The 72,089-nt window shown below is 42.6% G+C and overlaps 1 protein-coding gene across 2 annotated transcripts; it reads left to right on the top strand.

Annotated features, from left to right (window-relative positions):
* Positions 1–17,509: 17,509 nt before the first annotated feature.
* On the top strand, positions 17,510–32,361 carry LOC147424755 (uncharacterized). Of its 2 annotated transcripts, none has more exons than XM_086499838.1 (3): positions 17,510–17,769; positions 17,907–17,992; positions 18,738–19,205. In XM_086499838.1, exons 1-3 carry the CDS (start codon positions 17,659–17,661, stop codon positions 18,775–18,777), a joined length of 237 nt encoding a protein of 78 aa, XP_086355964.1. In that variant the 5' UTR covers positions 17,510–17,658; the 3' UTR covers positions 18,778–19,205. The 2 variants fall into 2 exon arrangements, with proteins under 2 accessions (XP_086355964.1, XP_086355963.1); XM_086499837.1 differs by lacking the exon at positions 18,738–19,205 and adding an exon at positions 31,867–32,361 and having other exon boundaries at positions 17,519–17,769.
* Positions 32,362–72,089: the final 39,728 nt, after the last annotated feature.

Genomic DNA, 72,089 nt, shown 5'->3' with positions numbered 1-72,089 from the left:
ATCCATACTATGCACTAAAATATGTTGTATGAGCCATATGTCCCATTTTAGCACATAGTATGGACCTTGACTTCCCACACCATATTAGATAGCTGTGAAAATTTTTAGGGGTGGAACAATGGTGCTCACCCTCACCCGTGCAAATTGTTATGGCCATCCAATATGGTCTGGGTAGTCCCGACCCATACTATACGCTAAAATAGGTTGTATGGCTCGTACGGCCCATTTTAGCACATACTATGGGACTTGATCGCCTATACCATATTGGATGGCTGTGAAAATTTACAAGGGTGGTTGAATGGTTCTCACCCCCGCCCTTGCAAAGTCTTGTGGCCATCAAATATGTTTTGGGCGGTCTTGAACCTACTATGTGCTAAAATGGGTCGTATGGCTCATATGGCCCATTTTAGCGCGCAGTATGGGCCTTGACCACCCAAACCATATTAGATGGTTGTGAGATGTTTCACGAGTGGAGGTGTGTACCATTACCTCTCCTGTGAAAATTTTCACATCCATCTAAAGTGGTATCGATGGTCAAGGCTCATACTATGCGCTAAAATGGGTCGTATGAGCTATATGGCCCATTTTTGCGCATGATGGATCCGGATTGCCCAAACATATAGGATGTCCATGAGACTTTTCATGGGTGAGAGTGAGCATCATTCTTCCACCCATGCAAAGTTTCACACCCATCCAAACTGCTATGGGCGGTCAAGGCCCATACTATGCGCTAAAATGGGACTTATGAGCCATACAACCCATTTTAGAGCATAGTATGGGTCAGGACTGCCCAAACCATATCAGATGGCTGTGAAACATTGCATGGGTGGGGGGGGGGAGCACCATTTTCCCACCCGTGAAAATTTTCATAGCCGTCGGATATGATATGGGTGGTCAAGGCCCATACTAAGTGCTAAAATGGACCGAATGAGCCATATAGTCCATTTGAGCGCATAGTATGGGTCGAAACCGCCCAAACAATATCGGATGGCTATGAAAATTTGCACAAGTGGGAATGAGCACCATTTATTCACCCGTGCAAAGTTGCACAGCAATCCAAGTTTACGATTTAGAGTTCATGGTTTAGGGTTTAGGGTAGCCATACGGCCCATTTAGCGTATAGTGTGGGTCGAGACCGCCCAAACCATATTGGATAGTTGTGAAGCACCATTCCTCCACCCGTCCAAAGTTGCACAAATATCCAAGTTTATGATTTATGGGTTAGGGCCTGGGGTTTGGGGGTTTAGGGTATAGGGTACACGGTTTAGAATTTAGGGTTTATAGTTCAAGGTTTAAGGTTTATGGTTTAGAGTTTAGGGTTTATGGGTTAGGATTTAGGGTTTAGAGCTTAGATTATAGGGATTAGGGTTTGGGATTTAGGGTTTGTGGTTCAAGGTTTTGGGTTTATGGTTTAGGGTTATAGTTCAGGATTCAAGGTTTATCATTTATAACCCATAGTATAAATTAGGACCACCCAAACATATCAGATGGCAATGAGGCTTTGAAGAGGTGGGGGTGAGAACCATTTTTCCACCCATGAAAAGTTGCATAGTCATTTGATATGGTTTGGGCGGTCAAGGTGCATAGTACTATGCGCTAAAACGGACCGTATGGCTCATACGTCCCATTTTAGCGCATAGTATGGGCCTTGACCACCCAAACTGTTTTGGATAGCCACAAGAGTTTGCATGGGTGGGGGTGAGCACCATTCCCCCACCCTTGCAAAGTTTCACAACCAACCAAATTGGTATGGGAGTTCAAGGCCCATACTATGTACTAAAATGGATCGAATGAGCCATATGATGCATTTTAGCGCATAGTATGGTTCGGGAACGCCCAAACCATATCGGATGGCCACAAGACTTTGCACAGACGGAGGTAAGTACCAATCTCAAAACCCTACAAGGTTGCACAACCATCCAATATGGTATGAGCGGTCAAGGCTCATACTATGTGCTAAAATGGGCCGTATCAGCCATATGACCCATTCTAGCGTATAGTATGGTTCGGGACCGCCCAAATCATATCAAAATGAACACAAGAATTTTTACGGGTGGGGGTGAGAACCATTCCTCCACCCATGCAAAGTTGCACAGCCATCCAATATGGTATGGTTGGTCAAGGCCCATACTATGCGCTAAAATGGGGCGTATGAGACATAGGGCTCATTTTAACGCATAGTATGGGTCGGGATTGCCCAAACCATATTGGATGGCCTTGAAACTTTGTATGGGTGGGATTAGACAGCAATTACCCATGTATGCAATGTTGCACATCCATCCAATATGGTATGGATGGTGAAGGCCCAAACTATGCGCTAAAATGGACCGTATGGCTCATACGACCCATTTTAGGGCGTAGTATGAGTCAAGACCACCCAAAAACATATCAAATGGCCGTGAGACTTTGCACATGTGGGGTGAGAACCATTCCTCCATCCCTCCAAAGTTTCACAACAATCAAATATGGTTTGGCCGATCAAGGCACATACTATGTGCTAAAATGGTTTGTATGCCTCATATTGCCAATTTTATCGTATATTATGTATAAGGATCTCCCAAATGATATTGGATGGCCACAAAAATTTTCACAGGTGGGGTGAGCACTATGTTCCCATATGTGCAAATTTGTATAGCTATCCAAACTACTATGGGTGGGGTCAAGGCTCATATTATGCGGTAAAATGGGTCGTATGACTCGTACGACCCATTTTAGCATATAGTATGGTTCATGACCACCCAAACCATATCCGATGGCCACAGCACTTTGGACGGGTGGGTTTGAGCACCATTTCTCCACTCTTGCAAAGTCTTGTGGCCATTCCTCTAGTTAAAACACAGGTGGCCCCATCGACGCTATCTGAAGGGGATCGGGGAGCACCACAGACGGAGAGTGAGAGAGAGAGAAGGAGACACACACTCGATGTGGGTGGGGAGACTGTGAAGTGGCAGCTCCCCCTATACAGTATACTCACTATAAGTATAGGGTAATAGTGGACGGGCTCCCATGATCTGGGCGACCGGTCAAGGCACATAGGCCTTAACCCCAACAACCTCCCACTTAAAGGCCAATGTGCCTTTAAGAAATATCTACTAGTGTACAACTAATAGAAGGTGAGAAATTCTCTCAACCTATGCCTACTGACTCTCGATGAGCTAGTGCATCCGGCTCTATTGATAGACAAACATCCAGCTGCGGAAGCCACACAGAGCTAGCTCCAAGCTCTGCAAAGAGTCTACAAGAGCTCATGCACTCCTGCAAGTATCGGTCCAATACGTGCAAACCTCTCCTATGCTCTATGCCGAGATCAGTCATCGAACAACTAATCAACCCTGCTGCAAATGCTCCCACTGCATCCGCTATGTCGGGCCTCGAGATCAACATCTTGTATATGAGGACACCGAACGTTGATGCAACCCAGGCAATCTCTGCCACCTCCAACTCAGAACTCAACTCATGGCAATCCTGTCCCCTATCATAGAGACCATGGCACTCTGACTCCGAGCTCTGGAGTGACTCCTCGTGCCCACCACATATCACATGTGTACCAAGAGTATCCATCTGTCCTGAATCTGCATCAAGCTCTGACATAAGCATATCAAGAAATGACTCCACAATAGCCGACATCTCAGCATCCATGTGAGTCATCTCTGTCATCACCTCTGATGACTCATCCTGCTGTGACTCACTAGAGCTGTCCCGCTCTACCTGTGCATCCATAGACGCAACCTGCACAACAAGGTCACTGCTCTGCACTCCATGCAAAGCATCGTGCAACCCACAAGCAAAAGAGACTCGCCTGCTCTCTCGCTCTCTACCTGGCTGCATGATCACAGAGACAACACCGTCTCTCGCGTGATCCACATGCAATGGGTAACCTGTACCACTCCTGGCACCTCTCGCAATCACTAGCAAACCCAAATGCATCACAAAATCTCGCTCTCGTAGCGAAATCTGACATCCACAATCTCTAAGCTGATCAATCGAGATCAAACTCACTGTCAAATCTGGTACATAGCGCACATGTCGTAACAAGTAAGATGCACCACTCGGTAATGATAGTCTCACATCTCTTGCACTTGCTATCGCATGCACCGATCCATCAGTCAAACGTACACTGCCAAGCATCCCGCTAGAATAGCTACAAAACCATGCACGATGCGGCGTGACATGAAACATAGCATCTGCGTCTAGCAACCACTGCGAAGGGATTGCACTATCCACATGTATAGCATCTAGTGCATAGCTCGAGATAAAAGTGACATCCCCGTCACTAGTATACTCCGACACTACATCTGCCATGCCCAAATCTGCATCACGCATCTGTCGCCTCCGTTGTCTCAAACGCCTGAAACATCGACGCCTAATGTGCCCTCTATGTCCACAATGCCAACATGTCAAGTCTCTATGTCGTCGAGACTTGCGTGTGGGATCAATCTCTCCCATGGACATAGAAGTGGGACTAGACTCCCCAGTAGACATGGATGTCACGTACATAGCATGTAAACTCTGTCATAAAGCATGAGTTGTAGTCTCCCTCGAGACCTGCCAGTCAACAGACTCAACCAGATGCAAACGAATCGTAGACATTGCTAACTCATCAAGATCCTGCCAATCATTATCACGCATAGACTTGGGCTTCACCGATAAACCACACAAGGGTTTATCCTGCCCCAAATCCGCCAATGCAACAAGCATATGCTCCTTCCAAGCAACAAAATATGCACCATCAAACTGTGTCAGACCATAACGTTGGAAGTCAAATGAAAAATCAGCCATAATGCTTGCAAAAGAGCAACCAACAATGAGTAGCAAATGTCAACCAAATCAGCCCTAAACTGGCTCAAATCGCATCCCAAAAATTCTGCAAATATGGCTACAAATCAGCCCCAAAATTCAGCTCTTAAACAGCTGCATAAACAAGTCACGTACAAACGTGTCCCAAATCAGCCTACAACTGAGTCATACATGGACACCTGCAAAGAGGAAACAATGGCTGAAAATTCAGCGCCCAAATAAGCCCTCAAACCTGCCTGTAAACTTGTAAACCTGTAGCTGAAACCTGCTGGAAAACCTCAAGCCATTAGTGTTCGAATCCAGCTACCTAGCTCGTAGCCACACAAGCATACATCACAATACTCACTCCTGTGAGTGTGCCAAGATAACTGTACGCCTGTCAAACCCGTGAGCTAATCACCAAGCCCACACTGTGCGGTATCGATGCATACACACGCACAAATCTCCCACCTGCAGAGAACACAGCACGCAAATGCTGAGTGCAACCCGCAATCTCTACCTAGATCGCATAAATGATGCGCATAAAACTCCTGGGAAAATTTCGCCAGAGTTTCGTCAGTAAAACAGCCACAAAACCAGTAACCAAACTGACTGCACGCTCAAAACCATGAGCAACCAAAGCGCATCAAACCGCACTCCAAATGCATGCACCAATCTCCACACTTTGCATACGTCATTGCAAACACCTGCAAATCTAGACGTACACAAATATCTGCTCTACCTGTGACTGCCAAAAAACATGCTCGAGGCATACATTGCCGAGCTCAAAATGCAATCACATTAGTCTCCCTGAGCATCAAACTACATAAGGCATACATCGTATCCTCCCACCTGTGAGGAAACTTGCAGCAAATATCACTCTCACATCTGAGAGCAAACCATGTGTGGAATCCTCGACACACAATAAACAACTGCTGCTACAGAAAATTCAGTGTTCAGAATTTTAAAATTCTGATATGACGAGCGCGTCCGGAGCGTGCCAAAACCCCAAGGTAGACTCCTGGATCACATGTATCTGAGTCCGGGTGTGAAAGCTATGCCAAAAAACCTCCGTTTCGACCCAAAAACGAAGCATAAACCGCCAAAAGAGGGCTGAAAATGCAGCTCCTCAACCGTAGCTCGAATGAAGTTTTTGATGGCTCGAATGGCTTCGAAAGGGGGGTAAAACGCCAAGACGCTTGGTGGAAGCGCTCTCGAAAAGCTGAATTTGCCGATGCCGAAGTCGAAACCCTGTTTGCACTCTTGAAAGTGCGCTCGCGCGCGGACACGATTTCGAAAATGAAATTGGCTCTCCGCTGTCGTCGTGACTGTGCACACACGCGCTCCCTCCGCACCTACGCTCTGATACCAATTGAAGGGGATCGGGGAGCACCACAGACGGAGAGTGAGAGAGAGAGAAGGAGACACACACTCGATGTGGGTGGGGAGACTGTGAAGTGGCAGCTCCCCCTATACAGTATACTCACTATAAGTATAGGGTAACAGTGGGCGGGCGCCCATGATCTGGGCGACTGGTCAAGGCACATAGGCCTTAACCCCAACACTATCCGCCCAGTCATATAGTCATCAGCGGCTCTAGCATTGTCTACTTTGTTCTTCACAAACTTGTTGACCCTCCTCGATACACACATCGTGTTAGGTCACCCGTCCACTCACGCCAAGCCATCATCCCACCTATGCACGGCTCGTTGGCCTTGACAACACTATCGGCCCTATCACGGTGGAGTCGATGGTGGCATCGTCCGCTCCATGCTTCACACACTCGTCGACCCTCGTTGACACACCCGTCACGTTTGCTCATCCATCAATCCACACCGCCCCGTCATCATAGCTGTGCACGGTCCATTGGCTCCATCGGCGCTATCGACCTCGATTGGCCCCATCATAGTGGAGTCAACAATGGCGTCGCCCCCTCCGTGCTTCAAGCACCTGTCGACCCTCGTCGACACACCCATCATGTCGGATCATCCATGAACACACGCCACCCCGTCATCGTAGGCGTGTATGACCTGTCGGCTCCATCGATGCTATCGACCTCGATCACCCCATCACAGTGGAGTCGACGATGGCGTCGCCCGCTCCATGCTTCAAGCACCCATCCACCTGTCCACCCCTATCATCCGGCTCCATCCCATCATCAAAGACTCGCACGGAGGGCCCATCAGTTGTCCTCCCTCGACATAGTCGGCCTCGTCGGTGCACTTGGCCGTCACAGTTTCATTGACAATGACATCATCCTCTTTGTACTTCATGTACCTATTGGTCCTCATCGACATACTTGAAGTGTCGGTCCAACCATCGCCCGCGTCGTTCTATCAACGCGTCCATGCCCTCAATTGTCCTTCGTCGACATAGTTGGTCACGTCGCAGTGGAGTCTTCGGTGGCTTCATCAAGCACTGTCAGTCCTCGTTCGCGTACCCAGCTCCTCGCCCCACCATGGGCCGTCCCGTCATCGCATTGGGTGTTGTCTTCGAACGCATCGTTCGCGTCGTGGACATCGAATCCTCTCATGGAAAACCTTGTCTTGGCCTTCCCCTAGCAAGGGGGTTTCCTCCGTTTGCCGGCCCCCCGTGGGGTTCAAATGCACTGTGGGGTTTCCAGGGACCGTGGGGTTCATGGGTGTCGTGGGGGTTTTTTGCGAGTGTGGGGCTTTTGCGCCTTCGATGGTGGGGTTCACGCTATGATTACTATCTGGGTTTCCATGGTGCTTGGGAGTTTGCCGATGCACGCCAAATTGTGTGCAACTATAAGGGTAGCGTTGCTCGGTTGAGACGGGAATGGGGTGGACTGCAGAGTGAGGGATGGGTGAGGTGAGGCGACGGGTTCCCCGCACCCCTCTTGTGACATTGGGATACAATTCCCCCATCGGGCGAGTGCCAAGGCTACCTTCCGTAGATAGGCTTAGCTACTTTCAGGCCGTTTTTGGGTCTCGCGGGGCTCGACGCACTCGCGGTGGCCGACAGGGCTCGATAGGTGTTGAGTAACGACATACCATGTCCGGGGTCGGGGCGTCAACGACGATGAGCTCTTGCCCGGGCTGTGGTGTGATCAAGGAATGCAATGGGCGTTTTTTCCACCGCAAACTACGTGCAGCTTGTATCGATACGGAAGGTCGTGAACCCATGTGCATAAGTAAACCAAAATCTATTTAATAAAAATCAAATTTATGATGTGATCCAATGGTATTTCAAATAAATAGAATTTTATTATTAATTTATACTTTTAAGAAACAAAACATTATATAAAAATATAATTTTTTTTGTTTAAATTGGCATGTAAATAATTAGGTTGAGGAATCTTGATTTTTAATTTATTTACATTTTTTTTAAAGTTAAAAAATGACATGGCTATTGAGGTGGCCATGCATGAATGACATGGTCATCCATGTGGCAAGCTGATGTGGGTGATTCATGACATAGACTGCATTGGTGGAAAGATGAGGTGACGGATGGGATCCCCTCATGTTAGGACAAGGGTCCTACGGGGCAAGGCCCAACCTAGGGGGTCAGGGACCTAGGCCAAGGGCCTAGACTCGACCAGTGCGGACTGGGGATCCGCTTAGGGCAAGTGCTAGGAGCTAGCCTATATAAGGGGCGGTAGGGAGGAGGATCTTATGTTCAGTTACCCTAGGTCTTACATTGGCATCAGAGCTCAGGGGGAGGGAGGAGCTAAGGGGGAGGAAGAAGAAGGAGGCAGGACGAGCACTTCTTGCCATGGATCTTCGATCTCTCTCTCTCTCTCTCTCTCTCTCTCTCTCTCTCTCTCTCTCTCTCTCTCTCTCTCTCTCTCTCTCTCTCTCTCTCTCTCTCTGTGTGTGTGTGTGTGTGTGTGTGTCGTTCATGGAGAACCATGGAGAGCACCCCTTGGAAGTCGGGAAGGAAGGAGAGCTGCAGCGTGGGCATGAAGGCTTAGTCCGAGGATGAGGATGAACATCGAGAAGCAGTGCGGGCATGGTCGCTTAGCAAGCACCGTCGACCCCTCATGCACCCGCGGGATCCACCCCTATCGAGGGGAGTGAGCAGAGGCGAGGAAGGCGAAGACAAGCTTGCTTTGGCTTGGCAGATGCGCGCGGGGGTGCTGAGAAAAACGCATCACAGGAGGTCGGCTCCAACATGACCCCAGCTCGCGTTCAAAGTTGCTGTATCCTTGTGCAGAAGGCAGCGCTGCCATAGTCAGGGAGTTCAAGCTATTTATTTTTTTATTTTTTTTCTTTTCATACACTATTGGGCGCCCTAGGGTGACCATGGGCTACCCAAGGGTTCCGTCACACTACCATGTGGCTATGCACTGCCATGCAAAGCCACATGGCCATGTCAAAATACTAATAAACGCTGCAAAGGGAAGCTACAGCAATACCAAACAACACAGGAGACAGATAATTTTCGGTGGTGGATCATCGACTTCTTTAGGTAAACCCAAGGCAAAGAATCTTGGCCACGACGATGGTCATAGACTTGAATTCCTGACAGGCATGGACGGGGTCCCCGAGAACATGGACCGGTAAAGGTTATTGATACGAAAAACATGGCATGCATGCTCATGCAAGGCACTGGCCATGGTAGCATGACATAGTCCAACGTCAATTTCTCAGCAGGTACACAGAGTCCCTTTCGCATTTCTGTTTTTTATTTGTGTAAATTGTCACAAGTTGCAAAAATTTCAAGTAAGAAGCCGAGAAGGCGCGTCGGCGTGAGTATTTACTCATGCAAGTTCAAGAAGCCGGCAAGTCAAGTCGGTATAAGTTTGTAATACGGTATGCAGATTCTTTTGCATTTGTTTTGGTAAAGTTTTGGAACATATTGCATCGCTATGTCATGCACCAGACGTGCGTAACCTTTACAACGGCAAAGCACAAGCACGGCTTGTGAAAATTACCGTAAGCGCCAAAATTTGATTTGTTTAAATATTGGAATCAAGCAAGGCTTGAGTACCAACCACCTTGCTCCGCAACGCGGCTTCAAGGTGGTTCACTTTTGATGAAAAAGTATAGACAATTTGCCATGTTTTGTAATCTCACGGAGATTAGCACATCTTACTGCTTGACTTGATTCAGGAGGCAAGTTCTTCGGCATGGCCGACTCCTTCTCCATGTTTCTAGAAGCTACCAGAGGATGCTAGCCCAACATTACTGTCTGGTTTTAGTTGAAATTTCTCGACAAGGTCAATTCTTTCTGTCCTTCTGTATGTCAACAATCGCCTCAGTTGGCTATCACAAGGCTTCAATTTATGCATCTTACAGTGAAATTGCCCACGGTTTGGCATAAGCTATGCGCATACTAACTTGGGAGGGATTTGGCAATATGCTTACATGTTATTTCAGTATGTGCCAGACGGGTGTATAGGATATACGATGGCGTCTGTGCAGATATGGCTATAAGACATTTTGGAATGAGTTTTTCCTTCCAACTTTCATGACAATTGGTTGCAGCATCAACTACCAGGTTAGCCAAGTTTCAGTTTTCCCTGTTTACACTTTACTTGGCAATTACTGTCATTGTGCAAAGAAAAATGCTTTGGCAGTTTTCTTTGAAGCAAGGGGTCTCCCTTGTGTGAAGGTACTGCCAATGACTGGGAATCATGAGCAGTGGCGCAAAAGTTTGAAAAAATTGGCAAAATAGGGAATATCACCTCACAAACTTCCTACCATTTTAGATTGTGCACAACACTAATGGCTTTGGCTCTCACGTTGGAGGCCATCACTCTCGCCAAGGGCTTAACAATCTGTATGCACGGCATCCTAGCTAGGTGGCATGAATTCCACCGCTTCAGAGATTATGCTTCCGATGTCACACCAGACACTCTGTCACAGACAACATAAGTTTTGCATGGTTTAAATTTATGGTTGCTATCAAGGCAAACTACCACTAAATGGAACTTAAAGCTGTGACCTATTTCACAGGCAAAGTGCCATATTAAGTGAGTTTTTGAAAGTCACGACCCCATACATGGTACTAAGAGGGTCAAGTTGTGGCCTGTTCTTTCTCTTTCCTCTCTCGATGATAGCATTATACAGGCCGATTGTTGCATGCTTATAGGATAAGCTGCCAGTCAGGCATAAGATGTCTAAGAGCACACATTCTGGACACACACACACACTAGAAATTTACGAAAAGTTCCTCAGCCCAGCATAAGCTTTTGATACATATTCTACTCTTGAGTCAGTTGGAGCCACGGTACTCTATCTCACAGCTAGCACGTGGCTAAGATGCTACTCAAATTAGTCTACATCGGTTCGTCGATTGAACTCTATTTTGCATAAGGGCTATGAGACAAACAGGCTAAGAGCCGTTGTCAGGCCAGGGGCAAGGCCCAACTATTGGCATTCTTTAGGTGATTGCTTTCAAGATACACTCACAGCAGCTGATCTCTACAAGAAAGTATAGATGCAGCAATCAGTTGTGACAGCATGGCTGTCCATAAGAGCTCGGCAGTTCAATTGTGTGGGTCTCCTGCTCTCTCTATAGCACTACAGAGTGTCTATGGACATATTGTTTTGGCGTAAGACCCGGCAGGTGATTGTTACATCACCCCATAGGCATTAAGGATCACAGTTTGATCTGCATTGAGGATCACACTTGATCTCTCCCAATTATACTTTCAAGGAAAGAATTCCGCAATCTACCAAACGCGGTAGCGGACGGACACACTTTTCAAGTTGATTCCAATTACTCTGTACACGGTTGACTATGTTGGTTACCGTTACCTACTAGTTGCGCAGTTCTACAAAGGATCTTACCAGGGCGTTTGACTACGTAGCTTCTACCCAACGGGTTCGGATTGCGAAGGCAACACCCAAGGTTTCTAGTGCAATGTTGCTAGTTTTTTCACATGTGGACGACGTACGTGTTCCTCTCCATTTGAATACCGGTAAGTGTACATTACGTTCAAATCTCCAGTTACGCATCTATTGATTTGGTGTTATTCCATTTTTACTATGCTTTGCTTGGTTTTTCAAGACATCTAAGTACGCTTGAATGTTACAGAACCATGCCAAGGGCATGTCGGCACAAAGTATTTTGGGCCAAGTGTCCAATCTATCTTTCTATCTTATGCTGTTAGGAACCTACTTGTAGGGTTCAATTTGGCACATGTTGTCACATGGGATACAACATGGTCTAGGAACTCAAGGCGTTCATTTTAACTAGTGTGGAGCAAGGCTAATGAGGGTCCCTCTCACTCCCGTCGTAGAGTGTTTGCAATTACCTCCACACACAAGTACATCTTGTACTTAAAGGATGTTCTTTTTAACACATCCTTCTTTGAGACATATTCCACATGTGGAGAATATGAGTCTCTAGACTGACACTGGCGCCATTATTTCAATTATGTGTCATGACAAAGTCCCAAGGTGCTGGTCACATCTATTTTCTGGACCATTTTTAGTACGACGTATCAGGAGCAATTTCGTGGCCAGAAATTTTCGGATACTTAGAATGACTTGTTAAGGTACAAGTACTACTTGTCATTGTCTGTACCTAGAAGTGATCAATGTTTGACCTTCTATTGTGTTTCAGACGTTTCAGCAAGGCTTGCAAAAGATTGCAACTAAAAGTATTTAGTTTCTTTTCAGAACTATTTACATTCCTTTTAATGCGTGCTAGGCGCATCACATTTGCCATAAGTATTGGCAAAGATCATTATGGATATACAGGTTCGGGTTAGTTTTTGCTAAATGCATGCACACTAGGTGTTATGGGCCCTAGTGTTTAGCAAAGGATGATTTGGAACGGCATGCATATTCCTCAGGTTGCTGCTTATGAAGCATTTTGCACTCTATGTGCACTATCTCTATGAGATTACTTTCGAGTCTACTAATCACCAAGTTTGGGCATTTGTGGATTTTTCCAAGTTAACCATGATGGTTATTTCAGACGTTGTTGATTCCTCACCAATGTTATACACTACTGTGATTCCCCGTTTACCAGTCATCTGGGACGAGTGTCTGTAAACGGTGAGGAAAACACACCTCAGTACTGTCAGTTATCCAAGGGGATAAGCACATTACAATAAGCAATCTTGTGCTAAAGGATCTGCTAAGAGCATACGTTAGCACAACGCATTTCTGAATAGATGATTTTCTCCCTATTCTAGAATTTGCTTAAGTACGCTTTTTGACTTTGAACACCTATTGTGGTGGGGTTGGAGATTGTGTCAATACTTTCATACGTCAAGGACTTACCAGGTGTGCTAACAAAGTATGTTGGCAAGTAACCTTCATTAAGGATGAGCACTTTGTGTTCCAAACTATTCAGAATTCTACCACGAGGACATTCCCTATCTACGAACTTTTCAAGATACTCAGGCGAGTAAAAAATCTGCCTCACAAATGCATGGAAAGTTACGCCAAGGTTTCCTTGCATTATTCCAGTACCTTCAGAAGATCTGAAAACTGGTTATGCCTTTGGAAAACTCTTAGTTGTGGTTACTCCTTTACAGTACTCAAGTGAGTTATAAATGGAGTTACCATTTAGACCCAAGTGGTTGCAAACAGACAACAATGTTGAAAATCACGATGTTGCTCTTGGTTTCATTGAACCTCCTCACTGCACCAATTATCGGTCATACAGACAACTACCTCACTTTTGGGACGTCAGTAAAGAAAACATCAGTATTCTAAAGAAGATATTACTACTTGTGTTTTCGAGGACGAAAACTCTTTCTTAAATGGGGAGTAATGTCAGGACAAGGGTCCTACGGGGCAAGGCCCAACCTAGGGGGTCAGGGACCTAGGCCAAGGGCCTGGACTGGACCAGTGAAAACTGGTTATGCCTTTGGAAAACTCTTAGTTGTGGTTACTCCTTTACAGTACTCAAGTGAGTTATAAATGGAGTTACCATTTAGACCCAAGTGGTTGCAAACAGACAACAATGTTGAAAATCACGATGTTGCTCTTGGTTTCTTTGAACCTCCTCACTGTACCAATTATCGGTCATACAGACAACTACCTCACTTTTGGGACGTCAGTAAAGAAAACATCAGTATTCTAAAGAAGATATTACTACTTGTGTTTTCGAGGACGAAAACTCTTTCTTAAATGGGGAGTAATGTCAGGACAAGGGTCCTACGGGGCAAGGCCCAACCTAGGGGGTCAGGGACCTAGGCCAAGGGCCTGGACTGGACCAGTGCGGACTGGGGATCCTCTTAGGGTGAGTGCTAGGAGCTAGCCTATATAAGGGACGGTAGGGAGGAGGATCCTATGTTCAGTTACCCTAAGTCTTACACCTCATCTGCCATGCCATATGATGATATGTCAAAATGGTGACATGCAATGATTAGGTGGAAAAAAAGGAGGCCGATGATTTGACGAGGTGGCATGCTTGGTGGCTCATGAGGTGGCAAGTGATGTGGCAAGCCATGCAAGCAATACTTACACGTGGCATGTGAGGTGGTGGATGACATGGCACTTAAGGTGAAGTGGCATGCAAGGTGGCAGTGGAGGGTGGTGGATGAGGCAAGCCAAGTGTTAAGGTCAAAATGTTGATTGTGCTGATGTGGAAGGTGAGATGGGGTGATAACATGGACCTTTGGTGACTTGACGGCCTCCTTGTATGAAGTGGACTAGTCAACTAGGATTGAAAGAGTAGGACCAAGCCGTGGTTGGTTGACAAGAGTCAAAATTTCTAGGTTTGGTATTTTACCAAATTTAAGGAGGCACGCCTCAGGTGAATGGTGCAAGTGAAATGGAAAAGTGTATTTTCCTTACTCAAATTGACTCAATTTCTTTTTCTATGAGGATCTTACACTAAGAGTTATGACATACATGAAAATCAAAATGAGTGGTGATGTACATTATTTTTTAGATTTAAAAATAAATTATATTAAGGTCCTCTAAGAAATCTTTGTTGTTCTCTAAGGTAGACCTTTAAAAAATGAACCGTTGAAGTTTAAATCTTTTGCATGGTGACATTCCTTGGGTCATAATCTATCAAATGACCATTGGTGGATCCTGCAAAGTAAGCTTTACATCATTAGAAATCTGGTGTAAAAAAATTAGGTTTTTGTAAATAGAGATTCCAACAAAGAAAAATGAAAATTAATTATGTAGAGATCCAATGAATTGTCAATATATCAAGTTAAATTTCTTGCCAAGTAAACATTTAATGTGCAAAAGGGTAAGTAAAGAATAAAAGCCCATAAAAAGTTATAAGTATTTCTTCATCAAGGTCACAATGTTGTGACAAGGTGTGATAGGCTACCGTGATAGGTTGAACTAGATTAGTCCTTGCACAATAAAATTGCCATTTAGATGTGAAAAAATGAAGATCAAAGCTTTCCATTGTGTTTGCAACTATGTGCTTTGTGTGGCTACCAAATCTTGCCTCTTCAAAGTAAGTGCAAGCAAGTCAAATGTACGTAGGAGTGGCAAGAAAGAGGCTGTTTTTGGATTTCTTGGTGGGGGTAGTTTCTGAAAGTGAGTACACATTATCATGCATACACCCTTGCAAAAGGTTCTGTTGTCTTTTTGTGTACTCAAATGCACCCTAAGCTCGATCGTGATAATAGATCATATGCTTGGATACTCGCGCATTCGTGGGCTAGCTTTCAAAGTGCATGGATCTCTTTATCGCTTTGTTACAAGAGGAGATCTATGCATCTAAGGAGAGAGTGCCTGCTTCAGGGGTCGAACCAAAAAGCTCTTCGATTCTGTTGACCAATGTTTGCTTAACATGACATGTCAGATAGTTTGAACGATGCCTAATGTGTGTGCATGTGACTTGGAAAAACTATATTCGTTGTGCATCTGGTGATCCCTCACCCATAAGTAGGCAATTTGTAGTCTTGCTTATTCTATTTCTCTATACAGTCCATGTAATTTCTAGTCCTATGCATGTCTCTGATAGGGGCCTCAATTATTAGCATCACCCCTCCCACCTTCGAGGATTGAACCCATAGCTTGGGAAACGAGAGACATATGCCCTAACCTTGTTTCCCATGCATGTCTTTGTGGAATGTAGGTGTCCTACTTATCTGTTGCCCTGACTTTTGCCATGTAAGCGTGTGGCAGGGCGGAAGTAATAATGCGATACACGTTTTGAGAAGTGTTCTTTTGATGTGAATCTGAGGTGATACTCTCTCGACAACAAACAAAAATGGGAAGGTTGCGTGCAAAGACGATGGGTTATGTTGTACACATTTTGAGAAGTGTTCTTTTGAAGTGAACTTGAGGTGATACTCTCTCAACAACAAAAAAAAATGGGAAGGTTGCATGCAAAGACGATGGGCTAGTAGAGGAAGGCTTCGACGGATATGTGGGTAGCAGCTCGCATGCATTGGTAGTAGGGCGGAGGGTGCCGAGGGGCGGGGGGCCCTCAGAACTAATTAACACGGACCTCTTAAGTGGGGATCAATGGTCACCATCAAAAGGCACCGTCTGCGCTCATCTACAATTTCTTTTGCGGATGTAACAGCGTGATCATCATATGATGTGATCAGAGTGTGATTTTGCTATGATCACAATGTGATTTCCATGTGAGCTACACATGTTGTGTGATTCAAATGTGATCCCTTTCTGATCCACAAAACATCAAAATCTGAGGTTTTCTTAATATATTTTATTTATGCACCTCATTTCAAGTCGCAACGAATAGCTTATTGGTAAGGCATTGGGTCAACAAGCTTGAGGTGGTGAGTACGAACACTAGCGCTCCACCCACGTGACCTTTTTGTCTTTCTAAGGCTTAGAAGATTCCGTAGATTCTTAAATTACTCTCCTTGTCCATCGGACGACCTTGGATACATATTACGTGCACACCATTGATCCCCATTGAGAAAAGGGTGTCAATTAGTCTCGTGGGCCGGGGGGGGGGGGGGTTGAAAAAAGTGGGAGACGTGTAGTCTTTCAGTGTGAGCACTTGCCCGAATGGCTTAGTCCTGCACTCATAGAGTTCTGAGCTCAAGGTGGTGAGGGTTCGAATCCAGGAATCTTAGTCTTGGATATAGATTGCGTCAGTGCTCGAGAAAAATGTGTCTCAACTTAATATCGTGCCGTTTCCAATTTCAAAAATGCCGATTGAAGGCAAGAGGAAAAGGAGAAATTCCGCCCCAAAATAGAGAAAACTATTGTAAAACCCCCAAAAATAAACATAATTTTCAAAGATTTCCTCTTGGAAAATTCAAGAAAGGGAATTTTGTATGTTTGGAAAAATGATTTTTCCCGAACACTGGATTGCGTGCACACAGTTGACCCCCATTGGAAAAAGGGTGTCAATTTGTCTCATGGGTGGGGGATGACGTTTGTAAGAACTGAGAGGTGGGTAGGCCTCAGGACTAAGTGACACGGGCATGGGAGGGTGGGATCTACGGTCGAGGGATTGTGGGCCGTAGATCCCAGTGGCGGCGCCGAAAGTAATCTAGGGTACCCTAGATTACTTTTGGCTGCGGCCCTTGTACATACAGGTTTTAAGTAAACTAGGGATCCCTCGTTTCACAACGCGTGCATGGCGTAGTGGTTAGGGTATCCGTCTCCCGTGGGTGAGGTCACGGGTTCAAAACCACACCCGCAAACGTGGGTACCCTAGATTACTTCCAATACTCGGGTATCCTAGATTACTTTTGTAAAAAGTAATTTAAGATACCGCATTCCAGATCTACGACCCACAATCCCCCGGGTACCCTAAATTACTTTTTACAAAAAAAATCTAGGGTACCCACATTCCAGATCTACGGCCCACAATCCCCTGGCCGTAGATCCCACCCTCCCATGCCCGTGGCACTTTAGTCTTGAGGGTGAGTAGGCGCCTTATCTTTGCCGGCTAGCGTCTACCATATCTGAGAACGCTACTCTGAAACTCAAAATTTCTGATACCATCGACAAGGACGGTTATCCCTTCTGACCAGCATCACCTCATCCTCTCCGGAAGATGGCCGCATTCTTGCTGGTTGCATATTCAAAAGGGGTCCACCCTTCAACTTGTGCTGTGCTGTGCTTGCGTGTTGGCATGGAGACCTTTGTGAAAACTCTGATACAAATGGTAAGCGTTAAGATCCATGAGAAGGATGGTATACCATCACCCTGGAGGCTGAGACCTCTTACGAAATTGATAATGGGAAGACGAAGATTCAGGATGAGGAAGGTATCCCCCTGACCAGCAATGTTTGATCTTTGCAGGAAAGCAACTGGCGGATGGGCGTACCACTTGTGGATTACAATATTTGGAAGGAATCCGCTCTTTACCTTGTCCTTTCACTGAGAGGGTAGCCTCTGTCTCTTGACATGTTTCTGTTATTGCTGCCTATTAATTGTGTATGCATCAGTCGCTTGGTCTGGTAATAAGAATCCCCTGCTTCGCCTAATTTGGACCATGGATCCCTGCCAAGAATGTCTATTACTCAGTCAAGAATGCCAAGAATGTACCAGAGATTACGGCATGACAGTAGTAGTGTTTTCTCGTTTTCTCGAGCAAACAGATCTGGAAAGATTACCCATTCAATAGAAAACCCCTTTTTACGTGTTTTGCAGGTGTCAAAACACGTATCTAAAGTGCCACAATCATCATAGTCCTTAATGAGGTAGGTGTGTGATAAGTATACAACAGACCGAAGCCACAAGATGGGATCTACGATGCCCACCAAGTAAAATTAGGATCTATGATAGAGGAGACGTACTTTTTCTGGTTCATCTTCAGTTTTTAGGGTGTTCTGAAAGTAACTACCTCATTTGTGTTAATTTTTCCTATTTAATGCCGCTTGCAGTGCTAGGCTTCATTATGGCTGTGTCTGCCTTACTATTGCCTATTGGGCACTGACGACGCTCGCGTAGATGTCGAAGTGTTTAGTCAATACGATGCATGATGGAGCGGATGACTTATACAGTATTCAGGATGAGGAGGACACACACACACACACATCCTTGCTTTTAAATTCATGCCTGTCGTCACTAAGACTAACTTTTGATGAAAATGTACAAGATGTGTGTCCTGAAGGGCGGGCATTCTTGCAGGGAAAAAGATTTGGGACGCTCTTTAATCGAAATATACTAGCCGGAAGAGGGCAGAATAGAGCAACAATTGATCCCTTGGCCTTATTATTATTGTTCTCCACACATTGTGATTGGGCTAGGACCGTGTGAATGAATGATGCTATGGATGAGATGCACAAGCAGAGGAAGGCTTGCTTGGGCACCCCTTGATAGATACCACCGGACTTGGGGTTTATAAGTGGTCGTGCAGAGCTTTTGTTGGGCGATTCAGCAACACATAGGGGTACCTGATGGATGTATATGAACGTCGTGGACGAGCAGTCTATTGACGTACAAAGGCATGTGTTTGTTAAGTGATGAGGGCGATTTAAACTCATGCAAAAGCATGAACAATGCCGAGCTCCATTCCAGATGTTATGTAATTTAACATGATGATGCCAAAAAAAACTCTACTCATAGTCTAGTCTCATAAAACAAATGATAAACGGACATACTGGCTACAAACTCTGAATTCCGTCAATACAATGGGTTACAAAACTCTGAATTCCGTCAATACAGATTGGAATTTATTAGGTGGGAATCATTGCTGATCACTTCCAATGTTGTAGATCGGAATTTATTAGGTGGGAATCATTTAACATGTGGACACTCCCAACTTGCTGTGATGATTGCGGCATTTAGTACCTTATAGATTCGATCCAAAGGGCTACGACTTTCAGTAGATACTCATGGTCTCTTTAATGTTAAGTGTGTTTGTTGGACAAGTAACTATTGATGAAAATGTACAGGATATGTGCCATGAAGAAAGGCATATTCCTCGCTCGGACTCCCTTTCATGATCGAAGACATGGTAAGTACACTAGGTGGAAGATATTGGAAGGAAGAACAAAGAGAGGAGAATGGCCATAACAGATACTTGAATTGGGATGAGGGTGCAAAATAGAGAAACAATTGATCCCTTGGCCTTCTTATTATTGTTATCAACCACACATTGTTTCCTTGCAGTAGTTGGGACCATGTGAATGAATGATGCTATGGATGAGATGCACAAGCAGATGAAGGTTTGCTTAGGCACCCCTTGATAGATACCACCGAGTGAGGTGACAAAGCATGCAAGGGCAATCTGGAACAAGTGCTTGGGGTTTATAAGTGGTCGTTTAGAGCTTTTGTAATTGGGCGATTCAGCGACACATTGGGGTACCTGATGGATGTATATGAACGTCGTGGACGAGCTGTTGTCACCAGCGTGTGACTACTATCTATCCTTTTTGTTGATTTCTTTCTTATTATCTATTTACTTTCACTTTTTGGAAACACCCCTCGGGAAATCTAACTGCCCTGCATTGCATAGCTAGTGTGGAACTGTCCAGAGGGAGTCCGGGCCTGAGGGCAAGAGAGCACTAAGGTTGGACAAGGACTATGGTTAGCCAAGTGGGGTCATTGACTAGCCAAAGTGGAATCCTTTGCTACAGAGGCTACATTTCAGTTCTGGATGTGGCCGCAGTGTACAAAGAGGGTCGGATGACCTAGAAAGATACAATGGCAGCATCTCCTAAAATTTAGGGAACTGCTATTTTGGGACCTGAAAATGTCTTCGCGTCATTACGTGCAGTTTGACATGGGGATCATTTTGTTACTCTGTGGCCAAGTCAACAGAGGCTGCAGGTGAGATATTTTTAGACCCGAGGGTCTAAAGCGGGAAAATGCACAAATGAGTGACACTTGGCACTTTGAGGCCAGTTTACTACTTATAGAGAAGGCAAAAACGTGATTTATAGCTGGGAGGCTCATTTTGCAAGTCTCTGTCACAGGTTAAGAGCTATGGAGTGCTTGCTTTCCCTCTTATGCACAGTGCGGTGCCAGGAGTGATGCCCTGCACGCTACGCACTGCCCTCTCTCTCCCCTTTGGCAGTATGTTATGCCCCTCTAGTGGGCTCTTCATTTGACCAATGTACAGTTGTGTGGGTTCATGCGCGATTGCCGAGGCAAGAGCCTCTTGCACAGGTACTGGATTAGCTAGCGGCTAATCCCCCCGCAGGTACAGGTGAATTCGGAGAGGTTTCACGCCAGAAATCTCGTCCGATTCAAAGGGCAAGTAGCCCTACAGGTGCAGGAGCTCGAGGACTTGCTAGGGATGCGACCGGCACGCGGAACGGAGCCCGAAACAGTGAATTACAGCCTGCTGTGTATTTTTGCAGGTTTAGGGTTTTGGCCCTAAACGGACCCTAATACCCCCAGGAGGTTCGGGGACGCAAGGGGACCGCTGTACAGGCGATCTGGCGCATTTTCAGGGCTGAAAACAGAGAATTCAGCGTGCTGCAGATTCTCGCCAGGTTTTGCAAAGTGCCCGTATGCGTCGGGAAAGTCATTCAATGCGTGGGAATACTGACTGTGAAGGGTTCTAGTACAGTTATGCTGCCGAAATCGGGCTGGAACAGTGGAAATTCAGCCGAGTTTGTGCGGGGCAGCTTGTAGGGAACCACAGCGTTTATTTCCTCTTTTGAACAATAAAGAAATACCGAAAGGGGCGCCTAAGTTAGGGGCCAATCTGGTGTCCGTCTACTCATACAGGTGCAATCTAGCAGCCTGTATCCCTCTCCCCTTTGTTGTGTCTTGAAAGTACAGGTACAATAGACGATTAATAATGGGTGAAAGCTAAATCAAGGTTTAAAGTAAAGTCTACCGCCCTTTTTGGATTGAACAGGCCGGTTTCATGGTTCCATCGACGGGATTAAATCACTTTTTCCCATAGAAGTGAGCCTTGGTCAGTTTTGGGCTTGAAGACACAGGGGATCATACACCAGACACAAGGAATTGTAATTATGGCTGACAGACCAGATGATGTGACTGAAGAGGTTTCCTCTTCACAGGGTCAACAGACACATGAAGTGGGTGAGTCCTCAAGACCACCACAGACTGATGATGATATATTCAGGACCCAGTTGGCTACTGCTGTGGCTATGTTCACACAAGTAATGCAGAATCCGAGGTTTTTAGCCTTTCTGCAACCTCCTGTTCCGTCTCAGCAAGTTGGGTCACTGGATCATATTCAAAAGCCTGTTAAGGCTCGAGCACAGGTGATTCATACCGCACAGTCAATGGAAACACCTGTACACTTGACGGAGAATATGCAGTCTCCACAACTTATGCCTAAGGTGCAAGAACAGGTGGCTGAGATGCCAGTCTTTCAAACTGTACCAGTTCAGCCCGCCATCTTTCAGCAGCCTATACCTGGTTCTAATGGGCAGGGAAGCAACCTACAGGCTATGCAACAAGTCTTCCCACCACCTTCAGTACACCCTGGCTATTTTGGAGGTGGATCGGTATTTCAGAGCATGGCTGGTCATGCACCTGGAAATCAGTTTTATACGCCAGGAACAGTGTTTGCGGGTGCTCAAACGATGATGCCTAACCCCATGTACAGTGTCATGGGTATGCAACCAGGGTTTCAAAGCACTCAGGGACAATTTGGGATGCCACAAGCAAATTTTGGTATGGCTGGAATTACAAATCAGCAGCCAAATATGGCATTTCCAGGTCAAGTTAATAGCGGCCAAGGAACACAGATGAACCTTAATAGTGTTCCCATGTTTCAGTCACTTCCATATGACAATTTAACGCCGCTGGAGAGGCCAACTCCGTACAAAGAAGGTGGCAAAGGAGTGTCATTCACGACCTTTACAGGGTTTGATGACAGGAAGAAGGCTCTTTCATTCCTCCAGCAGTTTGACAAGGCCTATGCAGGGGGAAACTTTACAGAGGCTTCAAAGGTCCGCAAGGCAGCCACTTTCTTGACAGGGAATGCGGGACAATGGTGGACAACTTTATTGCTTCAAGGGCAAGCTCCGTCCACATGGATTTACTTCAAGCAGATTTTTGCAGCAGCATGGTTATCTGATGATTTCGAAGCAGATGTCATGACAGAATGGCACCAGCTTAATGCTGCCACTTGCAGAAATCTGGATGATTACAATCGGAAGTTTTGGAAAGCTCTACTTCCAGTAACTTCCTATAGGTTTGTGCCATTGACAGAACAGATTGAAAAATACTGTTGTGGCCTACTCAAAGAATGAAGAGGAGCATAGGCATCACTTGGCCATTGTGTTCAAAGAGCTACGCAGTCATAGGTTGCTCATCAATGCAAAGAAAAGTGAGTTTTTTTTGAAAGAGATTCACTTTCTGGGACACATTGTCTCAAAGGATGGTGTCAGAATGGATCCTGCAAAAGTCGAAGCGATCAAGTCATGGCCAAATTTGAAGACGGTGCATGATGTCCGAAGCTTCTTGGGACTATGCTCCTATTACAGAAGGTTTATCCGAAATTTCGCTGAGATTGCTTCACCTTTACATGCTCTTCAAAAGAAGGCAGTCACCTTTAGATGGACACAAAAAGAGATTTCAGCTTTTAATCTCTTAAAGGAAAAGATGACTTCGGATCCAGTCATTGTGTTGCCAGATCTTAGGAAGTCATTTGTGGTCCAGTGTGATGCCTGCGGTAGTAGCATTGGTGCTGTGCTAATGCAAGATGGCAGGGTAGTAGCCTATGAGAGCAGAATTTTGCAAGGGCCAGAGATGACCATGCAGGTCTATGAGAAAGAGTTACTGGCTGTGATTCATGCGCTCTTAAGTTGGAAACACTACCTGCTAGGTGCAGACTTTGTTGTCCAAACGGACCATCAGACCTTGCGATACTTCTTGACACAGACAAAGTTATCTGAGAAGCATATGCGATGGGCAAATATCTTGTCCATGTTCCATTTTCAGATTGTGCATGTGGAAGGCAAGAAGAACGTTGTGGCTGATGCCTTGTCAAGAAAGCCACAAATTTCAGCTGTGTCGATTCCTTATCATCATGAACTTGATGATATGAGAGAACAGTATGCAAATGATGAAGATTTTGCAAGGGTCTTCGAGCAACTAATGGATGGACAACATCATGAACACTATCTTCTTAAAGACGGGTTCATGATGATGCATGGCAGATTGTGTGTCACAAAGCCATTGCGACACAAAGTTATGGAAGAGAGTCATGTCCCACCGTATGCAGGGCATCGTGGTATCGATGCTACAGTTAAAGCGGTAGAGACATTCTTCTATTGGCCTACATTGAGAAGGGATGTGGATGCCTTTGTGCGAGAATGCCTAATATGCCAAAAGGTCAAGTTTGACAGGCAAAAGGCACCAGGGTTATTGCAACCACTACCTATTCCAGATAAACCATGGGAAAGTATTGCTATGGATTTTATCTTTGATCTTCCGAGAACGCAGACAGGAAATGATGGTATTTGGACCATTATTTGCAGATTCAGCAAACAGGCTCATTTTATTCCTGTCAGGAAGAAGATAAAGCCAGATCAGATGGCACGCTTGTTTATGAGCAATATTTTCAAGTATCATGGCATGCCACAGTCGATTATTAGCGACCGTGATCCACGCATGACTAGTTTGTTCTGGAAAGGCTTGTTTGAGAATATGGGCACCACGCTCAAATTCTCTTCGTCATTTCATCCTCAAACAGATGGGCAGTCAGAAGAGGCAAATTCTACTGTCCTAGATCTGCTGAAGTGCTATGTGTCAGAGCATAAAGGAAAATGGGAGCAATATTTGCCATTGGTGGAGTATGCATACAATAATACAGTGCATTCATCAACTGGCAAGGCACCTTTTGAGATAGTTGAAGGTGGCAAGAAAGTTCCTCCCATACTGCATACAAAGGACAAGATATTTGAAGCAGATAAGTATGTTCAGGACATGGATGAAATGTACAAGAAGGTCAAAGTGGCCTTAGAAAGGACTCAGGCAAAGCAAAAGAAAGCAGCTGATCGTCACCGTCGTGAAGTGGTATATTCACTTGGTGATTGGGTGCTTTTACGCTTTGAAAAGGCAAGGTTAAAGAAGATGAAGGGCAAGGAAAGACTGTTTCCAAAGCTCAGCATGCGTTACTATGGGCCTTTTCAGGTATGCGACATAATCAGTGATGTTGCATATAGGCTGAAATTGCCTGACAGTTGGAAGATTCACAATGCGTTTCATGTGAGTCTTCTCAGACCCTATGTGGGTGATGTGCCAGAAGATATGCCAGCTGAAGATCAGCCGGAAGTCGAGGAACTTGACGAGATCTTGGTCCCTGAACAGATTTTGGCACACAAAGAAAGGAAAGTGAAAGGCAAGGTTGCCAGGCGTTACTTGGTAAAGTTCAGAAACTATCCACCAATGGATGCTAAGTGGATGGAAGAAGGTGAACTTGCAGAGTCACCAACTGTGTTATCACTTTACCTGGAAGCCTTCGATTTGCAACCTACCTTGACCCCTTGAGTTTCAAAGCTAAATGGATTGTCAGTGTGACAATGGCTTCTGAAACAAATGATGTACATGGTATTTAAAGTGAGCTCAAATGAAATACCTGTTACATGAATGTTAGAGCTGTACAGATTGTCAGTTTGGCAATTGCTCTTATGGAATGTCCAAAAGTTTGGTTAGTGCTATAGAAGTGAGTATTTCTTGTCAGTCTGTCAAGGATACAGTGATTGCTTCTATTAAAGAGTACATGTGTAACTGCATTCTTAAACTGTTGGTTTGGGTATGCTCGCAAGTGTTACGGGATCCAACGTGTACTATAAGACAGTGGCAAAATGTGCAGCTACCATTTTGTCATTGGAAAGTTCGTGACTCAAAGCAATGGCAGAGTGCGAAGCTACCACTATGTCATTGGGACAGGGTTCACACGCAGGCAATACATGAGTCGACGAGGTGTTGAATACACTAGGGTTGACAATGAGCATGTATGTGTCGTATATGTGTCGACAGGTGTTGAATACATCAGTGTTGACAGTAAGCATGGACGACATAGATGCAAACGAGGACGTTTGAGATTTCAAGAGGGGGGTATGTCACCAGCGTGTGACTACTATCTATCCTTTTTGTTGATTTCTTTCTTATTATCTATTTACTTTCACTTTTTGGAAACACCCCTCGGGAAATCTAACTGCCCTGCATTGCATAGCTAGTGTGGAACTGTCCAGAGGGAGTCCGGGCCTGAGGGCAAGAGAGCACTAAGGTTGGACAAGGACTATGGTTAGCCAAGTGGGGTCATTGACTAGCCAAAGTGGAATCCTTTGCTACAGAGGCTACATTTCAGTTCTGGATGTGGCCGCAGTGTACAAAGAGGGTCGGATGACCTAGAAAGATACAATGGCAGCATCTCCTAAAATTTAGGGAACTGCTATTTTGGGACCTGAAAATGTCTTCGCGTCATTACGTGCAGTTTGACATGGGGATCATTTTGTTACTCTGTGGCCAAGTCAACAGAGGCTGCAGGTGAGATATTTTTAGACCCGAGGGTCTAAAGCGGGAAAATGCACAAATGAGTGACACTTGGCACTTTGAGGCCAGTTTACTACTTATAGAGAAGGCAAAAACGTGATTTATAGCTGGGAGGCTCATTTTGCAAGTCTCTGTCACAGGTTAAGAGCTATGGAGTGCTTGCTTTCCCTCTTATGCACAGTGCGGTGCCAGGAGTGATGCCCTGCACGCTACGCACTGCCCTCTCTCTCCCCTTTGGCAGTATGTTATGCCCCTCTAGTGGGCTCTTCATTTGACCAATGTACAGTTGTGTGGGTTCATGCGCGATTGCCGAGGCAAGAGCCTCTTGCACAGGTACTGGATTAGCTAGCGGCTAATCCCCCCGCAGGTACAGGTGAATTCGGAGAGGTTTCACGCCAGAAATCTCGTCCGATTCAAAGGGCAAGTAGCCCTACAGGTGCAGGAGCTCGAGGACTTGCTAGGGATGCGACCGGCACGCGGAACGGAGCCCGAAACAGTGAATTACAGCCTGCTGTGTATTTTTGCAGGTTTAGGGTTTTGGCCCTAAACGGACCCTAATACCCCCAGGAGGTTCGGGGACGCAAGGGGACCGCTGTACAGGCGATCTGGCGCATTTTCAGGGCTGAAAACAGAGAATTCAGCGTGCTGCAGATTCTCGCCAGGTTTTGCAAAGTGCCCGTATGCGTCGGGAAAGTCATTCAATGCGTGGGAATACTGACTGTGAAGGGTTCTAGTACAGTTATGCTGCCGAAATCGGGCTGGAACAGTGGAAATTCAGCCGAGTTTGTGCGGGGCAGCTTGTAGGGAACCACAGCGTTTATTTCCTCTTTTGAACAATAAAGAAATACCGAAAGGGGCGCCTAAGTTAGGGGCCAATCTGGTGTCCGTCTACTCATACAGGTGCAATCTAGCAGCCTGTATCCCTCTCCCCTTTGTTGTGTCTTGAAAGTACAGGTACAATAGACGATTAATAATGGGTGAAAGCTAAATCAAGGTTTAAAGTAAAGTCTACCGCCCTTTTTGGATTGAACAGGCCGGTTTCAGCTGTCCATCATCGACGCTGAGGAGAAGCCCGATGAGCTGAAATTGGCCAGCATGAGGTGAGAGTGATGAGAGTAGCGGCTGTACTGAACCTCTTCATTAGTGAAATGAGCAGCCGCTAATGGCTGCATGCTGCTAACAGTGATAATTACATCATGAGGTGGTTGGGGAGCATCCATCCTCACCGCCTCCTCGCTCTTTGGATAAACAGACCGAGAGAGCTAACCACTGGGAGTGCCCGGGGGGGGGGGGGATCACAGCTTGAGAAGAGTTTGCCGTGTAGCTGGTTTTTTTAAACCTCCACCACGGTCTCAACATGTCGCACATTCCTGGATGCTCAGTGCGCAACTTTTCACTTCCGGCCCCGCCCCCAAAATCAAGCAAGTTCTCTTAGAGCAATAAAATCCTGGCCACCACTAGAAAAATATTCCCATCAAAAGCAAGTTCTCCCTTCACGAGACTCGTAGTTATCAGTTATACATAACTCCATTAATGACTACGAAGTGTACAAGCTAGACACCCTTGCCCATCCTTGGTAAGTTGTGGACACAGAAAAAATTTTGTCGTGCAAAATAAATCTATTGGATTTGAGCTGCACGCACCTCTCATCCATGTCACGAGGACTTTACAATTGGATGATCTTGTTCATAGTGGGATCTAGGAAAATGCAACATATAAATTTTGATGCATGTTTGTTGACTGTGTCACATTGTGACCGCCCAAACAGGCTCTTGTTGGGCCAATCTGGCATTCCATGTAGCAATAAGCAATGGTAGTCTACGCACTAGACCAAATCTAGATGGGTGTCAATAACAAGCAACATATGGGACACTAAGTGCCCCCCCCCCCCCCCCCCCACACACACACACACACACAAAGCTATGAAAACCTTCCTTTAGAAGGTGCTATGGGAGGCTATCCCTACCAGGATCAAGATGGCAGTCAAAGAAATAGGCTTTGATAGATGCTCAAGGTGCAAAAGCGGCTAGTGAGAATCCCCTTTAATTGTTCCTTCACTATCCAACTACAAGAGGCCTCGTGGGCAAAGTACGTGAATGGATCCAAAAGACATGGATAGATCCTCAAGGTGCAAAAGCGGCTAGTGAGGATCCCCTTTAATTGTTCCTGCACTGTCCAACTACAAGAGGCCTCGCGGGAAAAGTATATGAATGGATCCAAAAGACGTGGAAATTCCTATTCTTCAAGAACGACCTGCTCTCTAGGATTAGGAGGACAGTTTTGGAAAAACCAAGCCATCCTAATCTGCACCCAAATTGTCCACTTCTGGTACCTCAAGCAAGTTTGGAAGGCTAGGAACCAGTGTATCTTTGAAAAGGACCATTCGACATCCAGGCTCAAAGAGATTATTCAAGAAAGCAAGGAAGTGATAATCTCTATTAAAAAAACATAAGAACTCTAAAGAGTGGCATCTAGCAATCAAAGCCATTGGTTTTCGTATAAACCAGTCCACAAAATGTAACTACTTAAGAGACTCGTCCTTATAAGGGACTGTGTGGATTTGAACCATATCTTATGATCTTTGAAGGCATAGACCACGCTTGAGGATAATTGTACATTTCTTTATGGATCAATACAACACCTCCACTCACAACTGTGAGTATGGCAATATAAAGTTATTAAAAATTGAGTCCTACCACCTACCTCTAATGTGTTCTTTTTAATAAAGACTCTAAGAAAACAATATGCAGTAGGACTCAAGAGCTGCAACTTACTTTTTGTGCTTATTTTTTTATACAAATGTATACATTGTGTAGTGCTAAGTTTGAGGCAAATTCTCTCATGATGCTTGTTGCTTGCGTGTTGGTTCCAAAATCCAATGGCTGCTAGGCTCCTCCTCTAAAGGCCTAACATCTACCACATGTGTGACTACAAGTTGCCAAGTGTGAGAAATTTACAAACAAATGAGTTCAGGCATGAACCTCTCTGAGGTAATGAGAAGATAGTGCTTGAGCCTTGAGGAGACAAGTTCCAAAAATGAACGGAGTTGGGGTAAGGATCCGACATTGGTTGAGGATTTAGAAGACAACAGCTACTAGTGCTTTAATTTTTTTTCAATCTAAGGATGTATCATGTCTTATTGGCCTTGTAAAGTTTTCAGTTGTGGGTCTGCTTATGTGGTCATGTATAGAGTGAAAGATGAGATAAGATCTTCAAATCTTGGAGCTTGGCAAGTGTTCCAATACGTTAACTTCACCACACTTTTGAGATTGGGCGTCAAGACTCTAGGCTTAGGAACACTTCAAACTTTTTGTCTTTGGCATTTCTATTACACACAGAAAGAATCTATATTTGTACCTATGCATGAGAGAGAGAGAGAGAGAGAGAGAGAGAGAGAGAGAGAGAGAGAGAGAGAGAGAGAGAGAGAGAGAGAGAGCGATCAATATAGTTGCTTCAAAGTTTCAAATAATTACCATTATTCATATGGTAGTTACTCTTACATATGAAAAAACAAGTGTATTTCTGAGGAGCGAGTAAATTTGGGGCACTGAGTGATGGGTTGGTTCTTTTTTGCCTTGCATGATGAAGGGCAAGGTCTATGATGGCCCTTCCTCTCCAAACGCCAACTAAGGGAACTCTCGTTTACCAAGAAGGACAAGGGCACCCTTCAATTTCCAGGCCTGCTTCTCTCTCTCTCTCTCTCTCTCTGCCTGCTCTAATAGTGATGCCAAAAAATAGGTTGGGCCCCTTATCCCATTTGACCAATTCTCGTTGTGATGAAACTCATGGGGCGAGGCTAGGCTTTGACCTACCGTGATATGATAGCTAGCCATCATTTCTGCTACAACCTCGTTTTCCATTGTGCATTTATGCCCATGTACCCTCTTCTAACCACCACCAACTCTCCCCGTTCGAGGGGGGGGGGGGGGGGGGGGGGGGTGCTAATGGCCCTTCACGAAGCTTTGCTAAACGGGCTTTTTGCATTGTCCGCTTCGCCTACCAAGGAATACCAGGGTACTTCTTCTTTGGGCACCCAAAATCAAATGCCCTCCCAAAGTGCTCCATTTTCCCCTCAAGCTTTCCCCCTTGCAGGCGGCGAAGATGCAGATGAAACCTCCATTATCATACGTGGAAGCTATCGATGGCTCTCAGAGATTTCTCAACCCTCTCTTTAGACCTCAACTTCATGTGGAACAAAGTATGGGTGCTCTACCTTCTATCTTTCAACAAAATGTATGGAGCGTGCAAGATGGAGCTACCCAACAGTTTCAAACCTCTCAAGGTTCTCAATACACTAGCTCTATGGTGTCCAATAGGTCTCCCTCTCCTGGAAATAATCATAATCTTAGAGATAATCCTAAACCTAGTGATAATACTGATGATTTCCCTAATTCCAACAATTGCAAGACCGAGCAAGACTTTGAAAATCAAGAAAGTGTCATTATAAATAAAGTTGATCTTGAAGCTTGGCACTGTCAGTTTATTGACAGGGTTGTTACAAGACTTTTTCATGGCCCTAGAGCTTTGCTGGAAGCTCTAAAGAATTGGGTAGCCACTAATTGGGAATATAGAAAAATGTTTCCCCAACAGATACAATGACTATTATTTGTTTTTTTTGAGGATGCAGACAATGCTCTCCAGGTTATTACTCAAGGATAATGGTTCATTAACAATAATCCTATAAGTGTTTTAAGGGCTTCAATCCCAGAGGGGGAAAGTCGACTAAAGCTCCTGTTTGTGTGGAATTTCGTGACCTTCCAGTTGCCAAAGTACTATACTTGGCTCTATAATATAGGGGGTGTTGCTGGTAAAGTCTTGGGACACAAGGCTAGATGTGGAATCGATCCCAAATGGGACCCACAACCACTTATTGAAGTGGATTTGAACAAAACCGCCAAGTTGACCGTGCCCATTAAAGACTGTTCTAATAACATTCTGCATGAGCAAAAGATTTTGTACATAAATTTACCAAATTCTTGCTTTCATTGCTTCCAACAAGGTCATTTGATCAAAGATTTTCCAATTCTTCTACAAGCCAAGCAGCAAACCCAACTTGACAAAGATAACAAATCTTCCCATAGCAAAGATCTTCCCAGCATGTGAACAGAAGGAATATCCCTAAATTTTAGAGAAGGAAAGGAGGACCAAACTCTAATGCTAATTATTTTGATGTTTTGCGTGAGTGGTTTTCACCTTTTTCACAGGCCAAGCCAATTTGAAATCTGACACCACGCAACATAAGACTCCTACTACAGCCCCCAACTTACATCTACAAGGCACTCAGGTCCTCCCAAAGATCCCCAAGGAGAAAGCTCAAGGCCTATCAGACTCTGATAGTAAGAGTGAATGTATTAAAAGCACCCTGGTGAATAACCAGGAAGGTGTAAATGAAGATATCATTCAATTTACACAAGAAATGGAAGCTCAGGATGCACAAACCAAAGGCGCAATGACTTCCTCCCCAGGTCCATCAATGGATATTTTAATGACCCAAGCTGAAGAGGAATCTATACCTAGCATGCAAGTACCAAAAGCTAAAAGAAATTTAGAAAACTCTACTTACCCTAATAAAGCTTTTGTGTCTATGGCCAAACCTCAAAAAAGCAGTAAAATATGAAATGCTCTAATTCGTCAGGTACATCTTTCAATTGTAAGGGCCTTACAGACCCTTCTAGATCCCTAATAATCAAAACGTGGATGCATGATTTCTTACTGCTTCGTGATTTCATATGTCTACAGGAAATTAAGGTTAAAGGTAATGACCTTGATAAGAATCTCAAAAGGCTTGGTTCTGGCTATTAATGGTTTATCACTAATCATAATGCAGGAAGAGGAGGTGCTACTATTGGGATTGCTTGCAAATGGGACCGAAGTGCAATCAAAAAAAGGATTCTGGGTAGTAGTGACCTTCTTAGATCGCATTAACCATATTGTGGTCAGTTTGTATGCTCCTAACTTCATTACAGATAGAGCTTTCTGCTGGCAAGATTTGATCCATCTTCGTAGAAACATTGTTCTAACATGAGACTTCAATATGGTTGAACATATTATAGATAGAGCCAACTCCCAAGGACAAATAATCTCTGGTGTGAAAAAGATCATTGGAATTACCATGGTTGAAACCTTAAAGTTGATTGATGTATCTGAAGATTCTGGTTTAGTTTGGAGTAATATACAAGCAGGTTCATGCTACAGATCCGCCAGACCAGGCAAGCTGTATATGCCTACAAATGTGTTGTAGGATCATTGGTTCATAAACTGCAAGAGTGAGTCATCCATTTTACCTTCTGATCATAAACCAGTGCTATTTGATTTTATGAAATCTGAGAATGTTTATAAGGCTGGCAGGCCTCACCTTGATCAGCCTTTGTTTGATGTTGCCAATATTAAAAAAATAGTGTAAAACCTGTTTGGTAGTCTCTTGCCTTTTCTTTTCTTTTTTCAGATTCTCCCCCTCCCGCCTCAAATTTGTTTTCACCCTTTCATGTAATAATTTTTTTTTTGGGTAGCCTTCGCTCACTATGGATTTTATATTTTCCAACGCTAGGTATTAGTGTTCATGTTAAGCGCACTTGATGATTTGTTTCAGTGCAGCACTACCCCCCCCGATCAAAACCTCGATAAACCTTGAAGCTGTTTATGTGCCCTCCTTATTTTAACTCTGCAAAATCCGTGGTTGCATTCTCACTTGGGTAGTTTTTTTGTATGTTGGAAATTTCAAATCTTCTTACAAACAGCTTTGAAGTCTATTTATTTTTTTGAACCTTTCTTGTACTTACATTCATGTCTCGTCCCCATAGATTGAGGTCTCTCTCTCTTTCTCTCTCTCCCTCTCTCTCTCTCTCTCACCACTGTTAAATGTATGTGTGTGTGTGTGTGTGTGTGTGTGTGTGTGTGTGTGTGTCTTTATACATTCTCCATGACACACACACGATCGATACTATCACAAATAACCTATGAATACTTATTTACCCATTGTTCAAATGCAAGTTTTTGTCTCGCTCTATCTTTGGCCCCTTAAGACTACTTGTACTACATTTAACCTTTTTGCATATTTCTCTTCTCCTTCCCCCTTTTGCGCGTGCGCACACACACACACACACACACACAAAGAGAGAGAGAGAGAGAGAGAGAGAGAGAGAGAGAGAGAGAGAGAAATTACAAAAATCACATCACTAAAGAGACATATTTCAAACAAAAAAAAGATTTTGTTTACATTATAGCCAAAAAGGCTCACGAATATATCTACATAGAACTCTTAATTGAGCTATTTCAACAGGATCAAGATACTGAGTTGGAGCTCTACACACTTCTCTTAAATCTATCTTTCGAACCCAACTCAAGTAAATCTTGTAATGCCGAATCAACCCAAGCTCTTGATTTAAGAGCATGAGCCTAAGATTGGGAAAAAAATAGAGATCAAGCAACCTGATGTAAATCGTGTCTAACTCTTCATCTACATATGACCCCTATATATAGTGTAGTTTTTCTCGATCACTTTCCATGCCCATTTCCATCTCCATTCAGTAGGTAAAAAACTTTCTTCAAAGGCATCAACAATAAGATGGTTCTTAGAATGCATAGACAATGGATCAGAGTGTTCGATAATCTAGAGAAGTTGAACCTGCGACATACTGTACTTGGAACTCTCAAGATCCAACACGTCAAACACTACCATTGAGAAGTTGAGGTGAGTCACTCAAAGAATAGATTATAAACATCCATTCATTCACTCCATAGGGACCGTATGAAAAGTTGCAATTGAGAGGCCACTGTATACCTAACTCTCGTACAGTGACTCGCATATCATCTATATCAAACTCTATGTGATAATAACCTACAACACTTCTAAAATATCGTGCTTCATATAATGCCAAGACAGAATGTCTGCAATAATACTGAAGTCAACAATGAAGATAACAACCAGCCATTCAGGCATAAAAAGTAATAACTTATTTAGTGTTATATGGATTCAAGTTCAAGCTACACGCACCGAAGGATCTCAAAATCCTTGATAATATGAATAATATCCTCAGCATGTGCAGGACCCCTCCACAATAGAGGATCTAGAAAGAAACGTTACACGTGTAAATACACAAAATAAAAACCATAACTTTCTCAACGATATCATGGTAAAAGTAAATATCAAAGATAAGATTTTTCATACCCTTAATATAAGAAGGTATATCATTGAGGGTGTAGGAAACCATGATTTATCGTGCCATTCTTTATCTTCTCTAACAGTGGAGATTTAAAAGTTTAAGAGGAAGAGAGATGAAACAGAATAAAGAAGACTTTGACAATCATACCGTACAAAATCGTGTTCTTTCTTTTGTTTAAAAGGAGGATTTAAAATATTGAGAGAGAGAGAGAGAGAGAGAGAGAGAGAGAGAGAGAGAGAGAGATGGAAGCAATTCAAAAGACTTTGAAATTTTACAATATCACAAAGATGCGTTGAATATTTTGAATGTAGTAGAGACAATACAAAAGATTTATTCAAAGTGTAGCCTTTGAGAGACCACATTAGGGATTCAATCCAAAGGCCTATGTTATATACATTTTTCAAGATATGGGGGGGTGTTTCAACTTGAGTGAATATCCTCAATTGATATGGTGTAGTGTGGTCTCCAACAACCCCTACCTGCTGTGCATTGACTGGCCTTTCATCACTCACAAACAAAATATTAACTTGAATTTGATGATGTTCGTGGTCCAAAGAAAAGGCAACATGGTAGTATCTAAGAACTTCCATAGATATGTCTCTATCTAAGTATAGCATTTCATAAACACCTACGATGATAAATCCTCGATGGTAGTGATCTCTGCAAAGGCATCCATGAATTATGTAGAGCAAGAAAAGCTTAAAACTACCAAAATACCACATAAAAACTTTTACAAATAATATGAGTTGTATCAAATAAGATCACCAAAAATATAGCAGGAACTCTTCCCCTCCATTGCCGTGGATCTTCAACAAAGTAAGTCAATGTATAATTCAATCTTCTCAAGAAAATAATAGGTCAAGTTAATACTCTAATTTAAAAGAGAAGATAAATACCTCGAATGAATTAATTAAGTGATATGACCGACTACATAGGATGAACTGCATTGAGAATCCATTTGTGGCCAATACTTTGATCTAAAAGATATCGATAAAATTTAATATCAAGTATGTTCGACTTTAAGTGAGAGCCACAATGTCAATTTGAACTTATTGTTATGAGTTTGCTAGTTGTAATACTTCCTTGAATACAATGTTTGAAGGGTAGTAGCACTCCTCTTGAGTGTTTTCAATATTGACAACAAATCCTCATATCAGCTGCACTTTGCACACATGACTGTTAGCGGGTTCGTCGTGACGGACGATGGAGCACAACGAGAACACATACCAACAAACTGTCAATCCGAGGACGTAGCTGACCCGACTAGGGCATGGAGGCAATCTCTGGGTTGTCAACCCTGAGCTAGACACGAACAACACTCTACAATCACTAATCCTACCACAACACTACCATAAAGCAAAGAAACAGACAACGCATCCTACGAAACGCTACAAGCTCGAAACAGTTTCAAATCATATCAGAATGACTCGAAATCGGAGGGCAAGACTCACAAGCATATATCCTATACGGCCAAACACCTAAACCCTGAAAACCATAACTGTAAGAACTCTAATCGCTGTCGTGATAGACTCAAAACAGCAATTTTCAAAGTGTCCGGAACTGATCTACAAAGACATCAACACGAAGAGCTTCTCGCCCTGATTCTAACGACTACTCGATCATTCAGAACGGATGTCGTTTGAGGTACTTACGACCAAATATAGCTCGTAGCAGGCGGGCTCGCAATGTGGTCCTCGGCTTGCATTGCTTGCGTCGACGCGGAGAGGTCCTCGATGCTAACACGCTCCTACTCTCATATCTACAATGTGATTAGTGTGCACGACGGTGTGTGTGTGTGAAGCTCACTACTGTGTGCTGCAGAACCCACGACTGTATATTAATTGAGATAACGTAATGTGTCTTTTACAAAGCCTTAGGTTTTAGCTTATATACAAAGCCTCCAAACCTAATGTCCGGCCAAATGACCTGAATTGTCCCTAGGCTTCTACAGAGCTTAATTACAAGAAACTGAGTTGGCTTTACTCATTATACAAGCATCTGCGTCCAAAATACAAGTGCCGATTTAAAATATGAGGTTCCCGTAAACATTACAAAAGTGGCTGTAATGGCTCAAAATAATAATAATGGGATATTCGATGACGTCCATGAACTCGTATCTTCATGTTGCAGCATCCATCTTCATCTTCATTACTTCATCACCATCTTCATGTGGAATCTTTACATAATCTTTGAGGAATCTTAATGGAATCTTTATGGAAACGTTGTTGAAAGGGCGTCCTTTCAACACTCTCCCCCTCCGAATTCTTGTCGGCCTCGACAAGACCCTATGTCGTTGCTGGCCTTGACGAGTTCTTGATGTCTTGGTGTTGATTGAAGTTGTTGTGGCAGCCTCTTCTGTAGTTGGTTGCTTTGCGTGATATTTAAGCTGCCTTGAAGTTGTACTTGTAGTGTATCTGAAGCCTAGAACTCTCCCCCTCCGATTGGTTGTTGTATCTTGAATTGCATGAGGTTGTATCGACTTGTTGGTGCAACAGGTCGTTGTCATTGTAGCTCTAGTTTTCTTTTCCTGTGGTTGTTATCTTGCAGTCGTACCTGTAAGTTGAGTTGAAGCTTTGTCAAGCTGTTTTTTGGCCTCTCCCTTTTGACTTGTCAGTAGATTTGCAATTAGTAGTGTGGGGATATCGTGGTTCTTCTTGCTTTTGTTGTGATAAAAAATAAAAGAGTAAAAGTAAATATAGCGTATATACAAAATGAAGGTCTTGGATACCTGGATAAAACTAAAGGGAAAAAACCAGTGGGAAAAAATGTCTTTAGTCATAATTAAATGCGAGACTATATGTACTTAGGTTCTGATGTTATAGAGTTATGCTGAGTTAAAGTACATATGGCCATATGGCTACTAGTATGGACTTGATATACATGGATAAGTGTTAGTAGCTTGAAGTCAAAGTCATTGATGTTGAGCAAAAGCTTATAAAACCTATTTTTGCTTGGTCATCATCATTTGTTTGTGTAAGTGCATGGGTGGAATAAAAAAGAGTACCTAATGCATATGCCCAATGATGTGACATCTATATGCTTGCACAAAGTTATGCATGCTAAACAAGATGTGGTGCGAGAGAAGAGTATTGATGGGTTCTTCATGGAGTTAGTGTAGCGAGCAAAACATATAGCATGAGTGCTTCAAAATCTTTCACTACTCACAAGAAGGGTTTTTGCTGTTGAGGTTTCTCCACTCTTCCTCACTGTGTCAAGTGCGTGAGTGTTTTTGTTTTGACTACTCCGCCTTCTCCACCTTATATATTATATGGACTTTGACTCTTATACTCACCTCTTCCAGCATGAGCGACATGACTTTATGTATGCTCAAATATCCAGCTTGAGCTTATACCTATTAGCTAGACTCATAGACCACAGAAAAATATTAACTTGAAGCTTGGGTCTGACACTTCGCTCATTTAGTGGCTTAGCTGCTTGACTCTAGACTCTTATGCCATGTAAGTTTAATGGCGACTTGGACTTACCTGATCGCGACCTGAAATCCAATTCCATATGCTTTTGATGTTTAGGCCTTTCTCGTTAGTTTCTGTTTGAGATGCCATGTTGTCCAATACATTGGCATATATCTGCTCTTCATTCCTTGGTAGCAAATTGTGGTCGCTTGATGAGACAGGTATTGATGTTGAAGCAATGGTTGATGAAGTCTTCTTCTTCCAGATAGTGTTCTTCAAAACTGTGACCTCCGCATTTACTGTTGCTTTCTTTTTGTTGTTAAGAGGCTGTAAAGGAGTTGTGTATCTTTCTTGTTGTTGAGCCTCAATCGCGGATTTTGGAACCCACATTGTTCTTGGGCCTGGTGTAATGTTCTTTGCCACTTGCCTTGTTTCTTGTTTGACTTGATGGTACTTTGTCTTTAATTTCCAAATATGGCTGTTGCTTTTGTAAAAGCCTTGCTCTTGTAGTAATTGACGAGGGATCCATCTATAGGTTGTAGTACTCTTGGGTGTAGAGGGTGGCTGCTCTTCATTTCTTGATGTTTCTTGCTTTTCCTTGGTGATTCCTTGATAAGCTACTACCTTAGGTAACCAGATTTGAAAGTTACCGTCATAGAATCCTTGTGCTTCGAGTAACTCGACTGGAATGAATCTTTGGACTTGCTTGGAGGTGATCTTCACTTGACTTTGTTGGGTAGTCTGGTAGAATTCTGATTTCATTACCCAAACTTGTCGTATGGTTTGTCCAGTGGAAGACCTTCTCTTTTGCTTTTTGTACCTGTCCTTTCTCTTGGTTGAGTTATGTGATTGACGTTGATGGCTTTGTTGAATCCTGACTGAGTGGTTGTCATGGGATGGATATCGCTAGGCTGTCATCTTGGGCTTGTTGACCCAAACATCCGAATTTCCTTTCTTGTAGCCTTGTGAAATAATTGACGCGCTTGATGTGATCCATCATGTTACCTTTTCTTGTTGAGGTTGTTCCTGTGATTGTATCCAAATTGGATCATTAACTTTAATCTGTGCCTTGGATACTAGCACTTGGTTGACCTGTTTTGACTTCCTTTGGAGACTTTCGGGTGATGGAAACTTTAGTTGATAGACTTTTTGCTTAGGTTTCCATTGTTTTGTTGATGGTTTGGCTTTTGATGTAGAGGCTTTGTCTTGCACTTGCATTGGCTGGGCTAGAGACTGTGGGCTTATTTTAGCTTTGCCTTTTTTAATAGCCAAGAATCTTTGAATTGTTGTAGGCTTGACCTCTGTTCCTACTTGATAGCTTGTCGTGATGACCATTGTTGAAGATTCAGGCTCGTTTTCAAAGACTTGTGCCCATGGCTTGGACAAAATCAAGTGTGTTCCCATTTGTCGAGAATCTACCACCAAGAATTTTTCTTTGACATTCTGTGAGTGTAGTTGGAGAGTAGCTTCTGCAATCTCCATACTTATAACATCCACTTCAAGTGAGAGATTTACCTTTATTTGAATATCATAAAGCTTTGGCTAACCTAGAAGTAACCACATGCCCTATGACATGACATTAGTCATGGAATTTGTATCAATTTCTGCCATAAAATTCATCTTGACTCCGTTTTGTGCACTTAGCAAAAAGTTGATCTTCTTTGGTACTAGATTGCCTGTGTTCTCTTGAGTGACTTGAGCAATCTTTGGCCTGGACTCCTTGTCGTCTTCTTCTTCATTGTCCACACTTCTGAGTTCACCTGCTTGACCACCATTTCCTTTGATATGTCTTTTGGAGAGACAAAATCAGCATTTGGTTCCTGTAGAGTCATAGGCTCTTCTTCCTCAACTTCAGTTGTTGAAATGTCTGAAATTCCTGTCACTTTCTGCACCTCTTCTTTGATTGATTCCAAGTCTTCATATTGCTCGTTTGTAGGTGTTGGACCTGAAGCATCTTCTTTGGATCTTAGCCCTTCTTCTTGCAACTTTGCTTCATTGACTTGCGGCTCCTCCTTTGTACTGTGCATTCGAGTTGGACAGTTTGTAATCAAGTGTGTTATTGCACACTGATCGCAAAGAGTACCTATTTCTATATGACCAGTATTCGGGCTAGGTATCTGGTTTTGTGTTATCCCCATAGCTGATAACCCTGTTTCGAACTCATACTCAGATTCGTCATCTGTCTCACCCATAACCCTTAGCATGTAGTAGGGGACTATGTCATACCCATTCTCATCGCAAAATTTTGTTGGTGTGGTCTCATTAACACAGACATCCAAAGTAGCCAATATCTGAGTCCACTCTAGCGGTTCTAACTCCTCTTCCTGAAAAGGTTCTCTTATGTAAGCATCATCTTCTAAGACCCTCTCTAAGGCATTCTCATTTCTCCCAAAGTCACTACACTCCGATGCTCCGCACATCCAGATTTCTTTCTTTTTGCCCATCCACGGATGGTCTGTTGATCCACTTTGTGTTGCAGAATCAAAATCTTCCACGGGCGTTCTAGTTACATCTTGGTAACTATGATTTCTCATATTTACACGTGTTGTGGTTTCAACATGTCTCAAGTATAAATAATCATAACCCCAATCTTGTACCATCTTGAGTTGCCTCATGAATGGTCTTCCAAGGATGATTTCATAGTTATTTTTCTTGCCAAAGTCAACTATGGCAAAAGTATGCGCATACTCTATACCACAAGAAGACACCACTATCGCTTCTAGCAATCCTATGGGTCTTTCCACATGCCCATCAACTAACTGTAATTTTATTCTGGTTGTTCTAAAGGCGGGCCTATCCCATTTCTCCCATATTCATTTTGTTGCTATGGCAATTCCTGCTCCGCTGTCAAGTATAGCTTTTGTTTCAATCCCATTGTACTCGACAGACAAAGTGGCATTACCATCTTCTCCTTCACAGTACTCTCCTACTTTGTTCAGAGGTACCGGTCTTACATTTGATCTAGGCTTATCGATCTCATCTAGCTCTTTTTCCAAAAACCTTAACGGGCTTTTGATCCCAATTTTTTCCAAGCATTTTCCTATATCCGTCCACATACTTGGTTTGATTTTCAAAAGTTCTGCCAACGTAATTGTGCACTTCACTGGCGTGGATAGCAAGTCAGTCAAAATTTTTGTGTACAATTCTTTTGTCCCCCCTAGCCTCTGTGATGGAACTCTCACAATCTCAGACTTTGCCTCAAAATCTCCCATGTACTGTGGCAAAGTTCTTAACGATGCAGGTCTACTGTCTTCGGAGGCTATCGATCCTACATCACCATAATATGACCTCACATCAACACTCATTTGTGGTCTATCTAATGTGATTTCAGGAAATGGTGCTGGTCCAGCATCCTCTTCTCTTTTTTGGGCATCTCGGACAGCCTTCCATAACTCCTCTGGCCACTGATCCTCAACTATAGGAACATAGGGTGGGAAATCCCTCATTGATTCATCTTTTGTATTTTGGACTACCCTCAAGTCTTGCGACCTTGGCAGTGGTTCTTCCCAATGATCTACCTCTTCTCTAGGCAATTCATCTACTTTAATGCTCTCGTCTTTGTGCACTGGGGTGACTATCCTATCCTTCAATTCTGGTGGAGGTGGTTCTAGCAATTCTTGAGCAGTTTCAATGAGCTGCTTACTCATTTCTAGCCTGTGCTTCTCTAGTTCAGGATAAGGATAAGTCATCCATCTTTGTTCTAAGGTCTGTCTATTTTTCAATCTAGCCTCATAAGCCTGTAAAATTGCGTCTAAAGGCTCATTCACTTTGTCCACTAGGACAAATCCTCCTGAACTAGCACTCTTGGGTGCTTCAGCTGGTTTAAGGGTTTCACATTCCCTTTGCTGCTTCTGTTGCTCTTGAGTTGTTTCCAACTCAGCTGTAACAGCCTTTTCTTCCCCTTTTTCCCTTTCTAGTCTCGCTTTCATTCTAGTTCTTCTTGCTCGTCTAGAGTTTCTACGGCTTTTGGAACTCTTACTAGTCTCTCCACCTGTAGGCTTCTGCTCTTGCACTTTTGCTTGTGCTCTTGTGACAACGTTTACTGGAGCAACTTGCTTACTTTCATCTTCTTGTTGTTTAAGCGCCTGTTCTTTTGCAATTGTTTCTTGCTCTGTTGTTGTTGTCATCTCTCCTTTTGTTGTGGCTCGTTCTTTCTCTGATTTGATAGTAGAAGGAAAGGTAACATGTGGTTTCATTTTACCTTTCTTTCTTGGATTCTTAGGACAATCTAAAATCATATGTGTGATTGCACACTCATTACAATATACATTTATCATGATATCATGGTGTGGACAATCCTTAATCAAGTGATCACTACTACCACATCTGTCACATGGACGTATTGGTTGTTGTGGCAATACTTGATATTGACGTTGAAGTGGCCTCTGATCTACCACATTTATTTCTATTTGAATCTCATGACTCACATATGCATTTCTACCAGCTATGGGTCTTTCACTTAAGAACACTTGTTCCACTATACGATGATATTTAGGCGGTTGAGACATAACATGCTCAAACCCTGGTGGAGTCTTAGGTCTATAGTCAGGACAATGTTGCGTTGGATGGTCCCCTCCACATGTCATGCACCTGCGTCGTTGAGGAACTCTATAGGCTGGTACTCTGTCAGAGTGGTTGATGCGTTGCATCACATTCTCTATGATTTGCTCCTCAACATTTACTTGGTTTTGTCCTAGATTCCCTCTTTGATCCTCAAGATCAGCGGTTTTCTTTTTCTCACTCGCATCATTCATCTTCTTCTGACCATTGTCATAGAATTTGCAATTGTCAACTAGGTCAACTGCCGCTTTGGTCACCTCTTCCAAGGTTTGGTATCTTTTCACGTATAGGTCCTTTTGGAGATTCTCATTCCTAAGCCCTCTGATGAAGCATAGGATCCGACGTTCTGGCGTGGGTAACTCTTGGGTAGGACATCTAGCAACATATTGCTTGAAACGCAGTATTGCATGTCGCAATGTTTCTGTTTTTCCTTGTTTAAATTCCTGAATCTTAGGAAGGGTGTTATGTTTTATGCCCCTCTTGGTGAATTCTTGAACAAATTCATCCAACATTTTCTTAATGGTTGTGAACTCTCTCCGGTTCAATAGTTCAAACCATGCTTGTGCATTGTCCTCCAATGTAAGTCCAAAACCCTCATACTACGTGTGGAAGTCCTCTACTCGTTCTGCTCGTAGGACTTGCTTGAAAGCCGAGACATGGGCGTATGGGTCTCCTATGCCATTGTACTTTCTATTTACCCATTTTCTTAGCTTAGATGGTCTTATACTTTGGGGTGCAAAGTATGGAACCATACTCCTCTCTGGTATTGTTTCATCTCTCGTTATCGCTCTAGGAGGAAATCCAGGTGGTGGTCTCCTCTTTGGAATTCTCTTAGAGGTTCTTGTGTTTGGTGGGTGTATTTGAGGTCCTTCATTGACCAAATATCCACTCATCTCTAATTTGGTTCGCGGATTTGTGCTTTCTACAACTCTATATTCTCGTCCATACTTGTCAACAAATAAAGATGTCCATTGTCGGTTGACCTCGTATGTATAGACATATAAGAGCTTGTATTCTGTCAGTTCATCTGGGTAGGGCTCTAAGCAACTGTAAAGGTTGAATTGATTTCCATTAATATACCTATATAGTCCTTCACTTTCATGGTTATACGTACAAAATCTCTCCACAAAATTGGTCTTTATGTACTGTAGGTTTGGAAGATCTATTCTAGGCGGGTGCTCATCTATCCCTGCAATCTATGTGCTTGTATAAGCTGAGTCTGATGTAGACATGACTTCTAGGCTTAATAGATCTAGCTTGCTGTATTAATACCTCTCTCAGTGTGTTCAAGTGTTTTGGTCAAGGAAAATTCAAAACTATGTCCAAAACCATGAGCGTTTTCTCACAATTCTCTCAAATTGTCGGTTTTAGACACCCCTGACTTCCAGATGCATTTTGAGGCCTTAAACAACGTTTTTTTCAAAACAGACCAAAATGTATGCCGTTGGCAACCATTTCGGTTATTTTACTCTAAGATCTGTAGTGCTGCTCTCAAGCTACGTTTTGACAAAAAAAGTTTTGGAATCGGAGTACGTCCGTATGTGAAAGTTATGACCACAACAGTGAGATGTAATTTGGAACGGTGCTCTATCTGATATTTTTGCAAGTGGCCAGTTTGAGCCCAAAATTGGTGAGTGCACTCCTTAGGCAATGATAAACCCAGTGGTATACTTGGTTTCAAAAAAAATTCTCAAATTTTTTTCATCAGTTGTCTATCGCGATAGACTCTCCAAGTACCCCTTGCAGATGTCCAAATGCACTCAAACCTTTGTGTACATGGTATAATGGGCCTTCTGAACCCAAATATGAAGTCAGATTTGAATTTTGATTTTTCTACAGTGAATTTCTAAGTCTATCGCGATAGACTCACCAGAGTGTTACTGGGATACAGTTTTTCAAATGTTTTTACAGATTTGAGTTCCCTCTTCTCTTGAGATACTACTCACTAAGTTTCAAGCAATTTGGAATACTTTTCCTTTGTAACTTGCATCAAACAACAGTTTATTTTCTGATCTTGTGAAGTAATCCACTTAGATGCACTTCCAATGCTCCAAATTTACTCAAAAGTTAACCATAGGCTCACAACAACATGTAGAACAAGCCTCTAAGGTCATTTTTCAAAAGTTTCAATTTCTGTGAAAAAGCTTGTGTTTATCGCAATAGACTCAGCAGATTCTTCAGTTTCGAAAATTTTCCAGATTTCTCTTCATCACTGTGTTCCCTATGCTGTGTACACCTTTCTCACCAATTTTCACTTGTTTTGGAGTTTTTCTTAGGTCTCTAACTCCAACTCTAGAATTCTAAGTCTATATGATTACTAGAAAATAGACTTAGGATGACTTCCCAATTGTCCAAAATCCACCAAATTTTGTGTGTAACCTCCTGAGAGGCTAAACAAGCTATGCTCCAGAGGGTTTTGAAAATTTCAATTTCTTTGGCTCTGCTTTGAGTTTATCACGATAGACTCAGCAAGTACCCCTTTTATAGGTCAAACTTGAACTTTGACTATACCACTGTGTTCCAACACCTCTCCTTAGTCCTCCTACCAATTTTCAAGTGGTTTGGACTTTGACTTTGTCAGTTAGACCAGATCTGGTATTTTCTACAAGCTGAATCCTCTCAAATGGTCTTAGATCCACTTTCTGATGTCCAAATGACTTCAAAATTTTCATGTGTCCTTGATAGCACCTTTCCAAGCTATGCCACACAAGTTTTTGAAAAATCCAGTTTCTATCACTGGGTTCTTAGTCTATCGCGATAGACTCACCAAGTATGCTAAAATGACATTTTTTTCAAATTTTCTCTTCACAGATGTGTTCCCTACCCTCTGTAGATCATGTATACCAAGTTTCACAAGGTTTGGAAATTTAGTCAAGTCCCTTTACCCAATTTGTCTCTGAAGTAACACCAGACTTGAGGTTTAGTGGTAAAGCAGGTGTCCAAGTACACTCAATTTTTGGGAGCAGCCTTGTATTGATGTGTTTTACCTGTGGTATGAGGGGTTTTACCTGATTGTGAGTCTATCTCCAATTCACTAGTCTATCGCGATAGACTAGGCAGAGAGCCACTGGAAAGTTATTTTTTCTCTGTTTTTGGACAGTTTGGTTCCCAATGCCCTTAGAAGCTTATCCCCAAAGTTTCATTCAATTTGGACTTCTTTTCCTTTGGATTCAAGCATTTCATAGTTCACTTCCTTACACTCAGAAAAAGCAAATTCCCACTTAGATGCATAAGCACTGATGCAAATGCTTTGAAATTTCACATACAAGCTCTAGAGCATATGCAAAACAAGGTCTTGAGGTCAAACCTTTTTTTGTTGAAAATTGCAGATTTGGTTTAAGATTTTTGTTTTTTGGGGTTTTTTTTTGAGTTTTTTTTTTTGGATTGGACCAAATCTGTGTTTTATCCCTACCTTAAGGTCTCCAATGCAAAAACAAGCACTCAAATCGGCTTTCAAACGACCATTTTAGAGCACTTTTACCATAATCAACACAATTCCGCCTTTTGTGTTTTCAAGCACATTTTCATGTCAACATTGCTCTAGATCAACATCAGATGTCCTACACTACCTACAGTCCTACTTTGGATGGTTGAATGCTTGTTTTTTCTTTCTGGCAAGCAAACAGCCTCCGGCTTACCTTTTGCGTTTTTCTTTGCGTTTTTTCTCTTTAAAGTTCTTCACAACCATAAGTCACAACCAAACACACAAACCATAAAACCTAATCTAAACACACAACAAAATAATATAACCATACCTCAACCTCATGGTGGACCACCTCAGTGAGACGTAGGCTCCTTGGCTATCCCTCAGTCAAGAGATCCGCTCTCTGACTTCTCACTAAGAAGGCAAATGGTGACAACACTCTAGAAAACTCTAGAGAAACGCTATACTATCAAACACGAGTGATGCGGTCTACGCTAGTTTAGGCACTTCGTCCCCGACAGCGGCGCCAATGTTAGCGGGTTCGCCGCGACGGACGATGGAGCACAGCGAGAACACAGACCAAAAAACTGTCAATCCGAGGACGTAGCTGACCCGACTAGGGCATGGAGGAAATCTCTGGGTTGTCAACCCTGAGCTAGACACGAACAACACTCTATAGTCACTAATCCTACCACAACACTACCATAAAGCAAAGAAACAGACAACGCATCCTACGAAACACTACAAGCTCGAAATAGTCTCAAATCATATCAGAATGACTCAAAATCGGAGGGCAAGACTCACAAGGATATATCCTCTACGGCCAAACACCTAAACCCTGAAAACCATAACTGTAAGATCTCTAATCGCTGTCGCGATAGATTCAAAACAGAAATTTTCAAAGTGTCCGGAACTGATCTACAAAGACATCAACACGAAGAGCTTCTCGCCCTGATTCTAACGATTACTCGATCATGCAGAACGGATGTCGTTTGAGGTACTTACGACCAAATATAGCTCGTAGCAGGCGGGCTCGCAATGTGGTCCTCGGCTTGCATTGCTTGCGTCGACGCGGAGAGCTCCTCGATGCTAACACGCTCCTACTCTCATATCTGCAATGTGATTAGTGTGCGCGACGGTGTGTGTGCGTGAAGCTCACTACTGTGTGCTACAGAACCCACGACTGTATCTTAATTGAGATAACGTAATGTGTCTTTTACAAAGCCTTAGGTTTCAACTTATATACAAAGCCTTCAAACCTAATGTCCGACCAAATGACATGAATTGTCCCTAGGCTTCTACAGAGCTTAATTACAAGAAACTGAGTTGGCTTTACTCATTATACAAGCATCTGCGGCCAAAATACAAGTGCCGATTTAAAATATGAGGTTCCCGTAAACATTACAAAAGTGGCTGTAATGGCTCAAAATAATAATAATGGGATATTTGATGATGTCCATGAACTCGTATCTTCATGTTGCAGCATCCATCTTCATCTTCATTACTTCATCACCATCTTCATGTGGAATATTTACAGAATCTTTGAGGAATCTTTATGGAAACGTTGTTGAAAGGGTGTCCTTTCAACAATGACATTGCAACATATAATCTTCTGTGAGAGAAGATCGATGATGCAAGATATAGAACGAGAATTCCCAGTGTTTGCCCTTGTGCTTTGTTGATAGTCATCCCAAAAGCTAGCATGATTGGAAACTGATGGCGCTTCATTTGAAATGGAAGCCCTTGATGGTTTCCAACAATAAAGTCGATCCTTGGAATAAAAACTCTCTCTCCAATATTTGATCCTATAACTATCTCTCCCTCAATTACCTTATGATGAAATTGCTTGCATATCAATCTGGTTCCGTTACATAATCCACGTCTTGGATCCATATTCTGTAGCAACATGATAGGATCATTTTCTTTCAAGACAGAAGCATGAGGTGGAAAATCACCACCAAGAGTAAGGCTATTTAGATATTCAATTGTGTACAAAATGTGTGTTTTCCTCTAACATCTAAATTGAATATGCACTAAGATACTCTTTCTCGTATAAACTCTGTAATTTATGAGCTGGGGCTACAAGCTTCCAGATTGTATCATCCAGTCATTACCCAGCTTTGGTAGAACTCCAGATTATTAGTTTTGACCACCCAAAAACCTTGGCTAAGGTATAAAAGCCAATTTTTGTAAGTTTTTTACAAGTTTTGGATAAGAAATACACAGCGTGAGCTAACGACTCTCACTTCTCTCCTTCTCGCGCTTCCTACTCTCTCCCCAGTTGTCACATTGCAATTGCGTTTGTTGCATTGCAACTGCAGGTAAAATCTCTACGCATTGACGTAAGAAGTTCATAGTATTTCGTAGATTTTTCCATCACCGGACCCGCGGCCTAATTTCATCATAACTAGGAATTTACACTTTTAAATTGAAAACTAAGCATAGGCAGGGTATTGGGGAATCATTGCTAAGCATTTGGATTCATTCTGGGTCGAAAACGACTAGGTCAAAAATCCATTGCTGTTAATAATTGCGATATTGGAACTTGACCTAAAGTGGGGTTTGAGACCATACGCATGTGTGCTTAGGTCTTATAAAATCTTGTCTTAGAAGTTTCGTTACGTTTGGATGTCATTTGATGCTGTAATGGATGTGATTTTTTTGCTGATGAGCAATTGGCTTTTGGTGATTTCAGTCACTTGAGTGTAGCTTGAGCTAGATGCGAGTTGTTAGTTGTTTTCCGAGAGATTGACAACCTCTTGTAGCCTCTATGCACTAGTCGAATCAGCTTCGTCCCATGGATTGACAAATTAATCGTGGTTCTTGCTAATACTGCAATAAGATAGGGTAATGAGGTTAGAGATGCGTCCCACAATAGGCTTGTATCTTTTTTTCTTAATTGCAAAAGATGGAAATCTTACATTTTTTTGGTGTTAGCTGGACACTCTACAAATAGGTGTTTGATGTCTTTTGGAGAACCACACTTGTTGCACATTACATTTCCCAATCTTGCCTTCAATGATTTTTTAGAAGTCTAGACACCTTGATGTATGATTAACTAGGCCAAAAATGCTATGCTTGATAGGAATAGAGAATCTCCACGCACATTTAAACGTGTATATCCACTGCTTAGAACTCCAGATGAGTCTCCATTTCTTGTTGAGACTCTTTCTGAGGTCCTCATCAAAGTCAAGAATGCTAGAAAACAAATTATTTTCCTTGTTTTCTATGCCTGCCAGAGTGATGCTCTTGTAGTGTCTCAGACCAACTTGAGCTTGTAGTTTCTTCAAGTCCTCTAATCTGCATAGAATTTTATTAAGTCAACCAGAGGAGATGTTAAACTGGTTAGTGATCTGCTATGGGGTAAACTAGATTCCATTAGTTTGAATATCTCCCCTGGTTCTTATGCCAGCTTTGAAACACTTGTGGGCTTTTATAGGCAGTGTTCTTCCATGTTTCTTGGCATACCAGCATAACTAAATGGAATCCTAACACAAAATAGAGAAGTCAAGTACAACTTTTTGGGAAAGATGCAAGACTTCCTTAATGGTGAACCAAGAATTCCACATTCTGACGGAGACAGAGGTGCCCACTGGTTTTACTTTCCACTTGGAAGTGATCAAATCCCTGTTGGAATTAGGGTTGCAGAGAAACGCACACAACTTGGAGAAGACGAAGGAAGCTCAAGGCACACTATAAAGAGTGTGTTACTTAGTATGCAATGGAAAGATAGATAGCCCTAGAGTGATGGGTGTATATACGATGCTCGGGGGAAAAAAACTCCTAAAGAGGGAAAAAATGCCCCAGCGCATGAGTAAAGGGAAGTGCCATGCCCTAAGGACATGATCAGTCCACAAAGGGGAGTAAGCCCAAAGTTTTGCGGAAAGCTTCAAGCTTCTCACAAGACAATGCCATTGTGAAAGATCTGCAAGGTTGTCCTGTGTTGGCACATAAGCCAAGCTGATCTCTCCTGCTGAGAGCCTCTCCCTGACATATGGTAATGCACCTCGATGTGCTTTGTGCGAGCATGAAAAACTGGGTTCCTCACAACTGCCAATGCGCTCTGACTGTTAGTGTAGATAGTGTTGGCAGTGTCTTGTCCAACACCCAAATTAGCCATAATGCGTCTGAGTCATACACACTCAACCGTAGTTGTGAGGACTGCCCTGTACTCAGCCTCACAACTCAAAGTGGCCACAGTAGGTTGGTTCTTGCTCAACCATGATATACATGAACTTCCAAGCATGAAACAAAAACCACTTGTGAACACTTGCGTGTCAAAACAACCAGCCCAATCTGAGTTCGAAAAAGCATGTAAGTCTGGCGGCAATGACCCCCCCTTGGGATAAAACAAGCCAAGATATAAAGTGCCACTAAGGTAGCAAAAAATCCTCTTGACAGCGTGCCAATGCTTAGACCCTGGGCTATGCATAAATTTGCTAACCTGTGAGACTGCAAACTGAATATTTGGACTCGTGTTGCATACATAAATGAGGCAGCCAACAATAGTTTGGTAAAGAGTGACATCAGCAGGATCGCCAGCATCATGTAGACTCAACTTCAAACCTGTTTCCATGTGAGTGGCAATAGGTTTGCAATCCTCAAGTCCAAACTTACATAGCAATGTCTCTATGTAGCTTTTCTGACACAAGGCAATACCACCATCACACTGCTTAAATTGTATACCCAAGTAATGATGCAATAGCCCCAAACTTTCATCTTGAAAGTAGCATTCAAATCAGCCTTAAATTCAGCAATATGTCTCTCATTTGGTCTAGTGATCAGCAACTCATCGAACCACAATGAGAAGTACATCACCCTCACGCTTTATATACAATGTGCTTTCTGTTGGACTGTTACGAAAGCCTCGTTTAACCAAATGAGTGTCAGCTTTCTCATACCAAGCACGAGGAGATTGCTTCAACCCATACAAATCCTTCTTACATTTTCACACTTTGTCCTCTTTTCCTTTTATGACAAAACCGCGAGGCTACGTTGCATAAATTTTCTCAAATATGTCACCATTCAAGAACGTAGTAACAATTTCTGTACATGATGTACATCCCAACCAAAATGAGTTGCCAATGCACATAGAAAACGCACAGTAGTCATACGACAAGTGGGAGCAAAAGTCTCTTCATAATCTATGCCTTTTTGCCGTGCATAAACCTTTGCAAAGAGTCGAGACATATGGCGATCGATCTCACCATCCGGCTTGCGTTTCAATTTGTAAATCCACTTCGTACCAATGGCCTTTTTGCTAGGAGGCAAATCACATAAAGTCCATGTGTCATTTTCATCATATTCTGATTGCATGACAGCCATCCAATTTTCTGAATTCTGTGCTTCATCAAAAGATAGAGGCTCCTCAACATCATGTAAGCTAGACACAGCCAAAGCATAACAATCTGATGCATAAGATGCATGGCGAGAGCCTGAACGAGTAGGACTAGACAAAGGTGCACCAACCATTTTGGCATACCTCTAGCCTGCTCATTTTCAGCCCTTTCCTCATCAAGCCCATCATGTACATCTGCATTAGTAATAGTATGATCTATAACATTTTTAGAAACCCCCATAGACTGTACATTTTCCTCATTGGAAATTAAATTCGTATTTCCACCACTGAAAAGAGGCAACAAAGTGTCATAAATGTCCTGTGAACTTATATTACTGTCTCTAGTATATGACAGCAAGGGCTGAACAAAATCTTCCACAAACACTACATCTCCTGAAACCAGAATACGCTTTGTTTGCGGATGATATAACTTGTAACCTTTGCTTTCAGCACTATAACCAACAAAAAATACATTTGACAGCCTTATCATCCAATTTTCTATGTTGTGTTTGTGGCACCAAAGAATATGCCAAACAGCCAAAAACACGCATGTGCTCAAGAGAAGGCTTTCTATCATGCCATGCTTCATATGGAGTAATAGACTACAAAACTTTTGTAGGACACCGGCTAAATACATAAGTGCCACACATGATGGCCTCAAGCCAAAAAGAATGCGGCAAAGCTTGACTTTTGACCATACATCGTGCCATTTCCTTCAGTGACTTGTTTTTCCTCTCAGTAACACCATTTTGCTGAGGTGTATAAGGCACTGTACAGTGGTGTTTTATCCCACGACTAGCCAGAAATGCATTAAATTCATGAGACATATACTCTCCCCCTCGATTGGAACGGAGGGTGCCCATAGTACATTTCGAGACATTTTGAGCCATAGCCAGAACTTGTTTGAAGCACATAAAAACTTCGGACTTCGCTTTAAGCGGAAATAACCATGCATGCCTGGAGTAATCATCAATGAAAGTCACGAAGTAAAGGTAATTGCCCAAGGATGGAGTTTGCATGGGCCCACAAACATCACTATGCACAAGCTGCAACGTGCATGTGGCCCGAAGTGAACCATCCTTTGGAAACTTAGAACGCTACATCTTACCCAAAATATAGCCTTCACAAACATGTTTGACAGGTGCTTCAAGAGGCGGAAAAGAAGCAATCATATCAGATTTCTGCAAACGCAGCAAACTGGCAAAATTTAGATGACCAAAACGTGCATGCCAAGTTTTGTATCTGAAATAGCCCTTGAATCTGCAACAGCATTTGCAAAATTTTGTCCACACTTGTCATACAAAGTGAGCTTATACAACCCACGACACAAAAGACTAGATGCAACAATTTCATCACCAAAACTGATATCATGAACTGTATATTTGTCATCCACAAATTTGACTACAAGTCCAAGTCTAGCAAGTGCGGATACAAACAAGAGATTCTTCTTGATCCCAGGTACATAAACTTCATCAACAAGTGTGAAGGAACTGCCATTTGCAGCAGTAAGCACAATCTTTCCAACTCTCTGAACCGGATAAGAGGCATTGTTGGCACAAGTGGCTGGATTCCCATGAGGGACAGACTCGAGAGAGGTAAACAATTCGCGATGTGAGGTAATGTGCTTTGTAGCACAACTGTCGAAATACCACACACGTTAATCTATCGCAATTGTCAAGTACGCACCATTGACAGCAGGATTGTAAGTGCACTCTACGCTAAAAGCCCATTCTGCATCAACATCAGCAACATAGTCTCCTTTCACAGAAGACTCAACAATGGTTGCATTTGTAGTGGAACTAGCATTTGCAGTGGAACCACCCTCTTTCTTCTTAGCCTCTTTGGCCTTCAACTTAGGACACAACTTGATCAAGTGATCATTAGCTTTACAATAATAGCAATGCATCTTCTTTTTCCCCTTATCACCAGAATTTCCAGACGAATTGCTGCCAACAGAAGCATTAGGAACAGAAGTTTTGCCACTCGCAGCAAAACCATAAGAAGTGGCCGCATTGTTGTTACCACCCTTTCTTTGAGAAGCAATAAAAGCCTGTTCAACTGCACGCTTCCTAGTTTTATTTTTTCTGGAAAGTGACTCTTGTAACAACAATGTGCATAATGCATCAAACTTGAAAACTTCAGGATTTCCTTTGGTCATCAGTCTCCAAGTACTAGCAAAAGTCTGGGAGAAATTTGATAAGGCATCAATAATAGTCAGCACAAGGGAACGGTCTGAAATGACTTCACCTCCAGAAATAAGTTGCTCATAGATATCCTTGACACCAACAAGGAAAGTGTCCATATCATCTTCCTCATGCATAATCTTCGACTCCAGCTCTTTACGCAACAAAGCAATTTTAGCCTCATTACAGATTGCATAAAGGCCTGCTAGAATATCCCAAGCCTGTTTTGCAGATTTTGCTGAACGAATGTGAGGAACAATGGTGCGCTTCACAAACAACGCAATCAATGCATGAGCCTGTGCATCCTTTACATCCCAACGAGCTTGTTTTTCTGTAGGCAAAACAACTCTAATAACAACAATCCTTGTAGCAAGACTTGCAACATCCTCAACATCGCCTACATCCTCAGAACCAGGACGTACATCAATGCCTTGCACAATGTTCCAGACACCCTTGGACACATGAACATGTTGCATCATATAAGCCTACATAGGGTAGTTGTCCCCATCCAACCTGTCCTCAGTAGCAAACATCTTCAACACATCTGTGTTGTTGTCAGCCATGATAAATGCTGCACCTGATGTGAAAAGTACCCGAAAATAGGAGAAACGGAGCAGGAACAACAGGTGCTATATAGCACAAACCGTAGAAGACTATGAGGCACTTGTCATAGAAAAAACGGCACTGACAAAAATTTTGCACAAAATGACAAAATAGCATGTGCAGTACTGCCTGTAGTGAAAACGAAGGCCGAAATGAGCCCGAATCAAAAATCTGAGCAGACTGAGCTCTACGAGTTCACTCGAAATTTTTATCGACCTGCGAACGCTTGCCAAAGCTCACTAAAATTGAAGAAAGTGAGCAGGCGTGTGCTGGAGCAGCTAGCGACAAAGCCCGGCAGGACGCAACTTGCTCTAATACCAATTGTTGGAATTAGGGTTGCAGAGAAATGCACACAGCTTGGAGAAGACGAAGGTGGCTCAAGGCACACTATAGAGAGTGTGCTACTTAGTATGCAATGGAAAGGTAGATAGCCCTAGAGTGATGAGCGTATATACAATGCTCGGGGGAAAAAACCTCCTAAAGAGGGAAAAAATGCCCCGACGGTCCTAGTGTGTTCACACACATCACTACTACATGTAAATGGTAACAGTCCCATAGAGAGAGGTTAGTCCAACCCGTGTACTCCTACATACAAAAGTTAGCTATGTGTATTTTGATTAGGCAAGCCCAGAAATCCTCACTTTTTATAGCTCTGACTATCCACTTCCCAACCATTTTTTGTGTCATTCTTTCCATGTCCAAGATACCAAGTCTCCCCCTTCTCTTATGCATACAAGTTTTTCTGCAATCTACCTTGGGAATTCTACCTAAATTTGATGTTCCTCCCCACAAAAACCTTTTGGATAGAGAGATAACTTGCAGGATCTGAGTTTGTAAGGCTTCCAGCAGAAAAGGAAATAGATCAAGAAAGGCAATAGATAATGATTCAACACAAAAGTAGTTGAGGACAATGTTTTTTCTAAACTTATGCAAGACCCATTTCCCATCTTTGCTTCATTGCGACCTTAAATCCCATGGGTATACCCAATAATCTAAATATTTGTCCATCAGGAATAACTTGACATCCTACAACAATAATAGAGTTAGGGGTAGTTCCATTGGAGGAATTAAAACCAGTTTTTTGATGGTCTATTATGGAACCAATTGCTTGGAAAAATAATCTGAGACATTCAATAAAGCATCAAAGGATTCTTCATCTGCATTAACAATTGCGTAGGTGTTATCTACAAACATTTGTAGACATATATCACTTGGAGAACCAATGACTTGATCCCTTTGAGACTGCCATCTTGCATTTTCTTCTTGACAAGCCACCCAGGAGCATCAGAGGCAATATCAAGAAGCAAAGGGGTAAGAGGCCAGCCTTGTCTGATAGACCTCATTAGAGCAATTACATGAGAGAGATTCTAGCAAAAGCATTACCAAAGAGAACATGCACAAATTTAATGAAGCTTAAACCATGTCATGTAGTGACTACAATATAAACTCTCACTCCATTCTGTCATATGCTTTATCAAAATCAACTTCAAAGAAAAAAGAGTCATGTCCATTCTGAGCAACCTACTCCAGACCCTCCCACAAAGTAATGATTGCATCCAATATGAATCTACCTTTGATCAATCTTTTTTTTTCTTGTAGTCTAAACTCAGACATAAGAGGGATAAGTCTCCTAGCTAATGACATGGAAAATACTTTATAAATAGAAGTCAGACATATAATGGGTCTCCAATTACTGATATTCTCCCTTTGTATGAATAAGTTTAACAACACCAGTGTTGATATTAACACGAAGAGCTCCTTTTCTAATATATTCTTGCCACACCAAGAGAAGATATGGGGCAATAAAATCTTTCACTTAATGTAGAATTCATTGGGAATGTCATCTGTTCCAGGAAATTTACTAGTCTTGAGAATACAAGTAGTTTCAACCTCCCCAAGAGAGATGGGTTGGTCAAGGAAGTGTGTTATGTTGGGAGCCATATTCGTCCTTTTGATTTGAGCTATGTGAGCTCTAGTTTCTTGTATAGCCCTATCTCTCTTTGGGAGACCAGAGAAAATATTTGTAAATAGCTCATGGACTATTTGAATATTGTCTTTGTGTGACTTAGCCAAGTTACCACTGTTTTCGTTCAAATAGGGGATGAAGTCTTTGGATTTTTTTCTTCTTCAATAAATCATACATGGCCTTGGTAGGCTTATCTATTTTACCAACCCAAAATTCTATAGTGAAGGCAAGGGAATTGTTAGCCTCAAGGATATCTTCTTGCTTGAGAGAAACTCTAAGCTCTAAGAGTCTGGCAGGGGAGGGTCAGATTTGGAAAGATATTCTTCTAGATGAAGCATCTCCCCACTTATCTTCATTCTTCTCTTGGTCTTAATGTCCTTATCAATCCTGTTATAACTGGTCAAGGTATTTTGAATCTCTTTCACAGAGTACTCCCATGCTTTGGCAGGAAAGGAGTATAGTGCAAAGGAGTTTGCAAGAATATCTTGCACCTTTTTTTTAATATTGGCAATATCAAACAAAGGCTGATCAAGGTGAGGCCCGCTAGCCTTATAAACATTCTCATATACATCTTGTGTAGTCTAGAAAATTGTAGCATGAACCTACTTGTATATTACTACAAGTGAGACCAGAATCTTTACATAGATCAATCAAGTTTAAGGTTTCAACCATGGTAGTCCAATGATTTTTTTCATTACTAGAGATTAATTGTCTTTGGATATGTCTAAAATATGTTCAACCATATTGAAGTCTCTTTCCATAGAAAAATATTTCTAGGAAGACGGATCAGTTCTTACCAACATAAATATCTATTTGTAATGGAACTAGAAGCATACAAACTGACCACAACATAGCTAATGGGATCTAAGAAGGTCGCTAATACCCAAAATACTTTTTCTGATTGTTGCACTTTGGTGATGAGGTAAGTCCATTTGCAAGAAATTCCAATAGCAACACCTCCTCTTCCTACATTATGATCAGTATTATACCATTGAAGGCCAAAACCAAGCCTTTTGGGATTATTATCAAGGTCATTACCTTTAACCTCATTTTTTTGGAGACATATGAAATCAGGGAGCAATGACAAATCATGCACCCACTTTTTGATTAGTAGGGGTCGAGAAGGGTTTGTAAGGCCCTTACAATTAAAAGATATAGCTGAAAATTTAGGGCATTTCATTTTCTACTGCTTTTTTGACGTTTGGCAATAGACACATGAGCTTTGTTAGGGTCCATATTTTCTTGCTTTTCTTTTATCTTTTGTTACTTGCATGTAAGGTAGAGATTCCTCTTCAGCTTGGGTCGTTAAAATATCCAATAAAGGAGTTGGGGAGGAAGTGAATGCACCTTTGGTTTATGCATCTTGAGCTTCCAATTATGTGTAAACTACATGATATCTTCATTTACACCTTCTTGGTTATTCACTTGGGTGCTTTTAATCATTCACTATCAATGTCAAATTCCGATAGGCCTCGAGATTTCTCATTGGGGCTCTCTGGAAGGACCTGAGTGCCAACCTTGAGAGGTTTGAAAATGTTGGGTAGCTCAATCTTGCACACTCCATACATTTTGTTGAAAGGCAAAAGGTAGAGCACCCATACCTTGTTCCACATGAAGTTGAGGTCTAAACTAGGGGGTTAAGAAATCTTTCAAAGCCATGGATAGCTTCCGCGTAGGATAATGGGGGGAAGACAACTCGATTGAAGCCAAGCATCTTAGGGGTTGAAAGACTTCATCATTGACTATTGGAAGCTGATAAAGTCTAGGGCTATGAATAAGTTGTGTATGGAACAGGTCGCCGCGTGCAAGGGGGAAATCTTTAGGGGGAAATGAAGCACTTTGGGAGGGCATTTGATTTCGGGTGCCTGAAGAAGAATTACCCTAGTTTTCCTTGGTAGGAGAAGTAGCCAGGGAAAAAAGCCCGTTTAGGAGAGCTTTGTGGAGGGCCATTAGCCCCCCCCCCCCCTCTCAACGGGGAGAGTTGGTGGTGGTTAGAAGAGGGTACAGGGACGTAAAGGCACAACGGGAAAGAAGGTTGTAGCAAAAATGATGGCTAGCTATCATCTTAGAGTAGCTCAGAGCCTTGGAAAATATAAAAGCCATAGCAAGTGAAGCTTACCCAAAAAAATATTTTATTACATGGAAGGGTGAAAACAAATTTGAGGCAAATGGGGAAGGCAAATAAGAAAGGCAATTGACTACCAAACCCGTTTCGCAATTGATTAGCTTATCAATGGTGTTTTCTCTTACAAAATGAGAGGGAATCTATAAAAGGAGGGGAGAACAAGACCATGTAGCTTTTGTTGGGGCATTAGCAAGCATTAAAGAGGAAAATTACAAGGGGCCTTGTCCCTATAAGGGAATATGAAAGTGGCTAAAAAGTTTTTATGTAAGGGAATACGAGAGTACAAGAAGACAACCATGATGGGGCCTATACTTACAAGAAAAATCTCTGGTTATCAATCCTTCCTTCCAAAAGAAAGTGCAAAATTCTTCGGTTATCAGTCCTTCCTTCCAAAAGAAAGTGAAAAAATCTAATCCCTTAACAATTCAAAACCATATAAAACTTTAAACTGTAGGTAGCACGGGTGCAAAAAAATAAATATGAGAAGGGTTTTTGGGGGGGGGGGGGGGGTGGGTGGGTGGGGTGGGGGAGGGGTTTCGAGAGGAGGGTTAAAGGTTGGCGTTAGAGGCAAGGATCTTACCCAGGTTGGGAGCATTGAGCTAACAAAGGACGGCGGGCTTAGGAAGGTTGGGAATCTCTGAATAGGAGAAGAGGAGATTCAATAGAGGCTTGTTGACAAATTTGGCTAGCCCAAGCTTACGAGTGAAGGGTGAGAAAGGTACTTTTGCAACAGTGGGGGAGGGTTTCAAAGGCATAATCTTGGAAAGAAGAGATTTTTTAGAGTTGTAGGGGACAAATTCAAAGCATGCCAAAAGGAGGGAAATGGAGTAGCCCTTGGCTCTCAACCTAGAAAAAAATTTGTCCCGGATGCTTCAAAAGCCCAAGCGGATATTTCTCTAATGATATAATGCATGAGTTCCAAGATGATGAAGACACTTTTTTTGGTGCGTAGGGTGTCAAGAACGCCAAGGAATATAGTTATAGGCATTGAGGGGCTTTTGGTGGAAGTGGGAGTCAAGGATAGCCAAACTAGAGAAGGACTCTCCTTTGTAGGTGTACATCAAGCATAAAATCCTCATGAGGGGAAACAAAGCTGGTGATTTTGATGTGTTCTTGTAGAGGATGCCGAATGCTAGCAAGGAGGTTAGTCAAGCTATTGTGAGAACCCTGCCAAATACCAAAATCATCATCCACAAATATTTTGTAATATAGAAGATGTGGAGTATCCATGAGATTAATGATATCTTCTGTATGACATAAGAAAAGACAAATGTATACTATTGCAAGGCTAGAGCCCATTGAGGTGCCTTTCACTTGAAGGAAATGTAATGATGATTGAGAATAGGGCTATAATGATGTTGAGTTTGGAAGTGGGAAATAATTAAGGATGACATATTTAAGAGCAAGAAGGCCCTCTGCAATAGGGATGCTAGAATAAAGAGACTCCACATCAAAAGGAAAGAGGATGCTATGTGGTGGAAGGGGGAGAGAGGAAATGTCCATAATGAGGGATTGTGAATCCCTAAGGTGCTGTTTTTTGGAAATAAGGATAGGATAAAGTTGTGAATGAATCCACTTGAAGGCATTCTCCAAAATATAGCCTTTGTAAGAGCAAATAGGGTGACACACAAGATTAAGTTTATGAATTTTGGGAAGGAGGAAGAAAGGAAAAGCTTTAGGGTTACCTTTGGGAGGTGCTAAAATGAATTTTTTCTCTTCAACGGGGAAGGATAAGGAGTTGAGAAACGATGGAAAAAACGATGGATTGCACAAACTTGAGGAGTGACGAGGAGATATGAGCATAGGTAAGGGGGTCCGAGAGGTGGCGAGATGCTTCTTGAAGGTACCAAGCTTTAGAAAGGATAAGGGGTCCAAGGTTATATCTGCAGGTTTAATGATAATGTCTTTATCTTTCTTAAGTGATTGGAGAGCTCTATCCTGAATGTGAAAAGAGGATGGACTAAGAAAAGAAAAGAGTAGGGACTCTAGGAAAGAGAAAAGGTATTTAAAACATGCACCAAGGGCTAGGGAGGGTGAAAGTTCAAACCAAGAAGGGTTAGGAATGTGAAAGGGAGAAAGAGAGGGTTGAGGGGAGTTCTTGCAAATTAAATAAATTTGATAACTTCTCTTAAACTTAGAGTAAGCCTTCTAAATAGAAGAAGGGTGGAAAGGGGGAGGGGGAGGGGTGTAATTAATCCCAAGACCTAGAATTTTCTTTTCCAAAAGAGAGAGACTACTGTTAGAGATGTTATGTAAAGAGAGATTTGTAACCTTATGTTCTAAAGGAAAAAAGCCCATTGCAAGAATCTTAAAGAGGTGTGGATTGGAGAGAAAAAGCCCAAATTTGGATCTTCATTTGGAGCCAAGGGAGAAGGGGGTGGGGAGAAAGAGGGGGGAGTGACAAGGAGGGGTCCAAATATGAGGAACAACTGGAGGGTAGTAAAGAGAAAATGGACCCATGAAGTAGGTTGCTCCACACCTACTCTCACCTCCACTGCAAGTTTTGTGAGGTACTTCAACACTTGGAGAGGGAAATTTTGGCATGGAGGGGCTTGGTTGGTAGTTTGAGAGATGAGGATGGTTTAGGTATGAGGGGGTTATTGAGCTATACATGGGGTAGTTAGAGCAAGGGGGGGGATTGGGGAGAGGAGTGCAAAGAGGATAATTAGGGGCTTTCATCAAAGATGGGACCAATTGGGAAGGAGAAAGGTTTTTAACATTGGTACCAAATGAAAAAATACAAGGTTTAGAAGGCACTTTAGAGGTTGGGGAGAGAGAGAGAGAGAGAGAGAGAGAGAGAGAGAGAGAGAGAGAAATTTTGGGTTTTTTGAAAGGATGATGAAATTTTTTTTCCAAAGACATCTTGGCCTTTATACCTAAAGGTGGTCATTTGGAAATTCTTAAGAAAGGGAGATGATTTTTATCTTGAGGGACCTTTGATGGGGTGGAAAGAAGCTTGCTCATTTGGATTGTGACCTCATGTTGGATGAGCTCTCCAACGGTTTCTTCTTTGGGCATAGATTCTACTTCTTCCAAAAGAGCTTGTTGTGATCTCTTCCCAGCCTTGTGTGCTTCCATTAACAAAGAAGAGGGTAGGTGGGTTTGGAGGATCAAATTTTGGGTGTTGGCATGAAAATCATGGAGAGAAGATACCCGCATGTGTGGATGAAAGACTTTTTTATTTTGTAGTATCTGCAGGAGCTGCTGAAATGTTCAACAAGGTCTCTTATATCTTCAATGCCCCATTCATTTTGGATGACCTTATAGCTCAGCACAACAATTTCCTCAAAGTCTGAAAGAGACAAGTTTGAGCTTGAGGTCCACAAGGGCAGGGTGGATCTTGCTGACATGGTGGTGGTGCACTTAAAAGATTGTGATTCCACAAGACGGTCATACAAGAAGTACCATCAACTTCCTATTATCTATAGACCCTCACGATGTCTTATGCACGAATGAGATTGCAAGCTAATTAAATAATCCTTTGGGTTCCTTCTATTCTGAAATTCCTTATTTGCTAGTCTATTGAATGATTCTTGAGAGGTAATGGATGAGGAGGATCTACCACCCGATGAACAAGATGATGAGGACTTGGAGTTCAATGAGGTTCTTGAGATTGAGGAGGAATTAATCTTGAGGCAGAGGCTACAGAGGTGCAACAAAGAAAAATACTTACAGTTAAAAAATTTGATATCAAACTACCTTTAGATGTCTCTGGCTTTAATGAGAAACAAGCCACATTGCTTCTTGGACTGCCAAACTTCAAATTTGGTGAGAGATCTTACATTTTCCTCCATGACATTCAAAGTATATTTTCTGAAAGGGAGGACTTTGCACTTGCAACACTCTCCAAATTTCAAGAGGGGAGAAGTGAATTTGTATCTGATGACAGTAGTGACAACGAGGCAATGAAAACCTCTAGTAACCTGATGGAGTGCCTCAAACTTTGCTTTGACAAGGTAGAAAAGTGCAAAGAGACACTCCCAGATGAGGCCACATTCCAAGCTATTAGAAACAACCTCAGGCCATCAACCAGTACTCAGGAAATAGAGGACTTGTTTACGCGTCTCGCACAAGGGTCCATGAGGTTAGTGGACCTATGGAAGGATGACTTATATATTCAAGATGAGAGCTACATGGTAAGCCTCCTCGCCCCACAAAAATAAGAAATAAAAAATCTAGCTATCACTGTCTTTCTATAACTTAGACTTTTATGTATAGTCATGGATTGCTCAAAAGGATGACTTTCTTCGCCGTCGGACAAGAGAGTATCGTGGAAGGGATGCAGCACTAGGATAATTCCTACCCAGACTCTGTGAGGCACCCATACTAGTATTTCACAATGGAATGTCCCAAGAGGGAGGTATTGCAACATTCACCCTCAAGATGCTCTCACGCTTCCTAGCTGGACCAATGGTACCACCGAATGCGGACAAAGTTATCCTCGTCAATAAAGTTTTTGCTACAGAATGTCTTGGATACTATCCGGGGTACACTGGTGGTCGTACAACTTATTATTACACATACACAGCAATGGCACTTACTTTGGGGAAACAAAACCCAAATGAACTATTGGATTATGGAAAACAATTAATGATCCGATACAAGGGTAATATGCCAAAAGATATCAACAATCTGTCATCAAGTTGAGAGGCTTGTGACTTGTACTGTATTATTAGCTCATTAGGCATCTCTTGTACATGTTGTTACCTAAAATCAAAATATCTTGATCCACCTATCATTACCATATTGCATTGTTTCTCTCCACTTTCTCAGGCCTTCACGAGCACTAGAGTTGTTGAATGCCTCTACTCATTTCTGTTTCTTTTGTTGAAAATGCCTAATTGCTTGTGTTGTTGCCTAACAGTCTAATACATGTTTTTGATGCAGCCGATGAAGGATTCTACAATAAAACCACTGGAACAACTCTTTCAAATTGTTTTCCTTATCTCGAGAGCCTCCATGGTGTGTGTGTCTGAAATATGCATTCTTGGCCATGTAATGAGACTTTTCCAACCCTTGGGTGTTCCATATGCCTGGGTTTCCATACTTTTGAATGAATTATGGTAAGTGATTGACAATGATATGCTGCAAATAAAACAAATTGTTAGGAATTTTAAACAACCTTTTAGCCCTTATCATTTAAAAGGGTTCGTTAACAATACCATGTAATGAGTAATCTGAGTTTTAGTCCAAGCTGACCTAAATGCTTTCTTTAGTGTTCTCCTTAATTTTGTTTAGATTATTTTGTGTCCACTCATCTTTTCCACACATCTGAAAGAGCACATCGATGATGCCACACTTCCCCCTTGGCATTGCGAGTTGTGGTTCGTGGTCCTTCACTGTGATATGGAGATTTTTCCACTATTGAAACTGAATTTTGCTGACATAAGTGGACTGATATATCCTTCCACGCTTGGTTAGCTTCTTATCTTTGACGCCTCTTGGCTTTGATAAAAAATGATGTGCCTTGACCCTACCAATAGATGGTTTGCAAGGTACATCTTTATCATTGGTTGACGTATTCTCGTCCCGTTGGATTTTCACATTGCCCCATGGAGACCCATCTCTGGCAAAACTGGTTCAAGCGCCGCTACCGCAACCTTCCGTTATTTTGAGTTCTTGATTTTCCAAGAAAACCCAAGGTACAGATACACCAACTTCTCCACAATTATGCAAAGAGCATGCATTGTACAAATGTGTACATTGGCAAGTGGAATATCTAGAACTGGGTGGAAATTAGGATCCTCATTGTGCCGAGTAGGTGCCTTTCTCCACCATTTTGGGTCCATCGCCTTTGCATGCTCCATACAATACAAGCATGGAGCCTTTCCCATAGCACCCACTCCACCATTATACATACACTTCAATGTTTTAAGGTCACCTGCAAGATGCCATTGGACCTGAAAGTCTCCCTTCCCATTGACAACCAGCACGTTTCCTTGATTCATTTGTTTGTCAATGATATCAGCCATGGTGTGCTAGCTAGGATTATTGTTAAGCATTTGTGTGTTAGTACAATCACTACTCTATCATCATTAGATAAATCCATTTGATTTTCTCTTCTATTGCATACCGCATGCCTAATTAGTATTCCATTGGCTAGCGTGAGCATGTCCTTGAGCCACTACTCACTGGCTTATTGGAAGATTAATTAGCATAAGATTTCATTAATTTGTCATTAGAAACTTGCATTTTGCATTCAAAATCTGCTCCTCATTTTAGCGAAATTGGCATTCACCATTGGTGTGTGTGCATAGCCTGTCTCAAGAGCTCTCTACCGACTATTTCCATGCTCAAATCGCACTTCATATGCACATTCTAGAGCTTGATTAATTTCCTCTTGAACACCCTCTGGATTTTTTGCAAAAAAACTCTCATTAGCTTTGCTTACTGTGTTTGTATGTGTGTGTGGTGCATTTAATTCCAAAGAGGAATTTCATTTTTCCTCTTTTTTCTTGAGGAAACAAACCTGCCAAAAAGGTCGTGGGAACCTCCAATTTTTAGGAGGATTGACTTTTTTTAAAACGCAAAGGGCCCATCCCCATTGCCCGGCCACCCACTGGCGGATGTGAGCTATTGCGATAAGCGCTATTGAAGTTCGTTGTCGGGTCCGAACAAACTGACAGGCGTCGAATGCTCCTTCCGGCGTCCCTTGACCCGTTAGTGACTGCTCGACTGCTCGGAGCCTGTCTGGCTTGATTCCGTGTGTCCGGTGTGCCCGTTCACCACGCGCGCTCAAGCCGTTTCTAAAAGGATTTTGGGTCTGCCCCTACAGGGCCCCCCTTCCCGCGGCTGCCTGGTTTGTCACCTTATGCCAAGCCCCCAAAATCTCAATAAGAGGGCAGTCCTGCCTTAGTGCATCCGAGCCTCAAGAGCTCCTATCTTCCCACAAAGGGGTGCTCCCACCCTATGCACCTGCTCCAAGGAAAACCTCCAAGAGACTTCAAAGCCTCCAAGAACCGTGTAAGGGCTTGCTCCCACCAAACTGCAACAAGGCACCCTAAAGCTTTCAAAGCCTACAAGGCATCAAAGAACCCAACCAAAGGTGACTTTTGTGAAGAGGGGCTTCACCGACGGTGAAGAGGATCTTCACAAAGTTCAAAGGAATTTTCTCTCTCTCTCTCTCTCACACACACACACACACACACACACACACACACACACACACACACACACACACACACACACACACACACACACACACACACACACACACACAATGAACCCTTAAAATTATTGCAACCAAGCACAAAATTTTGCCAATAAATTTTTCTATCATCAATTGTGCACCGTGTAAAGAGGCAGACACTGAGTAGGAGAGTCTCTTAAGCTAAGACCCCACTATTGGCACAAATGAGGGACAAGGGAATAGAGAAATTCAATGGGGAGGGATTTCACACTTGGCAAACGAAGTTAAGAGGTTACCTTATGAAAAAATGTTTGTGGTCTGTCATTAGCACTGCATTAGAGCAACAAGCCAAACCCGATGGAGTGCACACTAGGGCATCTACACTCATAGCAAGTGCACAGAATTTGACGAAAGACGAACAAGCATTGGGAGTTATCATCATTTCTTTGCATGATAACTATGTGCATTTCATAGATGAATGTAAGCATACACATGAAGCCTAGCATGTCCTAGAAAGTAATTTTGGAGCTAGGGCCAAAAGAAGGAAAGTTAATCTTAAAAGACAGCTTTACAAAGTTACTATGATTGAAGGGGAGGACATTGCTAGCCTAGTGAATAGGCTTAAGAGCATTGTCACGCAGCTCACTTACATCCAGGTTGAAGTACCACAAGATGACAAAGTGGCCATACTATTAAGTGCACTTCCACCTTCTTATGACCACTTAGTCACAATTCTTGAAGAAAAAGAACCAGCACCACCATTCCAAGATGTCATCAACTCAGTCCAAGCAGAAGAAAGAAAGCAAATAGGTTCACTCACCTCATCAAGAGGATTTTTTATTGCAACATCTTCAAGGGGAAGGAATTTGCCATCAACATCGACAAATGGAAGAAAGTGTTATGAATGTGGAAGAATGGGACACGTAGTGAAAGATTGCTACACAAACAAACCTTGCAACAAATGTGGTTGGAAGGGACACCCTCCTTCTCAGTGCTACTCAAGTGGAGGCAGTAGCAGTGGAGAAAGCAGCATCAATACAAGCAACAACAGAAGCAACGAAGGCAAGAGACCTGACAGAGGATCAACTCATATAGTAGAAGACAAAAAGGATGAAGATGAGAGCAGCGTTGTCTTTTATGAAGACCCATTTTGAAGATGCAGACTCTCTACTTGTAGGGGAGTACTTTTGCCTGTGTGGATACCAGCTTATCATCCTGTGTGGACATCACCATCCTTTGTGGATTTTACCATCCTGTGTGGATATCACCATCCTTTGTGGACTTTATTTTCATGTGTGGATATCACCATCCTATGTGGATTTTGTTAGCCTGTGTGGATTATGCATCTTCAGTATCTTGTCTTAGTCCAAACCTCAAGGGGAGGATTGTAAAGTGTGAGCTTTGTCCTAAGGTGTGAGTTAATTAAGGAGCTTTGTCCTAAGGTGTGAGTCAAGGAGAAGAGAGTGGATTTATCCCACATACTGTGGAGCAAGGCTGTAGAGCTACTTAAAGCTCATTTCTTGAATGAATAAACAACAACTTCATTTTGCACTACATGCTTGTCTATGGTGAGCTTGTGCTAAGCTAAGTCAATACTCAAGATTGTGTTTATGAGTCCAAGCTAATTCTTTCTTGGAACCTAATTCACTTGAGTGATAACCTTGCTTACACACACTCACACACTTGCACCATGTTTCTCTTTCATCCACCATAGCTAGCACGATCCAATTCCTAACATTAGATAATGAGCAAAATTAAAAAACTACCTTGACAGAATGGTTTGTTGCAAATCAAAACTATCCAAAAGCAAATATCCTCACATATACTGACTTTATAATTGGTTGGGTATGGAATAAAAGTAAAAAGGCATGGTGTCCACAACCAAATGGTGTTTCTATTGGAAGAATGTATAATATTGTCCCAACTGCTGGTGAGGTTTATTACCTACAAATGCTACTCAGTACTTGCAAGGGATGTAAATCTTTTGAAGACTTGCAGATATGTGAAGGTCACATTTATGATACATATAAGGAAGCATGTATAGCTAGAGGATTATTGCAAGACGATGAAGAATGGTCATTTTGTAATGGAATTTGCCTATTCAATTTGAGAATAGCGGAATTTAATGAGAGTACTTTCAAGAAATGATTTTGTGAGCATAGCGGGTAGACATAATTGAAGATAGCAACATAATCATAGCAATTAGTTAACTTGGCATAGACAATACTTTTGCAAGAGAGAGAGTTTAGAGAACATGACAACAATTGAGGACCGGATTTATGTGGAGCCGGTCCCCCCTCCAATAGGCATTTGTATATATGACTTCTCCCATAAAGAGAGACTTGTTACAATACAGTCTTTGTGTTCCTTGTGACCTAGGTGATGCCATGAAGATGGAAGGCTTCATGCACCAAAAACATAACATAAACTTGAAGAAAGCTTTAACTATCCCAAGCCTCAGTCCCAAGACCTCAAACACCTTCGAAGGTGGAGAGAGCTAGCAGGGAATGAGGGTAGGGAAGAGGAAGAAGAAACATTTCGTAGGAGAAAGAATTAGTTCCTCACTTATCATACTCTTGTTGCTAGCATACATAATAGCATAGTAATGAAGAAGAAGGATATGGCAAGCTTAAGCATTGAAGCATGGCTCTTGGTTGGATTTGCACTCCATAACCAAGAGTGTTGGTGTAGGCTCTCAACCTCTACTTGCTTGGAGAGGGAGCTCTTGCACTTTGCATATCACACAATGAGAGTGCTTGTGAGTGTGTGTGGGTGAGTATACCCCCTAGGCACCCCCCTAGCTTGCTTGGGTCGACCCCCCCTTGTAGCTCATGCCTGAAGCTCATTGGACCCTTCCAGGCCTAGCCAATCACAAGCAAGAGCCATTACAAGCAACATGGGTAGCCTTGGGACAAGTGTCCCCCTTTCCCCTTTGAGAGAGAGGACTTGATAAATGCTAAAACAATTAGATAATTCATGTAATTTATCATTGGACCCCTTTGAAGCCTAGCCAATAGGCTTCAAGCAACACATGAAGGTAACATGGGTAGGGGCCTGACATGTGTCCTTGCTGCCTCTTCAAGTTGGGCTTCCCTTGTGTGTGTGAGTGGGTGTTCTCTCTCTAGCCCCTAGGAAAAGGGCTCGTCCCCCCTCTTGTAGGAATGCTTTTGAATTTTAGGTGATCAAGCACCTTACTCACCAAGCATGACAAAGCACTTGAACTAGGGGGTGTTCCCACAAGCATCTCAGGCAAGCTTCTCAAGGCACCTCAAGTACTTTAATCATGCAGCAAGTCAAGCACCTCAAGCATGGAGCCAGTCAAGCACCTCAAGCATCTTAATCAAGCACCTCAAGCATGAAAAACACCTCAATCATGACAAGCACCTCAAGCATGACAAGCATCTCGAGCTTGGGCCGGGTTCCCACCTCAAGCTCAGCCCTAGCTTACTTAAGGTCAAAGGACTTTTACACACATTTATTGGAGGTCTTCAATGAAGCTAACCCTAAGGTCTTATGATCCATTGGTTAGCCTTGCTCTTTGATAGACCATCTCCCTTTTGGGCCCCTTTACCATTGGCCCCGTGTTGAGATAGATCTATAAGCACATACCTATATCTTAACACTTGTTCCCGTTTATTCTCCCACATTAAGTGATCAATTTAATATGAGAAAATCATTTGGGTTAGTTAGATATTAGATTTTATGACATTACCTCTCTCTTGAAATCATAGTCGTCCTTGACTATGAGGTAGAAAAGATAAAGTCTTAGTCATTAGTCAATCGTACTTAGCGGGTAAAGGATCCCTTTTTACCCTATGACATCTTTCCAAGATGGATGACTAATCCATTTGGTGCTTGGGAGACATAGATGCCGCAAGTATGTCTGCTCTTTAGTCCATTTTATTCTCCCAAAGTAGAGTGACAAATTCTACTTGGTGTTTGAGAGACGTCGTCATCACAAACATGATTCTAAGCATGCATACTAGTTAAATTTTGTGCACAATTAAAAAGAGGACTAGTCATATAAGACAAAAACATGAGTTATTTAAAAGAAATTTGTACATTTGCTTACTCTAATGTAGCATTGTAAGCATTGACAAGGTTCATACTATCCTTAAGTTGTACTCCTTGCATCCATTTAGCATCTTCAAAAGGATAATTTTTGAACTTAATAAGATACCGTCGGATAATCTTACCATGTCGTAGTACCTTGTCTTCATGCCGAAGGATAGCTTCGGGTTGTAGCACCTCTTCTTGGTCTTCAACTTCGGGAGGGTCTTCAATAATTGGTTCAATTGGTGGCTCTCCTTTGTAGGGCTTAAGTAAGCTTACATGAAAGGCATTGTGTATAAGCCAATGGTTGGGCAACTTGAGTTGATAAGCCGTCTCATTGATAGGCTTCAAGATTTGGAAAGGACCATAGTATCTTTTTGCTAGTTTAGCATAATACTTTTGATGGCCCGTAGGATTTTTGCCCGTCGTTTGCCTTAATCGAGCCTTAGGAAACTTGAGTAAGACCCAATCATTTTCTTTGAACATTAAGGCTCTTCTGTGCTTATCAGCAGCAGCTTTTTGCCTTTGTTGAGAGATGGCTATAGCCTCCCTAATCTTTTGAAAAGATTCTTGTAGGTCACGGCTATACTCATCGGCGGCGAAGATTTTCCCATGTACTTTCAGTAGCAAGGGACTTTTAGGTCTTCCTTCTATGATCTTGAAAGGTGCTTTGCCCGTAGAAGTATGTACAATATTATTGTAGGCATACTCTACTAGCGGTAAATACTTTTCCCATTGTGAGCGTTGATATACTTCGGTAACATAAGTCTTGAGTAGATCGAGTATCGTAAGATTGGCTATCTCACTTTGGCCATCCGTTTGTGGGTGATAGGCCGAAGAGAAATTCAATCTTGTTCCTAGATTTTCAAAGAGACCTTTCCAGAAATTACTGGTCATTCTAGGATCTCTATCTGACACGATGGATGTGGGTAATCCATGGTGTTTGAAAATCTGAGATATGAAGAGAGTTGCCATTTGATGTGCCTTAATAGTCTTTTTGACAGGAATAAAATGTGCTTGCTTGCTAAACCTGTCGACTATTGTCCATATTCCTGTATTCCCATGGATAGACTTGGGTAATCCAAAGATGAAATCCATGGATATACTCTCCCATGGTGAATTTGGAATAGGCAATGGCTGGAGTAATCCAGGTTGCTTCCCTCTATCATACTTGGTCTTTTGGCATACTACACATTTTGAAACATACTCTTGTATGTCCACTTTCATGGTAGGCCAATAGAAATACGTCTCTACTCCTCGGAGAGTAGGTTGAATACCTCTATGCCCTGCATATGGAGGAGCATGGGATTCATACATAACCTTCTCACGAAGGGAATGGGTAACACATAGCCTATTGCCGTGAAGAAGATAACCATCCTGCAAGGTGAATGGTTCCTCTTTCTTCCCCAAAGCAAGGGCTGACATTATGTCTCTAAAGTCAGGGTTAGTAGCATACTCATCTATCATAGAGGATAGATCATTGTGAGTAGCTATAGACACCGCATTAACTTTTGGTCGTCGTGAAAGTGCATCGGCAACTTGATTGTGCTTACCAGCTATGTGAGCAATATGAAAATTAAATTGCGAAAGAAAATTTGCCCACCTCATTTGTTTGTCAGAAAGCTTGGTTTGCGTCATGAAATACTTGAGACTTTGGTGGTCGGTTCGTAGGATAAATGGAGTCCCCAATAGGTAGTGCTTCCATGTGTCTAGGGCATGTAGAACAGCTAAAAGCTCTTTTTCATAAATGCCCAAGACTCGTTCATCACCATTGAGCCTTCGGCTCTCATATGCTATGGCATGCCCTTCTTGAAGCAAAACCGCTCCAAGGCAATCACCACAAGCATCACATTGGACCTCAAAGGGCTTTGAGAGATCCGGAAGCACGAGGACTGGTTGGGAAGTAAGCTTCTCTTTGAGTTTTTCAAAAGCATTTTGCTCCTTAGCAGTCCATACAAACTTAACGTTCTTCTTGGTTAAGTCGTGTAGTGGTCCTGCCACTTGAGAGAATTTTGCTATGAAGCGTCTATAGTATGCACACATACCAATAAAGCTTCTTAGCTCATGTAGATTCCTTGGGTTAGGCCATGATTTTATTACCTCTAACTTTGATGGATCCATACGAATACCATCGTGAGAGATAATATGGCCTAGATATTGAATCTCTTGAAGGAAGAATTCACTTTTCTTTTGGTTGAGAAAAAGTTTGTTCTCCCTCAAGGCTTGAAAAATCACTTGGAGATGTTGCTTATGTTCCTCCAAAGACTTGGAGTAGATGATGATATCATCGAAGAACACTCCAGTGAATTTTCGATATGGTCTAAAAAGTTTCTCCATCAAACGATTGAACGTAGCTGGTGCATTAGTCAAGCCAAAAGGCATGACTAGATATTCATAAAGACCAAATGTTGTGCGAAACGCGGTCTTTAAGATATCCTCATCCACTATCCTTATTTGATGATAGCCACTCTTAAGGTCAATCCTACTGAAGTAGGTAGAGCCTTGTAGCTTATCAAACAGATCTTCTACCCGAGGTACGGGAAATCTGTTTTTAATAGTGATATGGTTTAGTGCTCGATAGTCCACACACATACGGTATGTACCATCTTTCTTTTGCACTAAAAGGACTGGAGAACAAAAGGGAGAGGAACTAGGCCTCACCATCCCTTTGTCTACCAGCTCTTGTACTTGCCTCATGATCTCCTCTTGTTGAGCTTGTGAGACTCGATAAGGAGGTTTGTTAGGCGGTGAGCTTCCTGGAAGGAGCTCAATACGATGGTCATCATCCCCTCGTTTTGGAGGTAGGTCCATAGGGATATCATCGATGAACACATCTTGGAATCCTTTTAGAAAAGTAGACAAGTCTAACTCTTCTTGATTCCTATCATTTTCATTTGATGAAACATTATTAGCTTTTAGAGACTCTTTGACATAAATCATGTACGCAGAAACTGAGCTCTTCATTGATTTATCAAAAGAAAGAGGATTTACAAGTGGAATAGTGCGACCACGCTCACTAGCATCTACATACATGTTCTTTCCCCTGTAGGTGAAGTAAATTCTCCTTTCAAGAAACTTCATGTTGGCAGCCATG

Source organism: Adiantum capillus-veneris, chromosome 25, assembly GCF_014529385.1.
Source record: "Adiantum capillus-veneris isolate H3 chromosome 25, ASM1452938v2, whole genome shotgun sequence".
Classification (NCBI taxonomy): Eukaryota; Viridiplantae; Streptophyta; class Polypodiopsida; order Polypodiales; family Pteridaceae; genus Adiantum; species Adiantum capillus-veneris.
Note: the sequence above shows the minus strand (reverse complement) of the source record. Positions and strands in the feature narration are given on the sequence as shown.

Bases quoted from the DNA above. Each gene is read 5' to 3' on its own strand.
- LOC147424755 (XM_086499837.1), top strand. From the start codon at position 17,659: ATGGCCGCATTCTTGCTGGTTGCATATTCAAAAGGGGTCCACCCTTCA. The intron at 17,770-17,906 runs GTAAGCGTTAAG...TGATCTTTGCAG, and splicing joins TGAAAACTCTGATACAAATG to GAAAGCAACTGGCGGATGGG. The intron at 17,993-31,866 runs GTAGCCTCTGTC...ATCATAATGCAG, and splicing joins CTTGTCCTTTCACTGAGAGG to GAAGAGGAGGTGCTACTATT.